General features: G+C 35.7%; 1 protein-coding gene and 1 long non-coding RNA gene across 2 annotated transcripts; both read left to right on the top strand.

The window, feature by feature from the left end:
- The first annotated feature begins 57356 nt into the window (after positions 1–57356).
- Positions 57357–60244, top strand: LOC139902224 (uncharacterized). The gene is made up of 2 exons (XM_071884871.1): positions 57357–59011; positions 59104–60244. Exons 1-2 carry the CDS (start codon positions 58096–58098, stop codon positions 59118–59120), a joined length of 933 nt encoding a protein of 310 aa, XP_071740972.1. The 5' UTR covers positions 57357–58095; the 3' UTR covers positions 59121–60244.
- Positions 60245–63748: 3504 nt separating this feature from the next.
- Positions 63749–65050, top strand: LOC139902225 (uncharacterized). Its single transcript, XR_011777656.1, has 4 exons — positions 63749–63857; positions 64170–64302; positions 64422–64508; positions 64689–65050. It is a non-coding gene; the product is annotated as an uncharacterized lncRNA (long non-coding RNA).
- Positions 65051–72089: the final 7039 nt, after the last annotated feature.

Below are 72089 nucleotides of genomic sequence, written 5' to 3'. Positions count from 1 at the left end.
GATCCATTAAGGAAATTGGATCTTTATGAAACATTTGATCTTTTGAAAATTCATTCTAGCTTTTACCCTAGATAAGTTTTCTGATTTGATCCATCATCGGTGTTGCAAAATATATTTGTGGATCAATATTTTGGCTAAAACTTTTAGGTTCGTGTAATCCACTGCTATCCCGGTATCGGAAAGCACACATCCAGTTTACTTGTTCCGTATATTACCTTTCGGTAAACTACCGTCCGGTTGTAAAGGAAAGCGATGAACAAGAAACTGTTAAGGCAATGTCCCGTGACATGCAGATGATTATGGTCTTATTAACGTGTCGGATGCTAGAACTATCCTTGGTAGGAGCGATAGTAAAGATCATCCTATAATTTTTCGGTCTGGCACAAGGTCCTGTCTCTGACCATGCTATGCAACCACCGTTCTTACGGTTGACACCCGATTTGGTTCAGGTGACCTAATGAATTCCAGGTAAATTTCTTAGGATTTTACGTTCAATGGTAATGAACGCATTGAAAATGGTTTTTCAGAAAACAAATCGGTTTGTATTTTTGATCAAAATATTTTCTCGTTCATGCCCGAGTTTAGATATCATCGAATTCCATGAGTTTAAATTCTCAATCTTTAAGGTCAATCTCTAGGATTGAGTATTATCAGTCTTAAAAGCTGATTTTTAATCTTTAAGGAGATTATCCTTTTCTGGGGATCTGATTCATTAGTCTTATCAAGCTAATTTGCACGGTGCCCCCCCATTGTGCGAGATAAATCCTTCTCATGGTTAGGATAAATCTGACCACATGGCGACCCTGTTTGATGCTGAGGTCCGTGGATTTCCTGCTGATTTTAGAGATGACTTTTCTAGATTTTTCGTCAACCTACAGCTGGTCTGGACGACAACTTCATGACCTAAATCAAGAAGCGCGTTTCTTTTTCGGAAGACTTTACTTTCTTTTAATGATGGAATTGATTCATCGTGTAGATCCATCTTTCTTACAGTAAATCGGGTAAACCAGTTAATTTAGTCCAAAGTAAAAGCACCTGCAATAACTTTACAAAAACATGTGATAGATAGTTTTTAATTGAATAACTTGGTACATTCTCTCCACACTTGGCTTTTTTCATGCGTCTTTTTATATCTTAATAAATAAATTCAAGCGTTTTAGTTGTTTCTCAATTTATGTCCTTTTCGAGGTAACAATAATTTCGGCATTAACACCTAGTTTTATCGTTCATAAATATGTATAAACATGATTTTGAATTCATTTAGTTAAAAAATTTTAAAATTTTCATAATATTTAGAAAATAAGCCAAGTATAAACCCGAGAGAATTTATAACCCTTCCCCACACTTGAGATCATGCAATGCCCTCATTTGCATGAAATCAGACTATAATTATAAATTCATGAGGGTGATTAGTGTAGGAAAGTGATTAAAAATACCCAGTTTGTAATTACAAAGCTCGTCGAATGATAGATGGCGCGCCTCATCGATCATTCCTTCATTTATTATATCACATTTGTTGTTTTGCATCTTGTCGTCAAAATCAGTAGCTTTTGCTGAACTTAATGTTAGTCTTTGAAAGTGCGTTGTTTTACCCTGTTGTTTACATGATAAAATACAAACATATATACATATTTTTAAAGTTGGGTATATTACCCCACGTTCAAAAATTTATAAAATCAAATATTTTTTTTTTTGCATACTTTAAATCAATAAAATTAAAAATAATGATGACAAAATTTTTCGCCCCGCCCTCGGGTAAAGTAATTTTGGCTCAACGACCTAGTCTTCAACTTACGACGAATTTTAGAAATCATTTTTTTAACTTAATGAAATAAAGTAAATTTTTGTTTTTAAATTCACACAAAACTTAAAAAGAAAACATATTAATTTCATATAAAACCTAAAAACAAAAAACAAAATTCAGAATGGAGGGAGAAAACTAGTTCTTTAGTGTCTGCTAGCGGAAAAGACCAATCAGATTCCATTCTCGGAACTACACGAGAACAGAACAACTAACTCTAGAGAGCATTTTCTTTTTAGAACACTTGAATCTCCCCACACTTAGGTAGCTGTGGTGTCGAAATTGTGATTAACTTCATCGTCAATTTCTCTTGGACCATAATCAACTTGCATATCTGTGACTTTTGCTTTAAGCCAGTGACCAGCTTTTTCCGTAATATCCACAAATTCAACTAGCTTCGCCTTTTCTTTAGGTGACAGATTGGATACTAACCGGTTATATAACTTAAAGTTCCCCTTACTTTTAGCATCAATAACCCGTTTAAAAAGTTTCTTCATTGAACTGTTAATAACGGGGTCATTTAATTTCGTATCAACTATGGGGTTCTTTATTATCAAGTCATCATTAGGTGTTACTTCATTTTCCCCACACTTAGGCGTTCTATTATTGTTAAGCATTACCGTTGGAGTTGGTAAAACAACATGGTTCTTACCAATCGCTTTTGTCGGTTCAACGATTTTGGTTTGTGGATATTTAGACTTTCGAATCATAAAGGTGATCGATTTCTCATCATTACTAAGTGTCATTCTACCCTTTCTTACATCAAATAACGCCCCGGTGGACGCTAAGAATGGTCGACCTAAAATTAGAGGAACGTTTGAGTCCTCTTCTATGTCAATGACAATGAATTCGACTAGAAAGGTTAAATTACCTACTTGAACGGGTAGGTTGTCAGCAATTCCAACTGGGTGCTTAATGGTTTGATCAAAGAGTCGAACACTCATATCCGTTGGAGTTAACTCACCTACACCTAATCTCTTATATAATGAAAGAGGCATAACACTCACACTTGAACCTAAATCTGCTAGTGCATCATACATGACACAGTCACTAAGTAGACAAGGAACAATAAATTCACCCGGATCACCTACCCTAGGTGGAGGATTTGGTGGAACTGTCTTCACCGGGTTTACTTCTACTGTTTTTGTTTCTTGCACTTTTTTATTCTTCTTCTTCTTCTTTCCAGAGGTATCACAAACTTTATTACCTATTACTTGTTCATACTCAACTCCTTTTCTTGGAAACGGGATGGGTGGTCTGTATGGTGCCACCACTGGCTTTACATACTCGGGTGGTGGTGGTGGTGTAACTTCTTCATTGTTACTTACATCTAAAACCTCCCCATCTTCTGATGCTGGTTTTTCAGAATTTGTTGAAACCATATTAACATTTTCATTCCGAGAATTTACTTCAGTATTACTCGGTAGCTTTCCTTGTTTCCTTTCACTCATCAATCTAACAAGAGTACCTACTTGTTTTTCTAGATTCAAAATAGAAGCTTGTTGAGTTCTAAATGACTGATCAAACCTCTCATTCGTTTGAGTTTGAGTTTCAATAAATTGTGTTTGAGATTCAACTAGCTTAAATACCACTTCTTCCAGATTTGACTTTTTCTCTTCGGTTTGTTGTGGTGGTTTATACAAGCCAGGTCTTTGTTGATTGAAAGTGTTGTTTTGAGTTGGTTGGTTATTCGGACCTTGTTGGTTATACGAGTTATTGTCGGGTCCTTTTGGATTATAAAGAATGTTTTGATTTCGATTGAAGTTTGGCCTTGGCGGTTGATAATTATTCTGATAACTATTTTCCAGCCTTTGGTTCATGTAGACAACATTCTCACGTTGTTCCATCGTTTGTTCAATGTGACAGTCTTTCATTAAGTGTGGTCCACCGCATTGCTCACAACTGATTCGTATTGCGTGAATATCTTTATTCATCTTTTCCATTCGTCTCTCGAAAGCATCTATTTTTGCGGAAACGGAATCAAAGTTATGGCTAGAATCGGATCTAGCCGCTTTAGATGAACGATATATATCTTTCTCTTGGTGCCACTCATGAGAGTGGGAGGCTGTGTTATCAATAATTTTGTAAGCTTCAGTTGCGGTTTTCTTCATAATGGAACCACCAGCTGTTATGTCGATGTCTTTTCGTGTAGCAACGTTTACACCTTGGTAGAATATTTGTACTATTTGATAAGTGTCTAAACCGTGTTGAGGACATCCTCTCAACAACTTTCCAAATCTTGTCCACGCCTCATATAGAGTTTCATTTGACTTTTGTGTGAACGTAACAATTTCTCCTTGAAGTCTCACGGCTTTAGATGCCGGAAAGAATCTTTTAAGAAATTTCTCAACTAAAACATCCCATGTGTCAATCGCCCCTTCAGGTAACGATTCTAACCAATCTTTGGCTTCTCCCTTTAAAGTCCAGGGAAACAACATGAGATAGATCTGCTCATCTTCCACTTCTCGAATTTTGAATAGTGTACAAATTCTTTTAAACGTACGAAGGTGTTCGTTAGGATCTTCATTCGGTGCACCACTGAATTGGCATTGGTTAGTTACCATGTGTAGAATTTGTCCTTTGATTTCATAATCTGGCGCATTAACTTCTGGCTTAATAATGGCGTGACCTTGGCCCGTGCGTGTGGCTCTCATTCGATCTTCCATACATAGAGGTTCCGTTACTTCCATAATTGAATTTGTTGAATACGAATCACTAGAGGATTCTGATTTAATGGTTTGTGGCTCAGGAGGAATAATTAGTGGTTCAAGATCTTGGAATTGTCCTTGAATATGCTCCGGGTTCTTAATTGTGAAGTCGGGTTCAAAAGATGGATTATCGGAAATTTGAGTTGGAGTTCTTGTTCGACTAGATGACGATTCTAAAGAAAAATCAACGGCGACAATATTTGCTAGATGTCTTGATCGAGTTACAGGTGGTGAACGTATGAAAGGTGGTGAACGTTTTGCTCGGTGCATTCACAGAATATCCTATTAGTTATAAAAATAAGAAAAACTTATATAAGTTGTCCAATTAATAGACTTTTCTGATTTTGCCCACGTTTCGAATAGCCAAAAGATGCAGCAGAGGGGCAGGATTCGTTTGGTCTCAATATAATTGAGTACTGTTTGGCTCTAATAACCCGGTCCACGTACAAATCCAACTATTACTACGAACCAGAAAATTTTGATGTCTATCAATTTAACCACTTAAAATAAATTTTTGTAATTTTAAGAAATTTAGATAAGAAGTAGAATAAAAATCTTATCCTAAAACTAGAATAGCGAGAAATAAGAAAGAAAAAAAAAAACGCGTCGAAAAAGGTCGAAAAATAAAAGGTCGAAAATAGGCGTCGAAAAATAAAAATAAGAAAGTAGCGCGAAAAATGGCGTCGCAAAATTCTAAAGCACAAAAATCTTAGTCTAAGGAATAAGCACTTAAGGGATTTTACGGCAAACCTAAAAATTCTAGAAATAAAAATAACTATGGCAAAACTAAACTTAATACTAAAAATTGTAACTAGAGTCTAAAAATCTAAAGGTAATTAAAAAAAAAAACTTTTTTTTTTAATTTTTTTTTATATTTCGTTTTTTAAGGATTTTAAAATTTTTTTTTTTAAAAAAAAAAAAAAAATTTTTTATATATTTTTTTTTAAAACTTTTTTTTTAAATTTTAAAAAAAACGATTTTTTTTACAATTTTTTTTTTTAAAACGAATTTTTTTCTTTAAAAAAAATGATTTTTTTACACAATTTTTTTTTAAAAGGAATTAATAATTTTATTATTATTATTATTTTTTTTTCAAAACTTTTTTTTAACTCATTTACTATTCATGAATAGTAAATGAAAAGAAATTAATTAATTTACTATTCACATTAAAGCGACATTGTAGAAATTATTAATTATAAGTTACATAATATACCCCTGAAATATTTAATAAATACGACTTTTTAAAACTTTTACGTATCAAATTTGATTCTAAAATATTATTATATTATTATATTTTATTTCAATATTATTATATTATTATATATATATATAAGTAGTAATATTATTATAAAAGGGGGGTTTTTACCGTTTAATGACCGGTTTGTCGATTTTATATTTTTAAGCGTAAAGATAAATGACAATAATTAAAGTGCATAAAATAAATAAATGACGATAAATAAAATAACAATAAATAAAATTGCGATAGAATATGAAATAAAAGGATTATGCTTATTTAAACTTCCGTAATCATGATGTTTGACGTTTTGATTTTAATTAATTGTTACTCGGGTTAATTGTCCTTTGTCATGGTTTATTTGATACCTATCTGGTTTTTATCCATAATAGTCCATCGGTCATAAATATAAAGTGCGAGTGTCCTCGTCAAATTACCCTTATACCCGAAGTCAAATATTCCAACTAATTAAGGATTTAAACTGTGACGCAGTTATCACTTCTGTCAACAATTACACCAGTTATCACTGTATGTAATCTACCCCTGTTTTGATTAGATATGAATATTAATTTACCCACTTGATCAGTTTGAATAATCAATTACCCAACCCGAATAATTAATTAAATGATTATAATAGATTCCATATGAACGTTACTAAATAGGACAACCATAATCATTATTAATTATTAGGATAATTAATTTGAAGATAGGTTCGACAGACTCCAATGAGTTGTCACTCAATTAGACAATACCCCCCATCTATTAATAGTCAATAGTCCAATTTCCACAAGTGTCGGTCTTTTGCCCAAACCTTAATTATGGTACAAAGCCCAATTACCCAATTTTAGTAATTAGCCCAACATCATGATTACTTCGTTTTAAATAAGCATAATAATAACTTAGCTACGAGACATTAATATAAAAAGGTTGAACATAACTTACAATGATTAAAAATAGCGTAGCGTTACACGGACAGAATTTCGACTTACACACTCAAACGATCTCTATCATAAATCTTATTATTATCATAATTTAAAATTAAAATTAAGATTATTGTTATATCTTATTACATTAACATTATGATAGAGATTTTTAGATATTGATATTGATAATAGATTTTTAGGATAGAAAAAGGGATGCTTTTAAATTGATCGATAATCATCGCCTTTTATAGGCAAAATATGAAATTGAATTTTCATTTACGACCCCTGAACTATGCTAAATTAACAACTTTTTATTATTTAATATTATTCTTATTATGAATTATTTAAATATTATATTTTATTCTTGTGCATAGTTGACTCGTAATTTTTACACCGTTGCGTCGAGCGTTGAGAGTTGACTCATGTCCCGGTTCCGGATTTTCGAACGTCCTTGCGTACTATTTTATATCGTGTACTTTGCGTTTTGTAACTTGTACTCTTGTCATTTTTAGACGTTCTTCATCAATAATTTGAACCTTTTTAATTGTATCTTGTACTTTTGAGCTTTTTGGACCTTTTTGTCTTCAATTTGTCGAATCTGCCTTTTGTCTTCGCACTTATTTAATATAAACGAATATCACTTGAAAATGGAACAATTGCAACTAAAATCTTGTCTTTCTTGGGGGATAATGCTATGAAATATATGTTCCTTTTTAGCCTTATCAATATCCCCACACTTGAGCGTTGCTTGTCCTCAAGCAATATAGTCTTGAAATACTAGAATCACTTCTTTATTCTTCACACTTTGTACATCAGTGATTTTGATATGGCGGTATAAACAATGGTAGTAACGATATGGTTTACAGTCCCACATGACTATAAAAATTTAGATCCATTAAGGAAATTGGATCTTTATGAAAACATTTGATCTTTTGAAAATTCATTCTAGCTTTTACCCTAGATAAGTTTTCTGATTTGATCCATCATCGGTGTTGCAAAATATATTTGTGGATCAATATTTTGGCTAAAACTTTTAGGTTCGTGTAATCCACTGCTATCCCGGTATCGGAAAGCACACATCCAGTTTACTTGTTCCGTATATTACCTTTCGGTAAACTACCGTCCGGTTGTAAAGGAAAGCGATGAACAAGAAACTGTTAAGGCAATGTCCCGTGACATGCAGATGATTATGGTCTTATTAACGTGTCGGATGCTAGAACTATCCTTGGTAGGAGCGATAGTAAAGATCATCCTATAATTTTTCGGTCTGGCACAAGGTCCTGTCTCTGACCATGCTATGCAACCACCGTTCTTACGGTTGACACCCGATTTGGTTCAGGTGACCTAATGAATTCCAGGTGAATTTCTTAGGATTTTACGTTCAATGGTAATGAACGCATTGAAAATGGTTTTTCAGAAAACAAATCGGTTTGTATTTTTGATCAAAATATTTTCTCGTTCATGCCCGAGTTTAGATATCATCGAATTCCATGAGTTTGAATTCTCAATCTTTAAGGTCAATCTCTAGGATTGAGTATTATCAGTCTTAAAAGCTGATTTTTAATCTTTAAGGAGATTATCCTTTTCTGGGGATCTGATTCATTAGTCTTATCAAGCTAATTTGCACGGTGCCCCCCCATTGTGCGAGATAAATCCTTCTCATGGTTAGGATAAATCTGACCACATGGCGACCCTGTTTGATGCTGAGGTCCGTGGATTTCCTGCTGATTTTAGAGATGACTTTTCTAGATTTTTCGTCAACCTACAGCTGGTCTGGACGACAACTTCATGACCTAAATCAAGAAGCGCGTTTCTTTTTCGGAAGACTTTACTTTCTTTTAATGATGGAATTGATTCATCGTGTAGATCCATCTTTCTTACAGTAAATCGGGTAAACCAGTTAATTTAGTCCAAAGTAAAAGCACCTGCAATAACTTTACAAAAACATGTGATAGATAGTTTTTAATTGAATAACTTGGTACATTCTCTCCACACTTGGCTTTTTTCATGCGTCTTTTTATATCTTAATAAATAAATTCAAGCGTTTTAGTTGTTTCTCAATTTATGTCCTTTTCGAGGTAACAATAATTTCGGCATTAACACCTAGTTTTATCGTTCATAAATATGTATAAACATGATTTTGAATTCATTTAGTTAAAAAATTTTAAAATTTTCATAATATTTAGAAAATAAGCCAAGTATAAACCCGAGAGAATTTATAACCCTTCCCCACACTTGAGATCATGCAATGCCCTCATTTGCATGAAATCAGACTATAATTATAAATTCATGAGGGTGATTAGTGTAGGAAAGTGATTAAAAATACCCAGTTTGTAATTACAAAGCTCGTCGAATGATAGATGGCGCGCCTCATCGATCATTCCTTCATTTATTATATCACATTTGTTGTTTTGCATCTTGTCGTCAAAATCAGTAGCTTTTGCTGAACTTAATGTTAGTCTTTGAAAGTGCGTTGTTTTACCCTGTTGTTTACATGATAAAATACAAACATATATACATATTTTTAAAGTTGGGTATATTACCCCACGTTCAAAAATTTATAAAATCAAATATTTTTTTTTTTTGCATATTTTAAATCAATAAAATTAAAAATAATGATGACAAAATTTTTCGCCCCGCCCTCGGGTAAAGTAATTTCGGCTCAACGACCTAGTCTTCAACTTACGACGAATTTTAGAAATCATTTTTTTAACTTAATGAAATAAAGTAAATTTTTGTTTTTAAATTCACACAAAACTTAAAAAGAAAACATATTAATTTCATATAAAACCTAAAAAACAAAAAACAAAATTCAGAATGGAGGGAGAAAACTAGTTCTTTAGTGTCTGCTAGCGGAAAAGACCAATCAGATTCCATTCTCGGAACTACACGAGAACAGAACAACTAACTCTAGAGAGCATTTTCTTTTTAGAACACTTGAATCTCCCCACACTTAGGTAGCTGTGGTGTCGAAATTGTGATTAACTTCATCGTCAATTTCTCTTGGACCATAATCAACTTGCATATCTGTGACTTTTGCTTTAAGCCAGTGACCAGCTTTTTCCGTAATATCCACAAATTCAACTAGCTTCGCCTTTTCTTTAGGCGACAGATTGGATACTAACCGGTTATATAACTTAAAGTTCCCCTTACTTTTAGCATCAATAACCCGTTTAAAAAGTTTCTTCATTGAACTGTTAATAACGGGGTCATTTAATTTCGTATCAACTATGGGGTTCTTTATTATCAAGTCATCATTAGGTGTTACTTCATTTTCCCCACACTTAGGCGTTCTATTATTGTTAAGCATTACCGTTGGAGTTGGTAAAACAACATGGTTCTTACCAATCGCTTTTGTCGGTTCAACGATTTTGGTTTGTGGATATTTAGACTTTCGAATCATAAAGGTGATCGATTTCTCATCATTACTAAGTGTCATTCTACCCTTTCTTACATCAAATAACGCCCCGGTGGACGCTAAGAATGGTCGACCTAAAATTAGAGGAACGTTTGAGTCCTCTTCTATGTCAATGACAATGAATTCGACTAGAAAGGTTAAATTACCTACTTGAACGGGTAGGTTGTCAGCAATTCCAACTGGGTGCTTAATGGTTTGATCAAAGAGTCGAACACTCATATCCGTTGGAGTTAACTCACCTACACCTAATCTCTTATATAATGAAAGAGGCATAACACTCACACTTGAACTTAAATCTGCTAGTGCATCATACATGACACAGTCACTAAGTAGACAAGGAACAATAAATTCACCCGGATCACCTACCCTAGGTGGAGGATTTGGTGGAACTGTCTTCACCGGGTTTACTTCTACTGTTTTTGTTTCTTGCACTTTTTTATTCTTCTTCTTCTTCTTTCCAGAGGTATCACAAACTTTATTACCTATTACTTGTTCATACTCAACTCCTTTTCTTGGAAACGGGATGGGTGGTCTGTATGGTGCCACCACTGGCTTTACATACTCGGGTGGTGGTGGTGGTGTAACTTCTTCATTGTTACTTACATCTAAAACCTCCCCATCTTCTGATGCTGGTTTTTCAGAATTTGTTGAAACCATATTAACATTTTCATTCCGAGAATTTACTTCAGTATTACTCGGTAGCTTTCCTTGTTTCCTTTCACTCATCAATCTAACAAGAGTACCTACTTGTTTTTCTAGATTCAAAATAGAAGCTTGTTGAGTTCTAAATGACTGATCAAACCTCTCATTCGTTTGAGTTTGAGTTTCAATAAATTGTGTTTGAGATTCAACTAGCTTAAATACCACTTCTTCCAGATTTGACTTTTTCTCTTCGGTTTGTTGTGGTGGTTTATACAAGCCAGGTCTTTGTTGATTGAAAGTGTTGTTTTGAGTTGGTTGGTTATTCGGACCTTGTTGGTTATACGAGTTATTGTCGGGTCCTTTTGGATTGTAAAGAATGTTTTGATTTCGATTGAAGTTTGGCCTTGGCGGTTGATAATTATTCTGATAACTATTTTCCAGCCTTTGGTTCATGTAGACAACATTCTCACGTTGTTCCATCGTTTGTTCAATGTGACAGTCTTTCATTAAGTGTGGTCCACCGCATTGCTCACAACTGATTCGTATTGCGTGAATATCTTTATTCATCTTTTCCATTCGTCTCTCGAAAGCATCTATTTTTGCGGAAACGGAATCAAAGTTATGGCTAGAATCGGATCTAGCCGCTTTAGATGAACGATATATATCTTTCTCTTGGTGCCACTCATGAGAGTGGGAGGCTGTGTTATCAATAATTTTGTAAGCTTCAGTTGCGGTTTTCTTCATAATGGAACCACCAGCTGTTATGTCGATGTCTTTTCGTGTAGCAACGTTTACACCTTGGTAGAATATTTGTACTATTTGATAAGTGTCTAAACCGTGTTGAGGACATCCTCTCAACAACTTTCCAAATCTTGTCCATGCCTCATATAGAGTTTCATTTGACTTTTGTGTGAACGTAACAATTTCTCCTTGAAGTCTCACGGCTTTAGATGCCGGAAAGAATCTTTTAAGAAATTTCTCAACTAAAACATCCCATGTGTCAATCGCCCCTTCAGGTAACGATTCTAACCAATCTTTGGCTTCTCCCTTTAAAGTCCAGGGAAACAACATGAGATAGATCTGCTCATCTTCCACTTCTCGAATTTTGAATAGTGTACAAATTCTTTTAAACGTACGAAGGTGTTCGTTAGGATCTTCATTCGGTGCACCACTGAATTGGCATTGGTTAGTTACCATGTGTAGAATTTGTCCTTTGATTTCATAATCTGGCGCATTAACTTCTGGCTTAATAATGGCGTGACCTTGGCCCGTGCGTGTGGATCTCATTCGATCTTCCATACTTAGAGGTTCCGTTACTTCCATAATTGAATTTGTTGAATACGAATCACTAGAGGATTCTGATTTAATGGTTTGTGGCTCAGGAGGAATAATTAGTGGTTCAAGATCTTGGAATTGTCCTTGAATATGCTCCGGGTTCTTAATTGTGAAGTCGGGTTCAAAAGATGGATTATCGGAAATTTGAGTTGGAGTTCTTGTTCGACTAGATGACGATTCTAAAGAAAAATCAACGGCGACAATATTTGCTAGATGTCTTGATCGAGTTACAGGTGGTGAACGTATGAAAGGTGGTGAACGTTTTGCTCGGTGCATTCACAGAATATCCTATTAGTTATAAAAATAAGAAAAACTTATATAAGTTGTCCAATTAATAGACTTTTCTGATTTTGCCCACGTTTCGAATAGCCAAAAGATGCAGCAGAGGGGCAGGATTCGTTTGGTCTCAATATAATTGAGTACTGTTTGGCTCTAATAACCCGGTCCACGTACAAATCCAACTATTACTACGAACCAGAAAATTTTGATGTCTATCAATTTAACCACTTAAAATAAATTTTTGTAATTTTAAGAAATTTAGATAAGAAGTAGAATAAAAATCTTATCCTAAAACTAGAATAGCGAGAAATAAGAAAGAAAAAAAAACGCGTCGAAAAAGGTCGAAAAATAAAAGGTCGAAAATAGGCGTCGAAAAATAAAAATAAGAAAGTAGCGCGAAAAATGGCGTCGCAAAATTCTAAAGCACAAAAATCTTAGTCTAAGGAATAAGCACTTAAGGGATTTTACGGCAAACCTAAAAATTCTAGAAATAAAAATAACTATGGCAAAACTAAACTTAATACTAAAAATTGTAACTAGAGTCTAAAAATCTAAAGGTAATAAAAAAAAAACTTTTTTTTTAATTTTTTTTTTATATTTCGTTTTTTAAGGATTTTAAAATTTTTTTTTTTTAAAAAAAAAAAATTTTTTTTATATATTTTTTTTTTAAATTTTAAAAAAAAAACGATTTTTTTTACAATTTTTTTTTTAAAAAGAATTTTTTTTCTTTAAAAAAAATGATTTTTTTACACAATTTTTTTTTTAAAAGGAATTAATAATTTTATTATTATTATTATTTTTTTTCAAAACTTTTTTTTTAACTCATTTACTATTCATGAATAGTAAATGAAAAGAAATTAATTAATTTACTATTCACATTAAAGCGACATTGTAGAAATTATTAATTATAAGTTACATAATATACCCCTGAAATATTTAATAAATACGACTTTTTAAACTTTTACGTATCAAATTTGATTCTAAAATATTATTATATTATTATATTTTATTTCAATATTATTATATTATTATATTTATTAAATTATTATATTTAAATTAATATATCTTTAATTAATCAAAAACTAAAAAAAAACTTAAATACCCCGTGAAAACACAAAAAGTGTCCCTGAAATTACTTTTTTTTATAACTATATTTTTACAGATATAAATTAAAAATATAGCGTTTTAGCGCTCCCCGGCAGCGGCGCCAAAAACTTGATGTGTTGCACGTGGTGTACGAAAATACTATTATTTTTAATATGAAATGCGACGAAATATTACACAAGTTTTAATTAATTTACGGATGGGATATACCTAAACCTTGCTACAACACTATAGGCAGTGTACCTAATCGTAGAGTAGTGTAGTTTTTAGTAAGTCCGGTTCGTTCCACAGGGAGCTAGTGATTACGTACTATATTTTTATAAAACTATATTTATATAAATATATATAAATATATATATATATAAGTAGTAATATTATTATAAAAGGGGGGTTTTTACCGTTTAATGACCGGTTTGTCGATTTTATATTTTTAAGCGTAAAGATAAATGACAATAATTAAAGTGCGTAAAATAAATAAATGACGATAAATAAAATAACAATAAATAAAATTGCGATAGAATATGAAATAAAAGGATTATGCTTATTTAAACTTCCGTAATCATGATGTTTGACGTTTTGATTTTAATTAATTGTTACTCGGGTTAATTGTCCTTTGTCATGGTTTATTTGATACCTATCTGGTTTTATCCATAATAGTCCATCGGTCATAAATATAAAGTGCGAGTGTCCTCGTCAAATTACCCTTATACCCGAAGTCAAATATTCCAACTAATTAAGGATTTAAACTGTGACGCAGTTATCACTTCTGTCAACAATTACACCAGTTATCACTGTATGTAATCTATCCCTGTTTTGATTAGATATGAATATTAATTTACCCACTTGATCAGTTTGAATAATCAATTACCCAACCCGAATAATTAATTAAATGATTATAATAGATTCCATATGAACGTCACTAAATAGGACAACCATAATCATTATTAATTATTAGGATAATTAATTTGAAGATAGGTTCGACAGACTCCAATGAGTTGTCACTCAATTAGACAACACCCCCCATCTATTAATAGTCAATAGTCCAATTTCCACAAGTGTCGGTCTTTTGCCCAAACCTTAATTATGGTACAAAGCCCAATTACCCAATTTTAGTAATTAGCCCAACATCATGATTACTTCGTTTTAAATAAGCATAATAATAACTTAGCTACGAGACATTAATATAAAAAGGTTGAACATAACTTACAATGATTAAAAATAGCGTAGCGTTACACGGACAGAATTTCGACTTACACACTCAAACGATCTCTATCATAAATCTTATTATTATCATAATTTAAAATTAAAATTAAGATTATTGTTATATCTTATTACATTAACATTATGATAGAGATTTTTAGATATTGATATTGATAATAGATTTTTAGGATAGAAAAAGGGATGCTTTTAAATTGATCGATAATCATCGCCTTTTATAGGCAAAATATGAAATTGAATTTTCATTTACGACCCCTGAACTATGCTAAATTAACAACTTTTTATTATTTAATATTATTCTTATTATGAATTATTTAAATATTATATTTTATTCTTGTGCATAGTTGACTCGTAATTTTTACACCGTTGCGTCGAGCGTTGAGAGTTGACTCATGTCCCGGTTCCGGATTTTCGAACGTCCTTGCGTACTATTTTATATCGTGTACTTTGCGTTTTGTAACTTGTACTCTTGTCATTTTTAGACGTTCTTCATCAATAATTTGAACCTTTTTAATTGTATCTTGTACTTTTGAGCTTTTTGGACCTTTTTGTCTTCAATTTGTCGAATCTGCCTTTTGTCTTCGCACTTATTTAATATAAACGAATATCACTTGAAAATGGAACAATTGCAACTAAAATCTTGTCTTTCTTGGGGGATAATGCTATGAAATATATGTTCCTTTTTAGCCTTATCAATCACCATCCGGGCTTACTATCCACAGGTGCTGCAAGGTTCCCACCGCTATGGCGATCCTTAACCACTACCGATGTTACACCGATGTTCCTCACTGTCTACCATTTCCTGTTACTACCATCACTACTCTAGGTGAGTATCATCATCACTACTTATCACTACGGTTGCGTACCACTCGTTATCATGATTCGTTACCCTTTTTGTACCGAGATACATCATCGTTTAACCTGAATCGTATGACGTGAACAATCATTTATACACTTCCCTCGGGGAACGCTTCTTTAGAGTTGCACTAATTCTTTCGATTCAATACGAGTCATGTTAGAGACGTCATTACAGTTTGTTCATTTTAAAACTTCACGATCACACGAACTTGATTCTATGGAGTGATGTGGGAATGGAGGTATGATTTAGCATAATATAACGACACTCGATCAACGTGGTTATATTACGGTAAGTCATACCAAAGTTCTAATGACTCGTGATGGTGATTGGACTCGATCAACCTAATCACCACCATGTGCCATGTACATGACTTCATTTTTCTTGTTAGATATCCGAAAACTCCGAGAATATTGATAACAACCATACCAGGGACACATCTTGATATTTCCAAATCCTATTTATGCTTTTGAACGAATGGCCAATTCTTTCAACTTCAAAACGTATGTTACACGTGTATACTATCTCGTTTTCGCGCAACTTTATCGATGAACTACAAAATGCTTGGTATGCTCACATCGAGGCGGAAACTTCTCTCGCATCACACTCGTACTTCCGTAAAAGGAAATCTTTATTCTAAATTCTCAATGGAGGGAGAGACTCTTCACGTTATACTAGTATTCACCATGAGGGTGAATAGTCCTAACGAACGGTTTCGGAAACCGATAAATATTCCGCGGCGCGAAATTCTTGAGAAACAGAAACTTGTTTCAACAAACGTTTTCAGGTCCTAACAAGCTTGTTCAAATGTATCTTAAAAGAACTGTACCTCGTTTCGGATCGAGATCCTCGTTCACTTCTAAATTTCGGGGTGCTTTACAAAAAGCCTCGGGACCACGTTTAAACACGAGTACAACACATCAACCACATCTCGAAGGACTAAACAAACATACGATTCAAAACTTGGAAACCATAATATGAGTTCGTGTTATCGACTTCAAAATTTCTTGAGAAAAGTCTTTGTCTTTAACCAAATTCTCTTATAACGATAGTTATCACACGAGTATTGACGCCACACCTTTCGAAAACTCATATAGCCGCAATTGTCGTTTTCTTAATCGTTGAGCCGAAGTAGGTGACAAGCAAACCACCGAACCCGAACTCATTCATGAAACAACCGAGAAATTGTTCAAATCCAAAAGGCTCAAAACGACCGTAGTCGCCAAAGGAGCTATGCCGATGTTAGACGTAAACCTCTCGAATTCCAAGTGGGAAACTGCGTAACATTAAAAGTCGCCCCTTGAGGAGGTGTAATCCGTTTCGAGAAACGTAGGAAGCTAAATTCGCGATACATTAATCCTTTTGAAATCTTGGGGTGTATTGGACCCGTTACTTACCGTTTCGAATTCCCAATTCAAACAAATTCCGTTCACCCTACATTCTGTGTATCAAACTTAAAGACATGTCTTGCGAACAAGAACTTGTTATCCTTTTGATGAACTTCCTATCGATGACAAACTCCACTTCATAGGAAGACCGGTTGAAATTATGAATAGTGAAACCAAACTCTGAAACAACGTAAAATCCCGATTGTCAAGTTCATTTTAATGCCCAAGGGAGTACCTTCACTTATTCGTAGAATTGGCAACACAAGATCTCGAGGAAGAAACAATGACTACTACTTCCAACTAAATTTCGGGACGAAATTTCTTTTAAGGTGTAGGTAATGTAACATCCCGTATTTTACCATTAAATTATTTTAACGCCCGTCTTTTTTTTTAGATAATATCTTCCGTTATCTAAATTCGTACCTTTCGTTGACTAACGTTCTAAATATTTCCGTTATTTGGTTATAACATCTCCTGGTTACTCTAGCGTTTTTAAAATATTCGTTCGGTTAAGTCACGCACCCGCTTTCAAACTCGAGGGACCGAAGTTGCCAAGGGGCCAAACTAGTTGACTAGGTCAACTAGTCAACCCCATCTCATCCATTCATTCATACTTCCACCTCCCTCCTTCTTTTTCCTCTCTAGCTCAAGAACCCATTTTTAACATCTTCAAAGAATCATCATCTAAATCAATTCAAGCAAGCAAACATCAAAACAAATTACATATTCGTGATCCTCTCATCATCCTCTACATTTTAGTACCAATTTCATCTCATTTGGGTAACATTTCTAAAACTCTAGATTTCTCTAATTCGTGTTTTTGACTTGAAATGGTGTTAGTTAGTGTCTATGGCTCGTGTCTAGCATGAATATATGATTTAATTGCTCGATCTTGTTGTTTGCATAAACTAGCATGAACTTGAAATGGGTTTGTTTAATCTTGAATTTTGGATGATTAAATGTTGTTTAAATGCTAAAGTTCATGTATTAAATGTGTTACTAGCATCATTAGCTTCATTTTGATGTGTAGGTTGATCTAGAAAAGCTTCATTTGCAAAATGGTTTAATTCATGATTTTGGTTAGGGTTTGATGAACTTTGAAATGAACTTTTGATGCATTGAATGCCATGAAATGAACTTTTGATGAACTTTTGATGCATTGATCTAGAAAAGCTTCATTTGCAAAATGGTTTAATTCATGATTTTGATTAGGGTTTGATGAACTTTGAAATGAACTTTTGATGCATTGAATGCTATGAAATGTTATTAGTAAGTGTTTAGTTGTATTGTATGTTTAATTACCTTCGAAACAGCATATCATATGTGTAGATTGGATTCCCAAGTCAAGAAATGCATTTTACGAACTTGAAACTTTGATTTTGAACGTTTAACGATCATTCGACGAGGTTTTTGTTATTTTAAATGATGAACTTCATTGATGAAAAGTTTTTAGTTGTATTCCTCGTCAAAATACCTTTCCAACGATATAAGATGCGTGTTTTGAATGTTTACGGTTCATAAGTTATGGTTGTTTGAAGTTGGATTCGTCTAAGTGTTAAACTGCCCCAGAATTGCTGAACCAGACACAGATGCTGCGCATCTGCCTTGGATGTGGCGCATCTGAGGTAGACTACCCAAAAATGTCCATTTTTGTTTAATTCTAGCTATGCTACGCACCCCCGATTGACATGAAACTTGGCCAACATGCTCATATATGATTTCTAAGTTTAGGAAAATAGTTCGGGACCTGACCCGAAAGTGTTGACTTTTTCGTTGACTTTGACCAAGTTTGACTTTTAGTCAAACTTAACCAAACACTTATGCAATCGTTCTAACGTACCTTTATACTTGATTCTTGCATGAAACTTGATAATGTGATTCACATGCTATACTATTCGAGTCATAACGAGCCATAGGACTAATTGAACACATTTCGCCCGACCTTGTGTCGTAACCGGTTAATTGATACAACTTACTTGTTTAGGTCAAGGCTAAACAACTTTCATGCACACGTTTACTTTGTGAAGTACTTTTATACTCGTGCACTCGAGGTGAGATCATAGTCCCATCTTTTCAACAACTTTTATACTTTTAAATCATGGGATGAGAAACATATACAGTTTTATACTACATACTTTTATGCTTTGAACACAAGTACGAAAACAAACATTCCACAGCGAGTTAGAACAAAAAGCCTCAATTCAATTATCATTAGTTACACTTGCAGGGTGTAAGCAAGAACTTATATTATGTGATCACATGGGCTTGACGAGCCTCATTCGGACGGTTCGCTATCGTTAGCGGATGAAATATATTTTCGTGTTTAGTGTATGTTCTAACACTACGTAACAGGGTACAAAACAGTTAAGTCTTGATAATTGGGTGCTCGCGATCATACTTTTGGAATGCAAACGATTCAGATAATCAACGTTATGGAAATACAAAATCTTGTGGTTCAAAAACAACGTTTACAAACACCTATGATTTCACCAACGTTTTTCGTTGATAGTTTTCTATATGTTTCTCAGGTTCATGAATGGCTATTTGATACATGCTTCCGCATACACTCATACTTTCTTGGGGTCAAGCATACATGCATACACTTTGATTACTTGTTTGGAGTCAAGCATACATGCATACGCTAGTGATAACACCTTTGGATTCAAACAAATGTTTACATACTTATGCTATTTATAGCAACCGTGATTTTAAACTAATTATGTAGCAAGTTATTTCATTTATACATTACTACTTTTGTAAACTTAAACTTGTTGTCGAACCGTTTGGTAAACTAAACTTTGCAAGTCTTGTACGTTTCAAATGAATGCGACATAATTTTGGTCAAACGAGTCTCATATAGGGACTATGACCACGTAATGAGACCTAAGTTAACGGCGCCGTCAAATGACGATTTTGTCGGGTTGTTACAAAATATAGATTTCAAAGGCATTTAATAAAACAGTTGTAAAAACAGCGCATGTATTCTCAGTACCAAAAATATAAAGAGTAAAAGAGAATCAAATGAACTCACTTTACGATATTTTGTAGTAAAAATATGCATACGACGGAACTGAACAATGCAAGGTTGGCCTCAGATTCACGAACCGATATCAAATATATATATATATATATATATATATATATATATATTAACACATTGTAATATTAATCAACCAAGTTTATATATATTTTATAATATATAGATAAATATCATTATATATAGTTATATTAATCTTTATGATTTGTTATAATACTTATATGTATGTATATACTTTCATAATTTTTATACTAATATAAATAATATTATATTAGTTAATAGATTAGAAATTTGGTATACTTATGATATATGAAACAAATATATATTTTTATATAAATATCTTCTGTTTATGAAAATAATAATAATAATAATAATAATAATAATAATAATAATAATAATAATAATAATAATAATAATAATAATAATAATAATAATAATAATAATGATAAAACTAATAATAATAATGATAATGATATTTTTAATGATAATTCTAATAATAATGATAAATAAAATATTAGTAATAATAATAATAATAATACTATCAATAATAATAATAATAATATTAATAAAAATAATAATAATAATAATAATAATAATAATAATAATAAGAATAAACTTCCCAAAAAAAAATAGAAAAAAACGCCCTTGCTCGGACTCGAACCCGCAACCTCTTGTTCAAACCCAACACCCTCCACCATCCATCTATCCTTGCTTTTCTGGTTATTATTAGATACCAATTATATCTAAACCGAAACTTTTTGTTTCCTTTTTCTTCTTTAATATTCAAAACCCACTTAATCTCTTCATCATCATCACCTAATAACATCATCTATATCCTCATCATTCCATGTTATCAGTTTATCATTTTTATATCATAATTATGTATCATAATCATATTATTATTATTGTTATCATCATAAGCGTAAATCATTATCTTCATCTTCCTAATGTCATCGTGACACCATCACCATCCTCATAATCTTAACCCTCATTATCAATATCATCATACGATTATCATCTATATCATACATCATTCATACCTCATCATCATTATCCTCTATCTTAAACACAACAATCACTACATCCTCTTACATCATTAATGGGTTTCATTAATAACGGTTTTCATCATCTCCCTCATCGAACAGAAGGAGTAGTAGCTAGCAAACAGTAACTTTATTTTCTAGGAACAGAATTGGAAATAGAAACGTATAGTCTCATCATCTTGAATTCATTTCACTAGAGAACATAAATTGGGTCTCGACCCAATCATAAAACATAAACCAATCTTGGCCCAACACTTAAATTACATCTCGGCCCATATTCACTTCGGCCCAACACAGAAAAAGGAAAAAAAGAATTCGGTAACAGCTGGTAGCAGTCGAAGAATACTAATAGGGTTTGCGGGTTCATGATGGTATACGGAAACAGTACGTAGAAAATGAGATGTATTCGTTGGACATTAGTTAATCAATCTCAATGTCACCTCTTGAAGGATTGTGGTCCCAAAATTGAAAGGTTTCAAAGAGTCAAGGATATAAATAATTTCAAAAATCAAAAATCATTCTTCTTTACAGTAAGTGGGTCATGACCAAGCAAACCACAAAGGGTCCCTACCCTTAATATAATTCACGACAGAAAGCTTCTCACATACCCCGTTACGTATGCTTTTAACAGAAAAATCAAGTGGGTGGGGGGAGTTGTCGGCCAACAACGGAAAGGTAAATACATTATTATCTTAACAATCAACCTTGTTCAATATAAAAGTATCCCATATTCCTTATTCACATATCGGCAGAAGTAGTAGCATAAAATAGTGCTTGCAGGTGACGGTTTATTGGGTTTGGGGTCTTGTTCGAGTAACAAACTAGGGAACATTACTGGTTTAACAGCTGTAAAATTCGCAGCTGTAGTAGTAGAAAGATTGAGGTGTAGCATCGGATAATGAAGTATAAACAGAAGTAAATGCATCAGCGGTTAACGGTTATGGTTATGGGTTTGTGGGTGGTATCCGATGGTGGGTTTTATGAAGATGGTGAATGGTTAATGATAGTGTTTTGGTTAATTAAAGGTGACGGGTTTGTTTTGATTGATTTATAACAGTAAAAAGAAACGGCGAAGTAGCAGTGAAATAAATAGCGAGTGTTGGTGTTTAAATGGTGATGGAGATTCGTTTGGTATATAAACAGAATCAATATATGGTATTCCACGATTGCAATTTGGAGAGAGAGAAGAGAGAGAGTGAAATGTCTCGTTCATATTGATTATAAACATTCCATATTAATTGATTTCGTTGCGAGGTTTTGACCTCTATATGAGACGTTTTTCAAAGACTGCATTCATTCTTAAAACAACCATAACCTTTATTTTATCAATAAAGGTTTCAAAAGCATTACGTAGATTATCAAATAATGATAATCTAAATATACTGTTTACACACGACCATTACATAATGGTTTACAATAGAAATATATTACATCGACATATGTTTCTTGAATGCAGTTTTTACACAATATCATACAAACATGGACTCCAAATCTTGTCCTTATTTTAATATGCAACAGCGGAAGCTCTTAGTATTCACCTGAGAATAAACATGCTTTAAACGTCAACAAAAATGTTGGTGAGTTATAGGTTTAACCTATATATATCAAATCGTAACAATAGACCACAAGATTTCATATTTCGATATACATCCCATACATAGAGATAAAAATCATTCATATGGTGAACACCTGGTAACTGACATTAACAAGATGCATATATAAGAATATCCCCATCATTCCGGGACACCCTTCAGATATGATATAAATTTCGAAGTACTAAAGCATCCGGTACTTTGGATGGGGTTTGTTAGGCCCAATAGATCTATCTTTAGGATTCACGTCAATTAGGGTGTCTGTTCCCTAATTCTTAGATTACCAGACTTAATAAAAAGGGGCATATTCGATTTCGATAATTCAACCATAGAATGTAGTTTCACGTACTTGTGTCTATTTTGTAAATCATTTATAAAACCTGCATGTATTCTCATCCCAAAAATATTAGATTTTAAAAGTGGGACTATAACTCACTTTCACAGATATTCCCTTCCTCGGAAATAAGACTTGGCCACGGATCGATTCACGAACCTATAACAAATATGTACATTTATATCAAAGTATGTTCAAAATATATTTACAATATTTTTAATACGTTTTACTGTGTCAGCTGTCCTTGTTAGTAACCTACAACTAGTTGTCCATAATTAGATGTACAGAAATAAATCGATATATATTATCTTGAATCAATCCACGACCCAGTGTATACACATCTTAGGCTAGATCACAACTCAAACTATATATATTTTTGGAATCAACCTCAACCCTGTATAGCTAACTCCAACATTACTGCATATAGAGTGTCTATGGTTGTTCCAAATAATATATATAGGCGGGTCGATATGATATGTCAAAATATTTGCATACGTGTCTATGGTATCCCAAGATTACATAATATATTAGGATACATGTATAATACAATATAAGTTAGCTAGGATATGATTTGTATAGATTTGTTAAACATTTCCCGTAGCTAAAAAGATCAAAAATATCCAATCTTGTTTTACCCATAACTTCTTCGTTTTAAATCCGTTTTGAGTGAATCAAATTGCTATTGTTTCATATTGAACTCTATTTTATGAATCTAATTAGAAAAAGTATAGGTTTATAGTCGGAATTACAGGTTACAAGTTGTTTTTGTAAAGGTAGTCATTTCAGTCGAAAGAACGACGTCTAGATGACCATTTTGGAAAACATACTTCCACTTTGAGTTTAACCATGATTTTTGGATATAGTTTCATGTTCATATGAAAAATCATTTTCATATAAGAACAACTTTTAAATCAAAGTTTATCATAGTTTTTAATTATCCAAACCAAAACAGCCCCCGGTTTCACTACGACGGCGTATATCCAGTTTTACAGTGTTTTTCGTGTTTTTCGATTTTAAATCATTAAGTTAGCATATCATATAGATATAGAACATGTTTTTAGTTGATTTTAAAATTCAAGTTAGAAGGATTAACTTTTGTTTGCGAACAAGTTTAGAATTAACTAAACTATGTTCTAGTGATTTCAAGTTTAAACCTTCGAATAAGATAGCTTTATATGTATGAATCGAATGATGTTATGAACATCATTACTACCTCAAGTTTTCTGGATAAAACTACTGGAAATGAGAAAAATGGATCTAGCTTCAAAGGATCCTTGGATGGCTTGAAAGTTCTTGAAGCAGAATCATGACACGAAAACAAGTTCAAGTAAGATTTCCACTCGAAATAAGATTGTTATAGTTATAGAAATTGAATCAAAGTTTGAATATGAGTATTACCTTGTATTAGAAAGATATATTACTATAAATAATAAAGATTTCTTGAAGTTGGATGATCACTTTACAAGATTGGAAGTAAGCTAGCAAACTTGGAAGTATTCTTGATTTTATGAAACTAGAACTTATAGAATTTATGAAGAACACTTAGAACTTGAAGATAGAACTTGAGAGAGATCACTTAGATGAAGAAAATTAAAGAATGAAAGTGTTTGTAGGTGTTTTTGGTCGTTGGTATATGGATTAGATATAAAGGATGTGTAATTTTGTTTTCATGTAAATAAGTCATGAATGATTACTCATATTTTTGTAATTTTATGAGATATTTCATGCTAGTTGCCAAGTTATGGTTCCCACATGTGTTAGGTGACTCACATAGGCTACTAAGAGCTGATCATTAGATTGTATATACCAATAGTACATACATCTAAAAGCTGTGTATTGTACGAGTACGAATACAGGTGCATACGAGTAGAATTGTTGATGAAACTGAACGAGGATGTAATTGTAAGCATTTTTGTTAACTAGAAGTATTTTGATAAGTGTCTTGAAGTCTTTCAAAAGTGTATGAATACATATTAAAACACTACATGTATATACATTTTAACTGAGTCGTTAAGTCATCGTTAGTCGTTACATGTAAATGTTGATTTGAAACCTTTAAGTTAACGATCTTGTTAAATGTTGTTAACCCAATGTTTATTATATCTAATGAGATTTTAAATTATTATATTATCATGATATTATGATATATTAATATATCTTAATATTATATATATACATATAAATGTCGTTACAACGATAATCGTTACATATATGTCTCGTTTCAAAATCATTAAGTTAGTAGTCTTGTTTTTACATATGTAGTTCATTGTTAACACACTTAATGATATATTTAAATATCATTTTATCATGTTAAATAAAGTGTATCAATATCTTAATATGATACATATGTATTTAGTAGACGTTATCATAACGATAATCGTTATATATATCATTTCGGGTTTCTTAACTTAGTAATCTCATTTCTTATGTATATCAAACATTGTTAATATACTTGGTGAGATACTTACTCATCATAATCTCATGTCAACCATATATATATGTCTATATATACCACAACATGTAGTTTTTAAAAATTTGTAACGTTCGTGAATCGCCGGTCAACTTGGGTGATCAATTGTCTATATGAAACTTATTTCATTTAATCAAGTCTTAACAAGTTTGATTGCTTAACACTTTGGAAACATTTAGTCATGTAAATATCAATCTCAATTAATATATATAAACATGGAAAAGTTCGGGTCACTACAGTACCTACCCGTTAAATAAATTTCGTCCCGAAATTTTAAGCTGTTGAAGGTGTTGACGAATCTTCTGGAAATAGATGCGGGTATTTCTTCTTCATCTAATCTTCACGCTTCCAGGTGAACTCAGGTCCTCTACGAGCATTCCATTTAACCTTAACAATCGGTATCTTGTTTTGCTTAAGTCTTTTAACCTCACGATCCATTATTTTGAGGGGTTCTTCAATGAATTGAAGTTTTTCATTGATTTGGATTTCGTCCAACGGAATAGTGAGATCTTCTTTAGCAAAACATTTCTTCAAATTCGAGACGTGGAAAGTGTTATGTACCACCGCGAGTTGTTGAGGTAGCTCCAGTTGGTAAGCTACTGGTCCGACACGATCTATAATCTTGAATGGTCCAATGTACCTTGGATTTAGTTTCCCCCGTTTACCAAATCGAACAACGCCTTTCCAAGGTGAAACCTTAAGCATGACCATTTCTCCAATTTCAAACTCTATATCTTTTCTTTTACTGTCCGCGTAGCTCTTTTGTCGACTCTGGACGGTTTTCAATCGTTGTTGAATTTGGATGACTTTCTCGGTAGTTTCTTGTATTATCTCCGGACCCGTAATCTGTCTATCCCCCACTTCATTCCAACAAATCGGAGACCTACACTTTCTACCATAAAGTGTCTCAAACGGCGCCATCTCAATACTAGAATGTTAACTGTTGTTGTAGGAAAATTCTGCTAACGGTAGGTGTCGATCCCAACTGTTTCCGAAATCAATAATACATGCTCGTAGCATGTCTTCAAGCGTTTGTATCGTCCTTTCGCTCTGCCCATCAGTTTGTGGATGATAGGCAGTACTCATATCTTGACGAGTCCCCAATGCTTGTTGCAACGTCTGCCAGAACCTTGAAACAAATCTACCATCCCTATCAGAGATAATAGAGACTGGTATTCTATGTCTAGAGACAACCTCCTTCAAATACAATCGGGCCAACTTCTCCATTTTGTCATCTTCTCTCATTGGCAGGAAGTGTGCTAACTTGGTGAGACGGTCAACTATTACCCAAATAGTATCATAACCACTTGCAGTCCTTGGCAATTTAGTAATGAAATCCATGGTAATGTTTTCCCATTTCCATTCTGGGATTTCAGGTTGTTGTAGTAGACCTGATGGTTTCTGATGTTCAGCTTTGACCTTAGAATACGTCAAACATTCTCATACATATTTAGCAATATCGGCTTTCATACCCGACCATCAAAAGTGTTTCTTGAGATCTTTATACATCTTCCCCGCTCCGGGATGTATTGAATATCTGGTTTTATGTGCTTCTTTAAGTACCATTTCTCTCACATCTCCAAACCTTGGTACCCAAATTCTATCAGCCCTATATCGGGTTCCGTCTTCCCGAATATTAATATGATTCTCTGATCCTTTGGGTATCTCATTCTTCAATTTTCCTTCTTTTACAACCCCCTGTTGCGCCTCCTTTATTTGAGTAGTAAGGTTAGTACGAATAATTATATTCATAGCTTTTACCCATATAGGTTCTCTATCCTTTCTACTCAAAGCGTTGGCTACCACATTCTCCTTCCCCGGGTGGTATCGAATCTCAAAATCATAATCATTCAACAGTTCAATCCACCTGCGTTGTCTCATATTCAGTTGCTTCTGATTAAATATATGTTGGAGACTTTTGTGGTCGGTATATATAATACTTTTGACTCCATATAAATAATGCCTCCAAGTCTTTACTACAAAAACAACAGCACCCAATTCCAAATTGTGAGTTGTATAATTTTGCTCGTGAATCTTCAATTGTCTAGACGCATAAGCAATCACCTTCATTCGTTGCATTAATACACAACCGAGACCTTGCTTTGATGCGTCACAATAAATCACAAAATCATCATTCCCTTCAGACAATGACAATATAGGTGCCGTAGTTAGCTTTTTCTTCAATAACTGAAACGCCTTCTCTTGTTCATCCTTCCATTCAAATTTCTTCCCTTTATGCGTTAATGCAGTCAAGGGTTTTGCTATTTTGGAGAAATCTTGGATGAATCTTCTGTAATAACCAGCCAATCCTAAAAATTGACGTATATGCTTCAGAGTTTTTGGGGTTTCCCACTTTTCAACGGTTTCGATCTTTGCTGGGTCCACCTGGATACCTTCTTTGTTCACTATACGACCGAGGAATTGAACTTCTTCCAACCAAAATGCACACTTTGAAAACTTAGCGTACAGTTTTTCTTTCCTCAATACTTCTAGCACTTTTCTCAAATGTTCTTCGTGCTCTTGATCATTCTTTGAGTAAATAAGTATGTCATCGATGAAAACAATGACAAACTTGTCAAGATATGGCCCACACACTCGGTTCATAAGGTCCATGAACACAGCTGGTGCGTTAGTCAATCCAAACGGCATAACCATAAACTCGTAATGACCATAACGCGTCCTAAAAGCAGTTTTTGGAATATCATCCTCCTTTACTCGCATTTGATGATATCCAGAATGTAAATCGATTTTCGAATAAACCGACGAGCCTTGTAGTTGATCAAATAAGTCGTCAATTCTCGGCAGTAGATAACGGTTTTTGATGGTAAGTTTATTCAACTCTCTGTAGTCAATACACAACCTAAATGTACCATCCTTCTTCTTGACAAACAAAACAGGAGCTCCCCATGGTGATGTGCTTGGTCGAATGAAACCACGTTCTAATAGTTCTTGCAGTTGGCTTTGCAGTTCTTTCATCTCGCTGGGTGCGAGTCTGTAAGGAGCACGAGCTATTGGTGCAGCTCCTGGTACAAGATCTATTTGAAATTCAACGGATCGATGTGGGGGTAATCCCGGTAATTCTTTCGGAAATACATCGGGAAATTCTTTTGCGACGGGAACATCATTGATGCTCTTTTCTTCAGTTTGTACTTTCTTGACGTGTGCTAGAACAGCATAGTAACCTTTTCTTATTAGTTTTTGTACCTTCAAATTACTAATAAGATGTAGCTTCGTGTTGCCCTTTTCTCCGTACACCATTAAGGGTTCTCCTTCTTATCGTACAATGCGAATTGCATTTTTGTAACATATGATCTCTGCTTTCATCTCCTTCAGCCAGTCCATGCCAACTATTACATCAAAACTCCCTAACTCTACTGGTATCAAATCAATCTTAAATATTTCGCTACCCAGTTTAATTTCTCGATTCCGGCATATATAATCTGCTGAAATTAATTTACCGTTTGCTAATTCGAGTAAAAATTTACTATCCAACGGCGTCAATGGACAACTTAATTTAGCACAAAAATCTCTACTCATATAGCTTCTATCCGCACCCGAATCAAATAAAACGTAAGCAGATTTATTGTCAATAAGAAACGTACCCGTAACAAGCTCCGGGTCTTCATGTGCCTCTGCCGCATTAATATTGAAAACTCTTCCGCGGCCTTGTCCATTCGTGTTCTCCTGGTTCGGGCAATTTCTAATAATGTGGCCCGGTTTTCCACATTTATAACAAACTACATTGGCATAACTTGCTCTGACACTACTTGCTCCGCCATTACTCGTTCCGACACCATTTGTTCCTTTCGTTCTATTAACCCCTGGTCCGTAGACCTCACACTTCGCCGCGCTATGACCATTTCTTTTACACTTGTTGCAAACATTGGTGCAGAACCCCGAGTGATACTTTTTACACCTTTGGCATAGCTGCTTCTGATTGTTGTTGTTGTTGCGGTTGTTATTGTTGTTGGGATGATTGTTGTAGTTGTTGTTGTTGTTGTTGTTTTGCCGTTTGTTGTAGTTGCGATTGATGTTGCGATTGTTGGGATAGTTGTTGTTGTTTTGGTGACTCTTATCACCGTTTTCCTCCCACTTTCTTTTGACTAGCTTCACGTTGGCCTCTTCGGCCGCCTGTTCTTTAATTCTTCCCTCAATCTGGTTCACTAGTTTGTGAGCCATTCTACATGCCTTTTGTATGGAGGTAGGCTCGTGTGAACTTATATCTTCTTGGATTCTCTCCGGTAACCCTTTCACAAACGCGTCGATTCTCTTCCTCATCTTCGAACGCTCTCGGACACAATAGGTACAATTTTGTGAATCATCTTTCATACGAAGTAATATCGAATCCCTATGTTCGTAACCCTCTAAGTTCTAACTTGAGCTTATTGACCTCAGTTCTAGGACGGTACTTCTCATTCATCAAGTGCTTGAATGCTAACCACGGTAGCGCGTAAGCAGCATCTTATCCCACTTGCTCTAGATAGGTATTCCACCATGTTAACGCAATACCTGTAAAGGTATGCGTAGCATACTTCACTTTGTCTCCTTCAGCACACTTACTTATGGCAAAGACCTATTCAACTTTCTTGGTCCACCGTTTCAATCCGATTGGTCCTTCGGTCCCATCAAATTCTGAAGGTTTGCAGGCAGTGAATTCCTTGTAGGAGCATCCTACACGATTTCTTGCGCCGTTAGCTGTATTGCTAGATTCAGAGTTATTGTTGGTATGTAGCGCGGCCTGTACTGCGGCTATGTTTGAAGCAAGAAAGGCACGAAATTCCTCTTCGCTCATATTCAAGGTGTGTTGAGTAGTCGGTGCCATTTCCTTCAAAATAGTCAAATGAAATAAGTTAATCATACAGAATATTAAGAGTAGTCAATAGTATCTCGTAACATAATATGAACTCATTTATAAAAGCTTTTTCTTCATATTAGCGTTTTATAAGTTTAAATTCGGGTACTACCTGCCCGTTAAATTCATACTTAGTAGCTAATATACAATTCAACTACTACAATTCCATATGAAAAACTTGATTATAATAATATATCACATACAAATATTCTTCAAACTTACAACTTCGCTATAATACATATAACATGAAATATAGTACACTATGATACAGGACAGTTTTGAAGATAAATCTAGTTAATACGCAAGTTGTTCAGCAAAGGAAATAAAGACACGTAATTCATAAGTCCAGAAACAAGTCATGCATTCTGGTTTTACTAAGACGACTTCCCATCCTTGGTCTTGTGAAAAATAACCGTTATGACCATTGACTAGGTAGCATGTTGTAATGTCATCAAAAGGACGAGGGTTTCGTAATGTCCAACAGCCCCGTAATAATCTAAAAACCTTGTTTCTCACCCCAACTACTGAATCCGTCACTTGTGGGAAAGTTTTATTTAAAAGCTGCAATCCGATGTTCTTTTTCTCACTTTGGTAAGAAGCGAACATCAATAACCCGTAAGCATAACATGCTTCTTTATGTTGCATGTTAGAAGCTCTTTCTAATTCACGAAATCCTATGTTGGGATATGTTGAGTCAAAATAGGTTCTTAACCCGTAGCGTAAAATTGCATTTGGGTTCCCCGCATTTAACGCTTTAAAGAAAACACGGCGTAACTTATGGTCTCCCCAATGTGATATACCCCACCTATCAAAGGAAAGCCTTTTATAAACTAAGGCATTTCTGGAAAGTCTTTCAAATGTTTGACAAGTTAATTTCGCCATAACTAAATGTGCTGATGAATTCTGACTGACTCTAGACAAGATTTCCTCAATCATATCCTCTGGTAGGTCTTCTAAAATATTCGGTTGTCTACCATTAACGTCCATTTTGTTTTTATAATGTAAAATAGACAAGGATTAGATTCGTAAAAACAAAAAATACAAGCAATTTTTACATAGAACATAAAAGTACAAGCACACTACAATACATTTATTACACAACATGCTCACACCCCTCTAATCTGAATCACTGGTTTCTTCTTCTTCGGACTTGGTTCTTTTTCCTAATCTTCTAGAGATATATGATGTTCCTCTAATATGAGTCGTCGTTTTCCACATTGGTTTAGAAAAACCTGGTGGTTTAGAGGTTCTCGAGTTATTGTCACGATATTGAAAATACGGGTGTTGACGGTACATATAAATTTCATCGGGGTCGGAATCAGATTTCTCTATTTTGATGCCTTTTCCCTTATTATTTTCTTTTGCCTCATTAAATTAGGTCGGGGGAATTTCTATAACATCATCGGAATCCTCATCAGGATCCGATTCATCGGAAAATTGGTAAGTTTCCCAATATTTTGCTTCCTTAGCGTAAACACCATTGACCATTATTAACTTTGGTCCATTGGTTGAGGATTTTCTTTTATTTGACCGGTTTTCTGTTGTTCCTACTATTCCCCCCTCCGGAACCTCTTCTTCTTCCGGTTCCTCTTCTTCTGGTTCCTCTTCTTCCGGTTCCTCTTCTTCCGGTTCCGTTTCCTCTTCTTCCGGTTCTTCGGGAACTTGTGAATCTTGCCAATATATATTCGACTCTTCGTTATTATTAGGTGAGTCAATGAGATTTGTGCTAGAGGTAGATATCTATCACACAATATCAAACATGTTAAGAGATTAATATATCACATAATATTTACATGTTAATAATATATAGTTTTCAACAAAAATATTAATCAATCATTTTTAAAGAAAACACGGTCGAAGTCCAGACTCACTAATGCATCCTAACAAACTTGATAAGACACACTAATGCAAATTTTCTGGTTCTCTAAGACCAACGCTCGGAAACCAACTGAAATGTCCCGTTCATATTGATTATAAACGTTCCATATTAATTGATTTTGTTGCGAGGTTTTGACCTCTATATGAGACGTTTTTCAAAGACTGCATTCATTTTTAAAACAACCATAACCTTTATTTTATCAATAAAGGTTTCAAAAGCATTACGTAGATTATCAAATAATGATAATCTAAAATATACTGTTTACACACGACCATTACATAATGGTTTACAATAGAAATATATTACATCGACATATGTTTCTTAAATACAGTTTTTACACAATATCATACAAACATGAACTCCAAATCTTGTCCTTATTTTAATATGCAACAGCGGAAGCTCTTAGTATTCACCTGAGAATAAACATGCTTTAAACGTCAACAAAAATGTTGGGGAGTTATAGGTTTAACCTATATATATCAAATCGTAACAATAGACCACAAGATTTCATATTACAATATACATCCCATACATAGAGATAAAAAATCATTCATATGGTGAACACCTGGTAACCGACATTAACAAGATGCATATATAAGAATATCCCCATCATTCCGGGACACCCTTCGGATATGATAAAAATTTCGAAGTACTAAAGCATCCGGTACTTTGGATGGGGTTTGTTAGGCCCAATAGATCTATCTTTAGGATTCGCGTCAATTAGGGTGTCTGTTCCCTAATTCTTAGATTACCAGACTTAATAAAAAGGGGCATATTCGATTTCGATAATTCAACCATAGAATGTAGTTTCACGTACTTGTGTCTATTTTGTAAATCATTTATAAAACCTGCATGTATTCTCATCCCAAAAATATTAGATTTTAAAAGTGGGACTATAACTCACTTTCACATATATTTCCTTCCTCGGAAATAAGACTTAGCCACGGATCGATTCACGAACCTATAACAAATATGTACATATATATCAAAGTATGTTCAAAATATATTTACAACATTTTTAATACATTTTACTGTTTTAAGTTTATTAAGTCAGCTGTCCTTGTTAGTAACCTACAACTAGTTGTCCATAATTAGATGTACAGAAATAAATCGATATATATTATCTTGAATCAATCCACGACCCAGTGTATACACGTCTCAGGCTAGATCACAACTCAAACTATATATATTTTTGGAATCAACCTCAACCCTGTATAGCTAACTCCAACATTACTGCATATAGAGTGTCTATGGTTGTTCCAAATAATATATATAGATGGGTCGATATGATATGTCAAAACATTTGCATACGTGTCTATAGTATCCCAAGATTACATAATATATTAGAATACATATATAATACAATATAAGTTAGCTAGGATATGATTTGTATAGATTTGTTAAACATTTCCCGTAGCTAAAAAGATCAAAAATATCCAATCTTGTTTTACCCATAACTTCTTCGTTTTAAATCCGTTTTGAGTGAGTCAAATTGCTATGGTTTCATATTGAACTCTATTTTATGAATATAAACAGAAAAAGTATAGGTTTATAGTCAGAATTACAGGTTACAAGTTGTTTTTGTAAAGATAGTCATTTCAGTCGAAAGAACGACGTCTAGATGACCATTTTGGAAAACATACTTCCACTTTGAGTTTATCCATGATTTTTGGATATAGTTTCATGTTCATATGAAAAATCATTTTTCCAGAAGAACAACTTTTAAATCAAAGTTTATCATAGTTTTTAATTATCCAAACCAAAACAGCCCCCGGTTTCACTACGACGGCGTATATCCGGTTTTACGGTGTTTTTCGTGTTTTCCGATTTTAAATCATTAAGTTAGCATATCATATAGATATAGAACATGTGTTTAGTTGATTTTAAAAGTCAAGTTAGAAGGATTAACTTTTGTTTGTGAACAAGTTTAGAATTAACTAAACTATGTTCTAGTGATTTCAAGTTTAAACCTTCGAATAAGATAGCTTTATATGTATGAATCGAATGATGTTATGAACATCATTACTACCTCAAGTTTTCTGGATAAAACTACTGGAAATGAGAAAAATGGATCTAGCTTCAAAGGATCCTTGGATGGCTTGAAAGTTCTTGAAGCAGAATTATGACACGAAAACAAGTTCAAGTAAGATTTCCACTCGAAATAAGATTGTTATAGTTATAGAAATTGAATCAAAGTTTGAATATGAGTATTACCTTATATTAGAAAGATATCTTACTGTAAATAAAAAAGATTTCTTGAAGTTGGATGATCACTTTACAAGATTGGAAGTAAGCTAGCAAACTTGGAAGTATTCTTGATTTTATGAAACTAGAACTTATATAATTTATGAAGAACACTTAGAACTTGAAGATAGAACTTGAGAGAGATTACTTAGATGAAGAAAATTGAAGAATGAAAGTGTTTGTAGGTGTTTTTGGTCGTTGGTATATGGATTAGATATAAAGGACGTGTAATTTTGTTTTCATGTAAATAAGTCATGAATGATTACTCATATTTTTGTAATTTTATGAGATATTTCATGCTAGTTGACAAATGATGGTTCCCACATGTGTTAGGTGACTCACATGGGCTACTAAGAGCTGATCATTAGAGTGTATATACCAATAGTACATACATCTAAAAGCTGTGTATTGTACGAGTACGAATACAGGTGCATACGAGTAGAATTGTTGATGAAACTGAACGAGGATGTAATTGTAAGCATTTTTGTTAAGTAGAAGTATTTTGATAAGTGTCTTGAAGTCTTTCAAAAGTGTATGAATACATATTAAAACACTACATGTATATACATTTTAACTGAGTCGTTAAGTCATCGTTAGTCATTACATGTAAATATTGATTTGAAACCTTTAAGTTAACGATCTTGTTAAATATTGTTAACCCAATGTTTATTATATCTAATGAGATGTCAAATTATTATATTATCATGATATTATGATATGTTAATATATCTTAATATGATATATATACATATAAATGTCGTTACAACGATAATCGTTACATATATGTCTCGTTTCGAAATCATTAAGTTAGTAGTCTTGTTTTTACATATGTAGTTCATTGTTAACACACTTAATGATATATTTAAATATCATTTTATCATGTTAAATAAAGTGTATCAATATCTTAATATGATACATATGTATTTAGTAGACGTTATTATAACGATAATCGTTATATATATCATTTCGAGTTTCTTAACTTAGTAATATCATTTCTTATGTATATCACACATTGTTAATATACTTAGTGAGATACTTACTCATCATAATCTCATGTCAACCATATATATATGTCTATATATACCACAACATGTAGTTTTTACAAATTTGTAACGTTCGTGAATCGCCGGTCAACTTGGGTGATCAATTGTCTATATGAAACTTATTTCATTTAATCAAGTCTTAACAAGTTTAATTGCTTAACACGTTGGAAACATTTAGTCATGTAAATATCAATCTCAATTAATATATATAAACATGGAAAAGTTCGGGTCACTACAGAGAGTAAGAGATAGATAGGTGGTTTTTTTGAATATGTTCACAATAAGTGAATGATCGATTGGTTTATAGAACAGAGAGGGTTGACAGGAAGAATCGAGTTAAAAGGATCAAACAAGAAAAATAAAGTAGATAGTGAAGTGTAACAGATTCGTACGCTTTAACTGTTATTGACAGCTAACAAATTCGATTGAAATTGTTTTGTAGTGTTTAATTGAATTCGTCCAAGAATCTTGAGCAGGGGAAGGAAGGACAGTCAACATGTATCAAACGCAGACAGGATTCTTCAAATAAGAAGAAGAAAACAAGAATAATAAATCAGATTATGACAGGTAACAAATTCGTGCATTTTTCTGTTACTGATTTCTATTCAAATTTGTTTTATATCTGATTAATATCTAGCAATCTAATTATAATATCTCATTTTGATTTACAACAAATTTTGTTTTTATTATGGATTGATTTTTCTACCCGTGACCAGATTCAGAGACATGAAGAATCATTCAGGAAGGAGAAGATAGAAATAAGAGAAAAGGAATTGAAAAACAGATAGCGATTGGAAACTGAATTTGTTTTGTTCTTAAGATTGAATCTTTGATTTGTATGAATTTGAGACACAAAAAACAAATTAAACACATTAAGATTGTAACATGAAACTGGTTTTTATTCTGTGTTAATTGTATTATTAAATACAATAATACTGATTCATATAATGTATCTGTATATATGTCAGTATATATATATATATATATATATATATATATATATATATATATATATATATATATATATATATATTTATATATATTTATATTTCATTACTTTATATAATTTGTATTAACAAACAATTAGGTATATTAATAATAATAATATTAATATTATCCAAATAATATTAATAATAATAAGTATAATGATTAAAAGTAATAGAAATAATGATAGTAGTAATTTTAGAATAAAAAATGATACTTTTTAGTAATAATAATGATATAACAAATTACATGTGTTAAATTTCATATTTTATATATTGAATAAAATAAAATAACTAATACTGATTTTTATATTAATAATGAAAGTAATAATAACATTAGTATAACAATTATATTTTAACTTAGAAATTTAGTATACTTATGATATATGAAACAAATATATATTTTTATATAAATATCTTCTGTTTATGAAAATAATAATAATAATAAAATAATGATAATAATAATAATAATGATAAAACTAATAATAATAATGATAATGATATTTTTAATGATAATTCTAATAATAATGATAAATAAAATAATAGTAATAATAATAATACTATCAATAATAATAATAATAATAATAATAATAATAATAATAATAATAATAATAATAATAATAATAATAATAATAATAATAATAATAATAATAATAATAATAATAATAATAATAATAATAAGATATACTACCTTTAAGAATAAGCTTCCCAAAAAAAATAGAAAAAAACGCCCTTGCTCGGACTCAAACCCGCAACCTCTCGTTCAAACCCAACACCCTCCACCATCTATCTATCCTTGCTTTTCTGGTTATTATTATATACCAATTATATCTAAACCGAAACTTTTTGTTTCCTTTTTCTTCTTTAATATTCAAAACCCACTTAATCTCTTCATCATCATCACCTAATAACATCATCTATATCCTCATCATTCCATGTTATCAGTTTATCATTTTTATATCATAATTACGTATCATAGTCATATTATTATTATTGTTATCATCATAAGCGTAAATCATTATCTTCATCTTCCTAATGTCATCGTGACACCATCACCATCCTCATAATCTTAACCCTCATTATCAATATCATCATACGATTATCATCTATATCATACATCATTCATACCTCATCATCATTATCCTTTATCTTAAACACAACAATCACTACATCCTCTTACATCATTAACGGGTTTCATTAATAACGGTTTTCATCATCTCCCTCATCGAACAGAAGGAGTAGTAGCTAGCAAACGGTAACTTTATTTCCTAGGAACATAATTGGAAATAGAAACGTATAGTCTCATCATCTTGAATTCGTTTCACTAGAGAACATAAATAGGGTCTCGACCCAATCATAAAACATAAACCAATCTTGGCCCAACACTTAAATTACATCTCGGCCCATATTCACTTCGGCCCAACACAGAAAAAGGAAAAAAAGAATTCGGTAACAGCTGGTAGCAGTCGAAGAATACTAATAGGGTTTGCGGGTTCACGATGGTATCCGGAAACAGTACGTAGAAAATGAGATGTATTCGTTGGTCATTAGTTAATCAATCTCAATGTCACCTCTTGAAGGATTGTGGTCCCAAAATTGAAAGGTTTCAAAGAGTCAAGGATATAAATAATTTCAAAAATCAAAAATCATTTTTCTTTACAGTAAGTGGGTCGTGACCAAGCAAACCACAAAGGGTCCCTACCCTTAATATAATTCACGACAGAAAGCTTCTCACATACCCCGTTACGTATGCTTTTAACAGAAAAATCAAGTGGGTGGGGGGAGTTGTCGGCCAACAAGGGAAAGGTAAAACAATCAACCTTGTTCAATATAAAAGTATCCCATATTCCTTCTTCACATATCGACAGAAGTAGTAGCATAAAATAGTGCTTGCAGGTGACGGTTTATTGGGTTTGAGGTCTTGTTCGAGTAACAAACTAGGGAACATTAGTGGTTTAACAGCTGTAAAATTCGCAGCTGTAGTAGTAGAAAGATTGAGGTGTAGTAGCGGATAATGAAGTATAAACAGAAGTAAATGCAGTAGCAGTTAACGGTTATGGTTATGGGTTTGTGGGTGGTATCCGATGGTGGGTTTTATGAAGATGGTGAATGGTTAATGATAGTGTTTTGGTTAATTAAAGGTGACGGGTTTGTTTTGATTGATTTATAACAGTAAAAAGAAACGGTGAAGTAGCAGCGAAATAAATATCGAGTGTTGGTGTTTAAATGGTGATGGAGATTCGTTTGGTATATAAACAGAATCAATATACGGTGTTCCACGATTGCAATTTGGAGAGAGAGTAAGAGATAGATAGGTGGTTTTTTTTTAATATGTTCACAATAAGTGAATGATCGATTGGTTTATAGAACTAAGAGGGTCGACAGGAAGAATCGAGTTAGAAGGATCAAACAAGAAAAATAAAGTAGATAGTGAAGTGTAACGGATTCGTAGGCTTTAACTGTTATTAACAGCTAACAAATTCGATTGAAATTGTTTTTTAGTGTTTAATTGAAGTCGTCTAAGAATCTTGAGCAGGGGAAGGAAGGACAGTCGACATGTATCAAACGCAGACATGATTCTTCAAATAAGAGGAAGAAAACAAGAATAATAAATCAGATTATGACAGGTAACAAATTCGTACATTTTTCTGTTACTGATTTCTATTCAAATTTGTTTTATATCTGATTAATATCTAGCAATCTAATTATAATATCTCATTTTGATTCTAACAAATTTTGTTTTTATTATGGATTGATTTTTCTACCCGTGACCAGATTCAGAGACATGAAGAATCATTCAGGAAGGAGAAGGTAGAAATAAGAGAAAAGGAATTGAAAAACAGATAGCGATTGGAAACTGAATTTGTTTTGTTCTTAAGATTGAATCTTTGATTTATACGAATTTGAGACACGAAAAACAAATTAAACACATTATGATTGTAACATGAAACTGATTTTTATTCTGTGTTAATTGTATTATTAAATACAATAATACTGATTCATATAATGTATATAATGTATCTTTATATATCAGTATATATATATATATATATCTGTTTTATATATCTATTTATATATATATATATATATATATATATATATATATATATATATATATATATATGTATATATATATATATATGTATATATGTATATATATATATATGTATATATATATATATATGTATATATATATATATATATACATATATATGTATTTATATTTCATTACTTTATATAATTTGTATTAACAAACAATTAGGTATATTAATAATAATAATATTAATAATATCCAAATAATACTAATAATAATAAGTATAATGATTAAAAGTAATAGAAATAATGATAGTAGTAATTTTAGAATAAAAAATGATACTTTTTAGTAATAATAATGATATAACAAATTACATGTGTTAAATTTCATATTTTATATATTGAACAAAATAAAATAACTAATACTGATTTTTATATTAATAATGAAAGTAATAATAATATTAGTATAACAATTATATTTTAACTTGTAACTGCATTTAATATATTAATATTACAATTTATTAATTATGTAATTATATCATTCATTATATGATAACATTATTTGAATATTTGATACTTATACATTTTATATATATTATATATATACATATTTATTTACAAGTACAGGTTCGTGAATCGTCGAGAATGGTCGAAGATCAATTGAATATATGAATCAGTTCAAAATTTTTGAGACTTGACCTAACAGACTTTGCTTATCGTTTTAGAAATATTTAATCGTATCGAGGGTTTGGTTTAAAATTAGTCGAAATTTTCCGGGTAGTCATATACCCTCTCGTTGATATTATTTTTATAGGTTCGCAAGGTGGCGGCTCTGGTAAGCGTGGGAACTAGTGGACTTATGTAGGTTGCTTTAGAAGACGTGCTTTCAGATTGATTTAAGATTGGGTAGTGGGTCCCCAATCGCCATGCTCGGTCTTTTGTTGTGTTTAAACGAAACGGGTCAAAATTGTCACTTTCATGTAATTATGGGTCGTTGGAGTCCCAAAGGTCGTAACGTACTTTTGTAGATTAAAACCCGGATTATTTAATGTTTGAAAAGTGATGGAGTTGGTTTGGGGTTAATGGAACTCGGTTTGGGTAAAAAGGGTTTGTCATGTATTTAAAATGGGCTGAATACGTTTTCCAGTTATAAAGCGCGCCGCGCTTTCTGTTGCGCGCCGCACAATTGGTCAAACACAGGTATCCCGTGCCGAGTACAAGTTATGACTTTGATCTATGCTTTAGCGAGCGCCGCGCATCCAAATTTGCACCGCGCGTTTAGTCTGGCCAAATGATTATGTCTGTTTAATAAAAAAACGAATCGTGTTTTCTAGTAAACGGTTTTGGGGTTGTTACACATTAGCCATCTCGAATCGGCTTTATCATTGGAGTTAGCGGTCGACTCGAATAGACTGTATCAAATGGTGCTTTCATTGAGTCAACGTGAGTCATTTATGACTTTCATTGAAAAGATAAGTGTCCTCGTTGAGCAAATGAAGGAGAAAATGGATAAGCTGAACGATTTTTTATCAAGTCACCAACACCCGACTTGAATCGTTAGCCAACCAATTCTCTACCACCATCACTACCACTAGTCACCCCCTTGAGTCCATTACTCCACAGCTAGTAATCCAAACCACCACCACCAACACCACATCTACTACCACTGCCCACCTCGAGTCCGCCCTCACCGAATCAAACGCCAACCTCCCACCCGAACAGCCCCATCAAATTATCCTTCCTGTCACCACACCCCACATTCCCTCCATCACTAAAAGTGTCATTCTCGTACCACCCAAACAACCTTCTGCCATTCCTCCACCCGAATCACTAACCAAAACAATTGTTGCACGGGAACTTATGTGTTTTAGGCCACAATTTCAGTCCGTATGTGTTTCGGACCACATCATGGTTCCACCATTTACCACTCTCGTCAACTCCAGTCACAACTACAAACCACCACAATTTGTAGTTCTTCAAACTAAACTTGAACCACCTTGGAAGATTCCGATGATTTTGTGGTTCGACGAAAAGCTGTTGGTTGAGATTGGATGCCGGTCTATACGACCGCCTCGAAAACCACCGTGGAAGATATTTCCAACCTTGAGGACAAGGTTGATTTTCAACGGGTGGGTATTGATACGTACATTAAAGATCACAAGCAGGCCCACTAGCATGTTTATTGGGCTATCTATTCATGCAGTGTCCTAATCAGATGTTGAAGCCCAAAAGCAATTAGGTGGCCTATCGATAAAATAGTCTAGCAGTTAATAGTTGTAGTTATAATGAATTAGTAGCAGTCTTAATATTAATATGTAGTGGAGGTGTGTTTGTGGGGATTGAGTCATGCACATGTTCCATGATGCATGCATGCTACCACTTACCCATGATAACCTTATTGATAGTAGTTAATTAACTGATAGAAGTTTAGTAGTACGTAGCAGTAGATTGTTTAGTAGATCATTTATTTCCTACTATAAATATGTAAATTGTCTTTAGTTAAAGGAGTAGGAATGAAAAAGTGGTTTAGGCCAAACTCTCTTCTTAGTCTTTATTTTTTTGGAGATTAGGCATCTCGAATCGGATTTATCATCGGAGTTAGCGGTCGACTCGAATAGACCGTATCACATTTACATGGTGAAATATGTTGTCTGTTCTAAGCAGTATTGCAAAATTCGGCCGACGCGTCGTTGCTAAAAAGTCGGTCAAAGGTAAAAAGTCGGTCAAAGTCGGAAAAAGTCGGTCAAAGTCGGAAAAAATCGGTCAAAGTCGGTCAATAATTTTTTTTTTTTTTTTTGTAATATTGTTAATAATTGTAAATTGTTCATGATTATTGTAAATATAGTGTATATTTTAAGTTTCGATGTATATAATATTATATATAAATATATATTTAATAAAACTATTTTAAAAAGTCAACGTTAGTCAACGCCCGTTGCATCCCCATTGCGTCCGACGCGTCATTTTTTTAGGCACGGCCGATGCATCCCCGACTTGCGTCTTTTACAACCTTGGTTTTAAGTATAACTATAACTATAACTATAACTATAAGCATTCAAATGACCTCCCATATTCTCAATTTCTTCTTCCATTATCTCTTAGGAGTAACATACATTTTACCGGTCCCTTTAAATATCATATCATAATATATCATATATGTTATGAAAATTGAACACCGCCATTAGTCTCATCAGTCTCAAATCTCGAACCAGCATCAATCCAAACACCAACGGTTGCGGTTTTAATGGCGAGATAAGATTCTGTTGCGACACATAAGCCGTTAGGTAAGGTGGTGACACGTGTCTCAGGGAATGATAAAGTTGAGGTGTGATTGAAAGAATTGGATACGGTGAGTTGTGTTTGAGGTATTTAGGATTGTTCTATAAATAGATTAGAATTAACACGTTAAAGTTAATTCACACATTATTCTCTCATATTTAAATTTTGTGGAACAGTGTGCACATTCAAATCAACCTTTATTTATCGCCTCCTAAATTTCATCGATTCCTTTGTTGTTGATCTTCATCGAATAATTCTTAATTCATCAGTAGATCAATTGAATGATAGATAGTGGGAATTGTGGGATATAATGTACGCTTCACACAATTTCAGGGTCCCGATTTCTATAGCAGGTTTCAAGGTAGAAGATTGAATTCGTCGATCAAGTTTTGAAAATGACATAGCCTAATATTTCCTGGAATTACATTACGATTTCCGCATGAGGTGTAAAGGTACTGTAATCTTCATTTAGTTCAATTGAATCATGTTTATGATTAATTGCCTTAATAGATTCATATATAATTTCTTTGTAGACGATGATGAATAACTCTAGATTGGACAAACTAGATTATCGTTTGATCATGCATATTTTAACCGAGGGGTCTTAACATGCTTGCTCAACGTAAAGGAGGGGTTTAAGGATCTTAGAACGTGGCTCTCCGGTCCGGCTACCGTGAATAACCCTGGCCGGCATGATGATGTCGGCGGGGTGGCCAAGTGATTAAGTCCACCTTCGATGACGTCCGTCGATCAGAAGGCCCCAAGCAAGGTTGTAGGTACCAGTTAATAGAGAAATCACCTGTTAACCTTTAGAAGATGATAGAAGATGTAAGTTACGTAGGATGTGTGGTAGAAGATGGCTACGTAACGTGATGTGTTGCTAACGACGATTAGGGTTTGTATTTATAGGCAAACCCTAATTCTAGAACCGTCACAGGATAGTGATAATCGTTTCCATAACCGTCTCCCCCGAATCACGGATATAATTATGGAAAAGATATTTGCTTGTTAGCTAAGCAAGCGCCGTAAAGGACCAGATACGGATCCGCATTGCCGCATGACGCATGAGAGCACCCCGCATGCGCACCATAGCGCATGCCCGTGTGTATGTTACATGCGCATGCGGGATGCGGTATCATTAAGTCCCCCCAGTTTGATGTTATATGATGCAAGTCATATGATATCAAACTATTAAGCGAAAAAGAGAAAACAAAAGGACGACGAGCATTTAATGTCCTCGCGTGCGCCTCAATGCCTGTCACAATCGCAGAAGCCCATTCGGCTGACAAGACATAAAGTAACAATGCCGCAGGCGCGTGCGAACCACGCGCGTGTTTGTAATCATTCTTAACTGACACCACGCGCGATCAGCAAATTCTACCCGTCGATTGCATTACACGTGTATGGCCACGATAACACCATTCCAACCCACGCTCCCCCAATCTTGCCTATAAATAGCCCCAAATCACACACATTTTCACTTTTCCGGTGTCAAGCTTCCCAAATACGCACTCGCCTTCAAATCCAATCAATTCCGATCAACTCCGTCATATTCCGATCGTCATTTAAAGGTCAGTCGTTCTCCATTCATCTAAAAATGACCAAAGCTAATGAAACTTTCGTAGAGAATGTAGAGTCCAACATAGGCCAGAAAAACATCGACCACTTAGTTAAGCAATACCCCCCTCTTGCGGGTTACAATCCGGTACCACCACTGCCTAGCCAGCGAGCCCATCAGCCACCAGAGAATAAGGTGGCGATCTACGAACATGCTTTTAAGCATGGTAATTTTAGGGTTCCACCCACCGACTTCTTTTTAGGCGTACTAGATCATTTCAAAGTAGGGCTAGGGCAATTGCACCCGTATGCTATAGGCAAAATCGTTCTATTCGAGATGTGGTGTGTTGCACTCGACACAGTACCATTGGTGAAGGTTTTTTGCCACCTATTCCGCTTAGCCAACCACCATAAATCTTGGTTCACCTTCTTCGCACGCCAAAATTTCACAAAAACCCCGAAATCGAATGCGGGAAGTTGGAAAGAAACTTTTTTCTTCGTCGACCAGACCGTAGTAGGCACTGGCTTCCCGCAGACGCTCATTTGGTGCGAGAAGGTAGAAAAAGATGTGAACAAGATGCCAACGTTGGATGACGAGGAGAAAAGGTTGTTGAAGCAGTGCGTCAACGCACAACTGGTGCACCATTCGTATGGTAATGTTATGCTGCGGTTGGGGAAGATCTCCGCGTATTGGCCTTGGGAGGATGTGCGACCGGCCATAGTTGGCCCCGATGGAAAGGGTAGGAATAGCATAAACGTGTACTTACATAAATTTTTGTATATTTTCTAACGCAGGCGTTTATTGTTTGCAGAGATGAGGATGAAGAAGGTGCTTACCGCGGAGGAGATTGCTGGGATCTCTTTCCGCAAGCAGGATGTGGACAAACAGCTAGAGCAGGCAGCTGCTAGCGAACATGTGGAGGAATCGCCGGCGGAGTCAGGCAATAAACGCAAGGCGGCTGGGACGTCCGAGGCTCAGAAGAAGAAGAAGAAGACTCCTAAGCAACTGGAGGATATGCGCAACGACAATTTTGTTGCCATCGAGCCGCGGTCCGCAGACCTACCTCCCCCCATTAATGGTGAGCGTTTATTTTTTCGCATGTATACCGCGTAGAAAAATCTGCGTACTAATCTGAGTATTTTGCAGAGCATGTGGAGGAGACGCAGCCAACAACACCACGGGTCAACCCCGAGCTGCAGGCCACTGCCACATCCAAAGACAAGGCGATCTCCGTCGAGTCTGAGTCTACATTACCTCCTCCGCAAGGCAGCTTCCGTGTTGCCAACCTCCGCCAACTTTGCCAGTCCTCCGCAGAAAATGCTGCGGAGCAATCTGCATTCTTGCAGCAAATCTTCCCAGCAGAGTTCCGCGAGCAACTGGCCGCGCTGCCGTTTAACCAGGCGCTCAACGCCTTTATCCAGAACGGGCTGGTATTCTTTGGGATGTTTGCGGATCAAGCCCGTCGATCCTCCAGCCTATACGATGTTGCACTGCGCAAAGAGGTGGAGTTGGGTTTGCTGCAGGCGGGTGTAGATCAGGCAAAGAAGGACAGGGACGCTGCTGAGGAGGCCCGCAAAGCTGTTGAATTGACTGCGGCCGAAACCAAGACCTCCTTGATTCAAGAAAGAAAAAAGAACCAAGAGCTTGTGGGTGCGGTTGATCAGGCAAAGGGGGAAACTGAGCGAGTGAGGATGGAGTTGGAAAAGGTGACGAGGGAGAGGGACGATGCGGTTACCAACCGCGAGCTGGCCGAGGCAGATATGACAATGCTGCGCACCGCACTTCCCGCAATTGCGCAGAAAGTGATGGACTCCGAGCCCGTGTCCGACCGGTTTAATGCCTATGTCGATTCGGTCAAGGACCATGAGGTGAACAAGGCTGTGCGGGAAGTGATCCAGGCATGCGGCCTGACTCCACCGTTCCCCGACATTGTCCAAAAGAAATTAAAGGAGGGAACGGCCGCGGCGCTGCTGGAGGCGGAAGAGGCAATCAAGTCCATCCCTATCCCTTTGATCAATGCGTTTGCGGCTGACCCGACGATGCCGCTTGATGGGTTTTTGAAGGAGGATTACTAGAGTAGTTTGTGCCGTAAGCCCTAATCTCAGGCAGGTAATTGTAAATGTATTTTGGAGCCCTAAGTCCCATGTTGGGCAGGCATGTGAAACAATTACTTATGTAATAATTTATTTGGATGTGTATATATGTTTCTGTTATGCATGCGTGATGTCCTTGTTTATATATCGCGAATCAAAACAAATTATGAACCGCATGCGCATGCGCATAGTTAACCACAACTTATGCGTATGCGGATGGTACTGCGTAAAATAAACCAATATTTTAACTTACCTTTAATAATTTAGACTCAAAAGCTACTGCGCTATTGCTTTGTCATGTACTAGAGGTGCACTATTAGTTGTATGGTAAGCAAACGCAACTAAAAACAAACCAATGTTTTTATGCTTAGGAGTTCCTCAAGCAAACCAATGCGAGAGCGATTACGCACAAGCAAACCAATGCTTGTATATTTAAAGTCGACTTTGCAGCCATCTAGTCTGCGTGGCGCTTGGCTAGGGGAAAACCAATTCCCTTCGCCTGCCGTTATTGTCTAGCCTTGTAACCAAACAGGCTTCTGCCGCACGGGGGCTAGAGGACACCCCTTAAGTAGGCAGGAATCGCATACAAAAAATATAAATGGACAACGAAAGTATGCGCATGTAATTATTTTTATTTGGCATTAATTATGATTACAACTGCGACATATCCGAAAGGATGAAAAATAAAATAATGTGCTAAACAAATTGGAGTGATCAAGTCCATCTAGCTACATGTAACATTTTTTCAATAACGTCGCATGCCAAGTGCGTTTCACAGGTTTGCCATCTAATGTCTCTAGATGGTATGCCCCGGTGTTGCTTGCTTTTGCTACCCTGTATGGGCCCTCCCAACGAGGTCCCAGTTTCCCAGTATCTTCCGCATGACTTGCATCGTTCTGGCGCCAAACCAAATCGCCGCACTTATACGTGCGTGAACGCACACGCTGATTGTAATACTTTGCGATTTTCTGCTTGTTATTTGCTTCGTTAACAGCCGCAGAGAGTCTGCGTTCTTCAAGCAGATTAAGATTTTCCCGCAGAGCTTCAGAGTTATTTTGCTCATCAAAGTTTTGTATGCGGAACGTTGGTACCCCAATCTCTGCGGGTACAACAGCTTCTGACCCATAAACCAAACTAAACGGAGTCTCACCAGTGCTTGCTTTGGGTGTGGTTCTATGCGCCCATAAAACCTTTGGAAGCTCATCCACCCAACCAACGCGGTCATGACCCAACCTTGCCTTGATTCCAGCAACTATATCTCGGTTGGTAACCTCGCACTGGCCATTCGCCTGCGGATGCGCAACTGAAGTAAAAGTTTGCTTAATATTAAGCTCCGCACACCAACTGCGAAAAGGATCGCCGGCAAATTGTGTACCGTTATCACTAACAATTTCATTGGGTATGCCGAATCGACAGACAATGTCTTCCCATACAAAATTCCGCACTCTTTTCCCTGAAATTGTTGCCAGCGGTTTCGCTTCGACCCACTTCGTGAAGTAATCGATTGCAACAATTAAGAATTTGACATTTCCTGCGTGTGCAGAGTATGCGTAAGATAATGACGTAAGTAGCATATTTAGCAAATGAATGGCAATATTACCTTGGCCTTTGGGGAATGGTCCGACTATGTCGATCGCCCATTTGCAGAATGGCCATGGTGAGGAGACCGGTATCATTGGATGCGCAGGTGCCCTGCTGATAGGTGCATGTATTTGGCATGATTCGCATTGCTTGACAATACGCGCCGTGTCTGCGTACATAGTAGGCCAATAATAACCTAACCGCATGATTTTTGACACAATGGACCTGTGTCCCGAATGAAGGGCGCATGCACCCTCATGCACCTCGCGTATAACTTCCTCTGCCTCTTTCGGACCTATGCACCTTAAATGCGGTCCCAAATAGTTTTTTCGATACAAGACGTCACCCTCAAGGGCATAAAGCGGTGCCTTTGTGCGGACTTTCTTCGCATCAGTGGAGTCCGCGGGTGAAGTGCCGTCCCGTAAAAAAGCGATGATGGGCGTCATCCATGTTGGGCTTGATTCCTCAACCGGTGCCACTAGAGGCATCATGACAATAGATTTTGCGTTGAGTTCCTCTATTAGAATTTTCTTACCCATATGATCGAAAGCCAAGGCAGCTAGTTTGCTTAGCGCATCCGCCTTCTTATTTTGCCCCCGCATTACGTGCGAGATTTGAAAAGCCTCGAACTGGTCAGCGAGATTATGAACAAGCGATAAATATTGCTGCATAGCAATGTCGTGCGCTTCGAAGTCTCCGCAGACTTGATTGCATACTAGCTTTGAATCCACGTAAGCGTGCAAGATTTTAACATTTAGCTTATGCGCGATGCGCATACCTGCTAGCAGAGCCTCATACTCTGCTTCATTGTTTGTGACAGCAAAATTAAACCGCAGTGCATACGTATGTTCCTCACCGCCTGGACCTGTCAAAATTATACCTGCGCCTGCGCCAGATGTGCTACACGCACCATCGGTGTATAATTCCCATGGTGATAGAACAGGTGCGGGCGGATCTTGATGTTCTGCTGACGCCTCGACATCCGCAGGTATTTCTGCTAGGTAGTCAGCAAGTATTTGACCCTTAACCGCACTGCGAGAAGAAAAGTTTATTTCATGTTCTCCCAATTCGACTGCCCACTTGGCCATTCGGCCAGAAATCTCGGGCTTGTACAGTACCTAAATGAAATAAAATAATTGCGTTAGTCAATGCGGTAACCCCGGTCATTGCCGCAAAGTAATCATGTACCAACCTGTTTGATTGGCTGATCAGTTAGAACCACAATCGGATGTGCTTGAAAGTATCGGCGCAAACGCCGCGCTGTATGGACAAGCGCATATACTAACTTCTCTATTGGCGAGTAGTTTACTTCGCTTGATGTCAGCGTCTTGCTTACGAAGTAGACCGGCATTTGTGTCTGAGAAAACCTCAGCGTTAAAGTTCTGCGAAATAAATAATGCAAGTAAATTGATAAGTTACCTTTTCGCGGTCTGCGATGAGAACTGAACTGATTGCTTCCTTTGATGCCGCAAGGTACAGCGTTAACGTCTCCCCAGGGACTGGCGCAGTAAGTGTTGGTAACTCTGCAAGCACCTTTTTCATCTCCTGAAAGGCTGATTCTGCTTCCTGAGTCCAGACAAAATCCTTTTTCTTCAAACAGTTTTTCAAAGTGTTAAAGAATGGTAGCTGACGCTCTGCGGCTTTTGACAAAAACCGCGTGATTGCTGCGAGCTTCCCAGTGAGACTCTGCACATCTTTCTTTGTTTTCAGAGATGGTAAATTATCAATAGCTTCAATCTTTTTGGGATTAGCCTTGATGCCCCGCGCTGTCACCACATGACCTAGAAACTTGCCTTCCTCCTCTCCAAAGCTACATTTAAGCGGATTAAGCTTCATGTTGATCCTTCGCAGAGACGCAAACGTTTCTAGGATGTCTGCGAGCATGTCTTCTTCGGTGTTGCTTTTGATTACCAAGTCATCTACATACGCTTCAAGATTTCTGCCAATTTGAGGCTTGAATGATGCGTCAATTACACGCTGATAGGTCGCGCCCGCGTTCTTCAAGCCGAAAGGCATCTTTGTGTAACAATAAATACCCTGCGGCGTATGAAAAGCAGTCTTGTCTTCGTCTTCCGCAGCCATTAGAATTTGGTGATAACCTTTGTATGCGTCCAGAAAGCACTTATATCTGAATCCAGACAAAGATTCAACCTTCCAGTCTATCTCCGGGAGAGGGTAATTGTCTTTAGGACATGCTTTGTTAATGTCTTTAAAATCAACGCACATTCGCCAGTTACCATCAGCCTTTTTCACCAACACGGGATTGGCAACCCATGTTTGATAACGCACTTCGCGTAGAATGTTTGCTTTCACAAGGTTGTCTACTTCTGCGCATAGCCAATCACTGCGGTCTAAAGCCATATGCCGCTTCTTTTGCCTAACAGGTGTGAGCGATGGATTAACATGCAATTTATGTTCCGCAATGTCCCGCGGGACACCTGTCATATCTGATTCGCTCCATGCGAAAACATCTGCGTTTGCGGACAATATACCATGTAACTTAGCCTTGGTTTCAGCTGATAAACCTGCGCCGATTTTTATACGCTTATCTGGATGCAAGCGATTAGCAATGACCGCACTGCTTGCAATCTGCTCCCCGACGCTAGGGATGTTAATTTGCACAACTGACGCACATATCTCAATCGTTTGATGTGACGCCATTGTGGCAACTCCTCCCTTAGTAGGAAACTTAATCAAACCGTGCACTACCGAAGGTATGATGTTAAAACGCCGTATGAAATTTCTTCCCAGTAGCGCATTATATCGCGAAGTCGAGCGAACCACATAAAAGTCAACTAATTCCTTCCTTATTAACTGCGGATTCTTGTCATCTTCGAGCTCTATTACTAACTCTATCCGTCCCACGGGCCATGAGCTTTCTCCGGAAAAACCAGACAGCGTGATATCAGACGGACGTAGCTGCACCTTCACGTGTTCGGGAAGAAATTGATAGCAATGCTCGTACATAATGTCAACGCCGCTCCCAGTGTCGACATGCATGCGCTTGACCTGCACCCCGCAAGAAGGAATGCGGCACTTGATAATGATAGGTTCATTCACCCTGTCAATTGTCATCACAGGAGGGAAAGTGATTGGAAGAAGTTCCCAATCCTGATGATCGTTATACTTTCTTCGCTGACCTAATTTCTCTGCATCAACCATGTTAATGGTTAAATCAGCATTTTTGGTCTTATCCACTTTCTGCCACGCGAAGGTTTTAGTTTTTGACCCCTCTTCTGCGGCTTTCCCTTTATCTTTCTTTGGCGGTTTGAGGTGATCCAACTTACCCGCACGGAGCGCCTCCAGTACCCGTTCCATCAAGTTTTTACACCTATTCGTATCGTGCCCGTAATCATCGTGAAATTCACAATACTTTGTCTTATCCCGCTTACCAAATTCTGTAAGCGGAGTTGGGACCGCGAAGGTCGCGCATACTGGCTCCGTCGCCAAAATTTCTTTGGGCGTTTTGGATAAGCTTTTAAGAAGCGCATAGTTCTGGTTGTTGATGCCGCGCTGATTATTGTTTCGATAATTGCCACTTGATTTCCCTTTATCATTCCTGATAGGACCACCGCTAGGATACCTTCCGCGAGAGTTGTTACCACGATTTTGATCGCGCGAACGATCATCATCGTCCTTCCTCTCGTTGCGTGTGCTAGCTGTTGGAATGTCATTATCTTCGCCACTCCGCATATAGTCGTGGCATTCATTAAGCGCCTCAGCATAAGTTGTTGGGACTGTATGGCGCAGACGCCTTACCAGTGTTGGATGACGTTCTGAGTTTATACCATGTATGAGTCCGGAAATCTGTTGCTCTGGTTTGAGATCTGGTATACGCAGGCACTCATTAGTATACCTTGTGAGAAATTCGCCCAAAGATTCCTTGGACTTCTGCACGATGTCATGGCATTCAATGTGAGTGCGCTTGCGTGGTCTCTGATTCTGATATTGCAGTAAAAACTTTGTCCGCAGATCCATAAACCCGGCAATACTACCCGCCGGCAACTTATTAAACCACTCACGAGCAATACCCTGTAGTGTCATAGGAAATATCTGACACGCAACCGGATCCACCCAGCCTTGAGTGCGCATTGCGCCTTCGAAGCGCTGTAAAAAATCATCTGGATCGGTCAGGCCATTATAAGTACCCAACGTGCTAGGTATCTTTGGTGCTGATGGAAACGGGTAGGCGGATATATGCGGAGGAAACTTGTCAAAGGTAGTCGGTAGCTCGAAGGGTGGTTTAACAGGATCCCCTTTCAAATTTGCAAAGAAACGCTTCATCATGTCCTGAACAAAGTCAGGTTGTGAAAATAAGTGAACCATATCGGGAGGTGCGGCCTGCATGAATTGACTTGCAAGATTTGCCTGCCCTTGAACATTTTGCCAAGGTTGACCCTGCGTCTGCGGATATGACCAAGGCTGCTGCGTTGGAAAAGAGGGATAACTTGAAGACGCGGAGTACACAGGTGGCTGTAAAGGAAGCGAAACCTGTGGCGCAGATATCTGCGAAACTTGAGGATACACACTTAAAAGCCCAACTGTATGCGCTGTGCTTTGTTGTTGCGCTGTTATTGGCGCCCAATGAGAGTTTGCGTCTGGAATGACACCAAATCCCCAGCTGTTAAGTAACGCCTGCGCATCCGCAGGGGTTAAGAATTGAGAAACTGGGCGCGGTGGTTGCCAAGGTTGCAGGGGTGTAAACGACGAGTTTTGCTGAATAGTCTGCGTCTGCAGAGGTATCGAAACAGTGGTACTGTAAATAGGTACCTGGCCGCAGCAAACTACATGTGGTCCCATGGTTTCGCCACCAGCGTTTATCGGGATAACCCTTGCATCCACCGATGAAAAATCCAACCGCGTGGTTGTGACCGGTGAGTTTGCTCTTGGCGGTGTAACCCCATCCGGATATGTCGGCTTAAACCGCTGAAAGGGTTCGCCGGATACAGGTGGGGGGTACATTGTGTACCCTGCTTGAGCAGCCGCCTCCGTAGTCAAAACTGGCGTTTGCTGACTACCAGACGGCGCGTGTTGAATTGCTGTTTGAGTATGCTCCGATGATTCCTCGGAAGTCATGATACTGTTAAAGAAAAAATTCAGAAATTTTGTAAATAACGAGTCATACAATTCAAAACCTTAAAAGAAAAAGCAATTAAACAGTCTTGAATTAATTCGACTCTCAATGAAAGCACCACTTGATCATGCATATTTTAACCGAGGGGTCTTAACATGCTTGCTCAACGTAAAGGAGGGGTTTAAGGATCTTAGAACGTGGCTCTCCGGTCCGGCTACCGTGAATAACCCTGGCCGGCATGATGATGTCGGCGGGGTGGCCAAGTGATTAAGTCCACCTTCGATGACGTCCGTCGATCAGAAGGCCCCAAGCAAGGTTGTAGGTACCAGTTAATAGAGAACTCACCTGTTAACCTTTAGAAGATGATAGAAGATGTAAGTTACGTAGGATGTGTGGTAGAAGATGGCTACGTAACGTGATGTGTTGCTAACGACGATTAGGGTTTGTATTTATAGGCAAACCCTAATTCTAGAACCGTCAGAGGATAGTGATAATCGTTTCCATAACCGTCTCCCCCGAATCACGGATATAATTATGGAAAAGATATTTGCTTGTTAGCTAAGCAAGCGCCGTAAAGGACCAGATACGGATCCGCATTGCCGCATGACGCATGAGAGCACCCCGCATGCGCACCATAGCGCATGCCCGTGTGTATGTTACATGCGCATGCGGGATGCGGTATCATTATCGTTTATTCGTTTGTAAATATGAACATGAATGTTCTGAATGCAACATAAATAGTTGGAGTGAAGCTACTATTAGGTATTTACATTTTACCTTATTTGGTTAAAACTTGTGTCATGATAATAAAGCTCGAGTTTAATAATATGATTGTGTATACCAACGAAGCATTGCTTCAATGGTACCGCGGTTACACTTGTGTACTCGCAGGGCTAGAGGTCTCGGGTTCGAGCCTCGTCACCCGCTCTAGGAATTGAAACATTATTCCTTGAAGGTGGCCCAAAGGGAAGGTTTTACCGACCCGCTCCGGGACTAAGATCCGGCCCGCCTGCCCCTCGGGATGGTTAAAGGGTCGGATCCTCAGAGTGTGGTTCGGGTTTCCTGCCCGAAAGCGCGTGTGTGTGTGCAAATGATGACTAGGCTTCGGTCCGGACTGATGCAAGCTTGCCTTTCAAAAAAAAAAATATGATTGTGTATTCTGTAGGGACACGTGCCACTTGGAATATATTTAACAATTGTAATGGAATCCGATCCTCGCATTCATGATCATGGTGATGGTAAGTTTCCTATGATCGCATTTTCTTAGTGATTTTATGGAAATGGAAGTTACCAATAGAAGTTAGAAACTTTAGATTCTTATGTTCATATTGCAGTTGTGAGTTCGCATTGAACATTTATGTTAATGTTAATGTTATGGCTGTGAAGGTAACATGGTGAAATATTAATTTTTTTTTTTTATAGAATTATGAATATGAATGTACCTTATTTGAAGTATTCAAAGCGATTTATTTTCTTTACAATGGCACAGTTTTAAATTAAAGTTTTGAAAGTGATTATCTAATTATTAAGGAGTTAGGAGTCATAGTAGGTTTATCGGTGTTGATTATTGTAGGGCAAAGTGTTGAATTAAAGTTATGAAAGTGATTACATATAGGACTGCAAAAGGACAAAATAACAGAAACTGTCAAATTTGATGCTCAAGAAGTAGTGCCAACAATCGACGTGCATGCACTTTCTCTTGATGAATTGAAAGAAAAAACTGATAATTTTGGATCAAAGGCATTGATCGGTGAATGTTCACACGGAAGAGTTTATTTTGCAAACTTAAATACTGGAGAAAGTGTCGCTGTGAAAAAGCTTGATATTTCTACCGATGCTGAATCAAACGACGTGTTCTTGGCTCAGGTAACTCAATGTTTCTGTAAGCTAAGGAAAGAAGTTCAACGAGTAGTTCTGTTTCATGTTTAACACAAACACTAATTGGACCCATTTATGTTTAATTAAATGGTTCAAAGTTGCCATCTTTTTACATCTATGTATAAAATAAAACACCAGTTTTCTTATTCAAGGTTTCAAGGATTCAACATTGAAGCATGACAATCTAGTTAAGCTGCATGGTTACTGTGTTGAAGAAAATACCCGTATCTTGGCTTATGAATATGCAACAAAGGGATCTCTTCATGACATGTTGCACGGTATAAAAACCTCTCTTTCCTTTTTTTTTTTTGTTTATAAGTAAATATATGTAGCCGGCCTTAAGTGTCTATAGATGTATATATACAGGCAAGAAGGGTGTGCACGGAGCACAACCGGGACCCGTGCTTGATTGGAAGCAACGAGTAAAGATTGCTCTTGATGTAGCAAAAGGACTGACTTATTTGCATAGGGTCTATCCATGGATAAATCATGGGGATATTAGGTCTAGCAAAGTGTTACTATATGAGGGTTTTGTTGGAAATATGTTCTCGGGTTGGTTACGGTTCAACCGTGGTTTGATCGTAGTACATATATTTCGAAGGTATGCCCATGACATTAAATAATATAAAGTCCATTTATCCTATTCGGTCACACACAAAGGCCAATCGTAAATTGTTTGATACACCTTCTAATCGGGAATTAATTTATTAATCAATTTTAATGGTTTAATAAATTAAATACAATTTTGAGATTAATTAATTTATAATTAATTAATAAGCATAAGCATGCTTCTTGGAAAGACAACGAAAAAAAAAAAAAAAATAAATTAGCATGCTTGTATTTTTTATTAAACCCGATACATGCAATCTCAAAAGTCCAACTCTCCATTCCATTCCTTTTAATTAAGGATTTTGACCAACAAAATAGAGGTCTCACTTGCAAGCTTTGTTCAGTGGTTAACAAAGGGAAAGGATAGTTTTTCCTTTTTTTTCATCTAGACTAAAACTAAAATAACAGACAACTATTACGAGTAAAAAGGGTTTGGAAAAACAAAAGGAGAGAAAGGGTTTTGGTGAATTAGAAGGTGCATATCAAAACAAGGTTGGAACTTTGGGTGTCAATCGTTTAGAGGAGCTCTCATTTGGGTTCTCTCCAAGCTAGGATTTTCAACAAAGGCTACAAAGGTTGTAATCTAATCTTATCCTTTTGTTAGTTTTAATTTCGTTTGCTAAAAGTTTTGTACATGGGTCCTTGGAGGAGTATGATTTTGTAAAATTTAAAATGCTTCCGCTCAATATGATTTTGGTATCATACTCCAACAAGTGGTATCCGAGCCATCTTGTACAAATTTTAGCAAACTTTTCTTATGATAATCGTTTTGATGAATGTGTATGCATGATACTTGGAGATGATTATGCATAATGAACATACAAAACTATTATCATGATTTGTGTTTTTATGTTTCCTAAATAGCATTTGAATCTTTGATTTTGGCAAAATGTTAAATGGTTATTTTTTTTTAAGTTTTTTTTCAGCTTGAACAGTCTGTCTTTCATGGACTGTTTCGAGGCCTTAAACTCCATATTTTCGTATGAGGCCAGTTGCATTTGAAAGCTAACTGAAAGAACTTAAATTTGAAAAAAAAATTCATCGAAAACGGATTAGAAATGAGTAAGATATGACCATTTAAAGTTGATGTATGAATCTGCCAAAATTAATTCCGAAAATTAAAAAATGTAACTTGCATGTTGACTATTAAAGATTCAATGTTTAGGAAAATAAAGTACATGAATTCTTTTCATGTCTTACATGAAATGAGAAAATTAAAATTATTAGTTTTAGACTTTATGCTTTGTTAAAGTAAATAAATCTCCAACATGTTTTGATACACTTAATATGTTTGTTTGGATGATTTTGGCATGAAAACCATACTTACAAAATATGAAGTGGGTTTGCATGCATACATAAGTTATGTAAACAAGGATTGATTATTTTGTGTGCCATTAAGTGTTGTTTAAATCAATCCTTATCGAAACATGTTTCATGAAAATGGATATTTGGCACTCCATTTGTTTTGTATGTGATTGTTGTATGAAATCGGTAGTATTTGCCTCAATAAGACCCTTGTGTGGATGTTTGGTTGTATGATTTAATTTATTATTTATTCGGATGAATGTAATAATTTATTAAACGGCTTGCATGTCGTGTTTATTATTTATTCGGGATGAATGTAATAATTTATTAAACGGCTTGCATGTCGTCTTTCTATTTATATTGTATTTGTAATAGTATAGGAAATAGAATAGTTTTTTTTTTATTTTGTAAGATAATGCAACCAAGAATGGAATCAAGAAGACGATGTTCACAAGGCGGCCCATCCGAGCATATAATGGAAATGGCGGTTTCAGTGGGAGCCAATTCTCACACAAGGTTATGTCCCTAGTTGACCATGTTTTTCCGTGTGTTGGCTCACCGGAAAAACGCATAGGACTCGAGGCATACTACCGATATTTGCGTGTCATGATTATTATTGTTTTATTATTTGTCTATGCCATGCTAGCTAGAAAATGTTTTAAAAACAAAAGGACAATAATCATATAAAATGGTTTGGTTAAAATTGGTTTAACAAACGAAACACGCAATACTAAATTAGCAAAATATTTAAAATGGTATAAACTACTTTTGCTAAAAGAAAACAAAAACCCGTTTTAAATGTAAACTTTACGCTATCCATGAGTAGTACACACATCCGAACCTTCTACCTGTTAGAGTTCGCGATACCCGAGAGTCTTGGGCCGGACTTTAATTGGGTGTTGGGAAGGGTGAGGTGAATTTCGCGATACCCGAGAGTCTTGGGCCGGATTTCACGTGTATCTATCACGGACGGTTTACAATCTGAAATCGTGGTTCGCGGCAAACCCGCCACGAGGAAGGATTTGCGTAGAAGGGATTAAACATGCCAAGTGAAATAATTGATTATCACTAAATCCCGCAGAACCTAAGAATTTCATAATGGATGAAATTGGTAATATAGTTACCTACCTAAATAGCTTATGATTGGCGATCCGCGGCAAACCCGTCGTTACCATAAGTGAAATATGGATCTTAGCCTTGTTAATTATAATTGTTAAAATTTTGAACACACTTGGGTAATTATTTTAACAAGGATTAAACATATCAAACTAACTAATACAACTTACTTTAAAAATATGACAGATGTCTGCAACAAACACAAATCCTACTCCGTCATCAATCACTAATTTCTGCCTTAAAGGGCTCCTCGAAAAGGACAAGCTTACGGGCTTGAACTACATGGACTGGCTTCGCAACCTAAGAATTGCTCTTAGGATGGAAGGAAAGATCAGGGCGATTGAGGAACCCTTACCGGCAGAACCCGGATCGAGAGCTACTCAAGCGGCTAGGGACGAGTTTGAAAAACGTCGTTCTGAGTCTAATGAAGTAGCATGCTTGATGTTGGCGACCATGTCTCCAGAGCTCCAAAAGGGCATGGAGAGCTTAGGGTCATATGACATGCTTAACCAACTCAAGGACATGTTCCAACAACAAGCAAAGCAAGAAAGGTTTGACACCGTGAAAGCTCTCGTATCTTGCAAAATGGCAACGGGAAGTAGCGTTAGTGTCCATGTACTACAAATGAAAGGGTACATAGACCGGCTGGAGCGCCTTGGTTTTTCCATAAGTCAGGAGCTTGCAACGGATTTTATCCTGAACTCGCTGACTAGTGCATATGAAGGATTCATTATGAACTATAATATGAACAATATGGAGAAAACAATCATGGAGCTCCATGGCATGTTGAAAACCGCTGAGGCTAACATGGCCAAAGCTAAACCCGCAACTACCGTCCTAGCCATTCGTGAAGGTGGGATCAAGAAGAAGAAAAACAAAACAAAGGGCAAGAACAAGGGCAAGGGTAAGGTTGGCACATCCAACTTCAAACCTAAACCTAAGGGCATTGCTAACTCTTCTACTTCAAAGATCCCGCAAACCAAGTCTCCTGAAGAAGCAATATGCTTCCATTGTGGGGATAAAGGACATTGGAGGCGCAATTGTACCAAGTACTTGAAGGAACTTAATGAACTACGGGCTAAGGGAGTTGCCCTACCTTCAGGTTTGTTCATGATTGAACTAAACAATACTTCTATTTCTAATTCCTGGGTATTGGACACAGGATGTGGTACTCACATTTGTACTAATGTGCAGGGACTCACAAGAAGTAGGAAGCTGAAGACCGGAGAGCTTAATCTAATCATGGGGAATAAGAATGTTGCCTCTGTTGACATGATTGGAGAATACAAGCTTTCTTTTGATTCTGGTTTATGTATTGTTTTATCTAATGTTTGCTACTGTGCCGAAATGGCAAGAAACATTATATCTTTTGATGCTTTATTTAATGATGGTTTTAATTTTAGTTTTGATAATGGATCAATACTTGTTCACAAAAATGGGATGTTTTATTTCAAGGCTAGTCCTTGTAAAGGCATCTTGGAAACCACAGCAAAGCTAAATGATAGTTCAATCTACAATGTTGATTCATCCAAAGATGTTTTGGATAAAACGTATCTATGGCATTGTCGTTTAGGCCATATAAACAAGAAACGCATAGCAAAACTCCAGTCAGATGGAATTTTAGAATCATTTGATGTTACATCATATGACGAATGTGAATCTTGCTTGTTAGGAAAAATGACAAAGGCACCTTTCACAGGAAACTGTGAACGGGGTAAGGATCTGTTGGAGTTGGTACACACTGATGTGTGCGGTCCGTTCAGATCACCTACTAGACACCAGGAACGATACTTCGTTACATTTACTGATGACTTCAGTAGATATGGTTATGTTTATTTAATTAAACAAAAGTCTGAAACTTTGGGAGTGTTCAAGGCATACCAAAACGAAGTAGAAAATCAACTGAACAAAAGAATTAAGATTCTCCGATCTGATAGAGGTGGTGAATATCTTAATGATGAATTTCGTGATCATCTACGGGGTTGTGGGATAATCTCACAATTAGCTCCTCCTAGAACACCACAGCATAATGGTGTGGCTGAAAGGAGGAATCGAACATTACTTGATATGGTTCGATCCATGATGAGTCGCACAATGCTTCCAATCAGTTTTTGGGGTTACGCCCTACAAACTGCCGCAAGGATCCTTAACCTCATCCCAACCAAGAAAGTTTCCAAAACACCTTATGAGATATGGCATGGCAAAACCGTGTCTCTCTCGTATCTTAGAATCTGGGGATGTGAGGCTTACGTTCGTCGTGAAGCTCAAGATAAACTTGAACCCAGATCTGAAAAGTGTTTATTTGTTGGATACCCAACTGATTCTTTTGGATATTTGTTTTACAACCCTACCGAGAACAAAGTCTTTGTGTCTCGAAAGGGAGTCTTCCTTGAAAAGGATCTCATATCAAAAGGAACCAGTGGGAGCAAAATTGACCTTGAAGAAATTCAAGAATCAACCGACATAGAAACCGATATTGGGACTGATTCTCTACAAGAGGTCGACGAGCCTGCAGTTGAGAAAGAAACTGACCTACAGCCACCGCCCATACGTAGATCTGATAGAGTGCGTCAAACACCAAAGAAATATAGTTTACAAATATCTGAGGGTGATGACGAAAATATAGATTCTGATGAACCTATTACCTATCAGGAAGCAATGACAGGCCCCGAGTCTGCTAAATGGAAGGAGGCTATGGACAATGAGATTCAATCCATGCATGATAATCAAGTCTGGACCTTGATTGATCATACACCAGGAATTAAAACCATTGGGTGTAAATGGGTCTTCAAGAAGAAGACCGACATGGATGGAAATGTACACACATTCAAAGCCAGACTGGTGGCTAAGGGTTACACGCAACAACATGTTGTAGTCTACGATGAAACCTTTTCACCAGTGGCTATGCTGAAATCCATTAGAATACTTCTTGCCATAGCTGCATTTTATGACTACGAAATATGGCAAATGGATGTAAAAACAGCTTTCCTTCATGGTAAGCTAACAGAGGATGTGTTTATGACACAGCCTGAGGGTTTTGTACATCCTAAGTATCCTAAAAGTGTGTGCAAGCTTCAAAAGTCCATTTATGGACTTAAACAAGCTTCTCGTAGCTGGAATCTTTGCTTTAATGAGAAAATCAAAGAATTTGGTTTTATCAGAAGCGAAGATGAGCCATGTGTCTATGTTAGGTCTAGTGGGAGTGTTGTAGTCTTCCTTGTACTATATGTCGATGACATATTACTCATGGGAAACGATATCCCGACATTGAAAGATGTCAAAGCTTGGCTAGGGAAATGTTTCTCCATGAAAGATTTGGAAGATGCATCATATATTTTGGGAATTAAAATCTATCGAGATAGATCGAGGAGATTGATTGGGCTAAGCCAAAGTGCATATGTAGATAAGATACTGAAGAAATTCGGTATGCACAACTCCAAGAAAGGGTGTGTTCCTATGAACCCTGGAATGATATTGAGCAAGTCTCAATGTCCTAATTCTGACTTGGAGTCAGCTACGATGAGTCGGACTCCATATGCTTCAGCTATAGGGTCGATCATGTATGCCATGATATGCACTAGGCCTGACGTATCGTATGCACTAAGCATGACTAGTCGTTATCAGGCCAACCCTGGTGAAGCTCATTGGATAGCAGTCAAGAACATTCTAAAGTATCTTAGGAGAACTAAAGAGATGTTCTTGGTCTATGGTGGAAATGACGAGCTGAGCGTCAAAGGATACTCTGATGCTAGTTTCCAATCAGATAGAGATGATTGCTCTTCACAATCAGGATTTGTATTTATGTTGAACGGTGGAGCCGTCACTTGGAGAAGCTCCAAGCAAAGTACTATTGCTGATTCTACGACAGAAGCCGAGTATATAGCGGTAAATGAAGCTGCTAAAGAGGCCATGTGGATAAAGAAATTCATCGGGGATCTAGGTGTGGTTCCTACAATCCATGATCCTGTTGAGATTTTCTGCGACAATGTGAGTGCGGTTGTCTTGGCTCAAGAACCGAGGTCACAAAAGCGAACACGGCACATACTCAGAAAGTACCATTACATCCGTCAACTTGTAGCAGATAATGATATATTGTTAAGTAGAGTAGACACGACTAAGAACTTGGCTGATCCTTTCACCAAGCCTTTGCCACAGACTAAGCATGATGCTCATAGCATGTCTATTGGCATTAGTGTCATTGATGATAAAGTTTGATTGTATTTATAATGTTAAGTTTGAAACTTTAAACATTCGGCAATAATATATAATGCAATTGATCTGATGATTAATATATTGAGATTATATTATACGCACGATGCGATCATTTCATTGAATATTGTCATGTTTCGTTTTGCATGTTTTAACTTCCAATGAATATTATTTCATAGACTTCCACAGTCGGTCATTCTCTAAGGAAGAGAGAATTGAATTAAGGCTGCTATGAAGTGTAGTAATATAGGCTTATATGAAACTACATTCATGAGGAACTTGATAGTTGATTCAAGGTTCTGGAATGACCACACTTAGACGCTACTTCATGGTTTTTAAGTCACAAGTAAGCTCTAAGATGGCAACATCATTTATCCTAGAGTGGATATGTATGAGGAATCCTGACACAAACTATATTCTACTTTGACCTGTATTTAACGCTGTGCGTAAATGCCAGTCATAAGGGTGCAGATCAGGTATAATATGGGATGTGGTGGATGTCTATACAGTTGAAGCAATTTGTTCCTTCTTCTCTAAGCAAGTTGAAGCGATATCTCTGGGCCCCTCGTTTATTTGTGCTGAATTAAATGCATGGCCATGCTACGACTGAATTAATGCAATTGCAGTCTATTTGATCACCACAAATCTCAATCGGGAAACATAATCTTGAACGATGATGATTGACACTTAACCATGTCACACGTTCATAAAGATATTTAGAACAAAAGGATGATTGATATAAATCAAAATATAGGAGTGTAATTTAATTGACTAGTTGTTACACATGGTGTGTCTTTTAAGACTAACCAATATTATTAATGTCAGTGCAAGTGGGAGTCTGTTGGAAATATGTTCTCGGGTTGGTTACGGTTCAACCGTGGTTTGATCGTGGTACATATATTCCGAAGGTATGCCCATGACATTAAATAATATAAAGTCCATTTATCCTATTCGGTCACACACAAAGGCCAATCGTAAATTGTTTGATACACCTTCTAATCGGGAATTAATTTATTAATCAATTTTAATGGTTTAATAAATTAAATACAATTTTGAGATTAATTAATTTATAATTAATTAATAAGCATAAGCATGCTTCTTGGAAAGACAACGAAAAAAAAAAAAAAAAATAAATTAGCATGCTTGTATTTTTTATTAAACCCGATACATGCAATCTCAAAAGTCCAACTCTCCATTCCATTCCTTTTAATTAAGGATTTTGACCAACAAAATAGAGGTCTCACTTGCAAGCTTTGTTCAGTGGTTAACAAAGGGAAAGGATAGTTTTTCCTTTTTTTTCATCTAGACTAAAACTAAAATAACAGACAACTATTACGAGTAAAAAGGGTTTGGAAAAACAAAAGGAGAGAAAGGGTTTTGGTGAATTAGAAGGTGCATATCAAAACAAGGTTGGAACTTTGGGTGTCAATCGTTTAGAGGAGCTCTCATTTGGGTTCTCTCCAAGCTAGGATTTTCAACAAAGGCTACAAAGGTTGTAATCTAATCTTATCCTTTTGTTAGTTTTAATTTCGTTTGCTAAAAGTTTTGTACATGGGTCCTTGGAGGAGTATGATTTTGTAAAATTTAAAATGCTTCCGCTCAATATGATTTTGGTATCATACTCCAACAAGTTTAAGTGCTAAGATTGCAGACTTTAACTTCTCAAACCGAGCACCAGATTTAACAGCTCATTTGCATTCCACTTCTGTTTCGAGAAAGTCTGTCTATCATGCACCAGAGTAATGTTGTCAATCCCTTTAGCCTCTCTAGATAAGCTCTTCTAAACCTTTTTACTCAAAATAACATCCAACTACAATTTTAACAAATTATCACGAATTTAAGGGTGTTTACTAAATGTAAGTTTTCCTTATCCATATTTTTAGAGAAAAATATGTATATTCATATAATAATAATGATAATGATGATAATTTGGCCGTTAATAGATGATAATGATATTAAAAATACATGTGTTTTATTTATTGTTTCAAATGCTTATTTATTAAAAGGAACTTTTCATTCAACAATATGTTTTGAATTTAACCTTTGTGTAGGTTTGCAAAGACTGGAAAGCCAAGAGAAGAAAGTGATGTGTATAGCTTTGGGGTTGTTTTGCTAGAAATTTTAACGGGCCGAAAACCTGATGATGACACTATGCCACAAGGACAACCCAGTCTTGTCACTTAGGTTAGTCCATTTATCTATTTGGTGGGGGATGTATGAGTTTGTGACCCAACCAACCTTCTCATTTTGTCAACGATGTATGAGATCATATCTAAACTTTTTATGTATGTTTCCACATATAGGTTACACAAATGCAAAGGGAAGGGAAGGTTGAACACTGTGTTGACCCAAGGCTCAAGGGCAAGTTTCCTCTCAAAGTCGTTACAAAGGTTTATATCTTTCTAAAAAAACATAATAATATACTTAAGAAAGACACTTACGCGTAAATTCTTGTCGAGAGTTTTGATGACGATTAGAACATATATAAAAGTAACAATATTAATTAATAATGAGATAAATAAAGGTCATTAATTAACTACCTAACTAACCTAAAACATATGTTTATGTAGATCGCGAACATGGCAGCTCTATGTGTGGGGGATGTACCTGAGTTCAGGCTTTCAATGAGAGTTGTTGTGATGGCTCTTCAAAATATTTTGCCGGCTCCCGCTTGGACCTCCTTTACTTCGATGTTTCAAAAGCCAGTGCCTCTTTGGATGGTCATAATTCTAGTCCCAACGGTCGCATATATGTACGAGACTTGGAGAAAAAGCCAGGTAGGATAATGAGCCTCATATTTTGATTTGAGGAGCCAAATGTAGTGATATTATCTTTGCATTTGTAATATTTGGTTTGAGAACATCTACGTGATCTTGTATTCGGATTGACATTACATCTCTTTGGTTTGTCAAGATTTGTTTAAATAATCGAAACATGGTTTTTATGTTGATATTACTGCAATATTCGTGAGACTATTATGAGAAAACTATTTACATGACTACTTCTCATTCATACCTAACATACCTTCTTTTTGCGGGATTGACTACTGTTGTTGTTGCAGCATGTGCCGTTGCCATTGTTTAAGAGATTAAACATGCTTATGTCATAATTAATTTATAAAATATTTGTATTAAACTATTGAAAAGTAATAAAATTATATACATTAATATTTAAATATAAACATTGTGTGAAATTTGTTTTTTTGTTGAAAATACAGAAATTTAGTTAAAATAGATGAGAAGTTCAAGCTAAGTTACAAGTGATGCAGACCTACGATTTGTCTGAATAGATCCAAACATTTACTTGAATAAACATCCCGATTACATCTCATACATTGCACGGTTACAAATCTATTGAAAAACTAACTCGTGAACCTACAATTGGGACATCCCTAAGGAACATCTACTAAAATCGACACCAAAACGTCAGAGAAATGGACACATCCAAATGTCCACAACCACCACAAACTGTTTGCAAATATAAACAAGGAATCACCCTAACTACAATTGATAATCCATGAAGTCTTATCACAGAGCCGTCAAAATCCGTCAGTAACCAACTCAGTGACTGGACCCGACCAAAGCACCGCCAAGGATGAAAACTAACTGATGGATACCCAATTAAAAATCATCATTGAGACTCTTGAGCGGCAAATAGATGTATAATCACAACACCACAAAATCAGAATTGGATAATGTTATGACAATTTGCCTAGCGCACCCACACCAGCGGAAGCGAGGATATAATTTGTTTGAGACAAACTTGCGAGAAATAATAGAAAACAAATAAAGTAACTAATAACACGACGATTTAACGTGGTTCGGCAAACCCTGTCTACGTCTACCCCAAGAGTCTCCTTTATTCTTATAATATAAAAAGAACCAGGTACAAGAAAAAGTACACTATGAGTTAAACTCAAACCCAAGCCCCTTAGATTTTAGTATAAAATCTAAGTTTCTCATACACTCTTTTACACTCCTTACAAGAATAAAACTCTCAACCTCACAAATACACACTCTCCGTTGATATTATCGATCAACTGTGTTTTTCTTTTGTGATCTTATTTTTGTGGATTTGATCCCTCTCTAGATGCTCATCACCTTCTGCATGGTCATCTATTTATAATGCCTCTTACACATGTATTAGGTACATGTGAACAAAATACCAAACAACGTGGCACAACTTTGACTTTCTAATTTACACGTTTATAATTTATACGCATTACCAAAACACTTCAACTATTTGGCCAAGAAAGTCTTCAATACTATTACTCAATAGTATCCATGTGTTCATTTAATAATAGACCAACTTGTAAATGTGAGCCATCAAATTTGAACAACCGTTCAACAATCTCCACCTTGACGAACATTTATCATCTTCGTCTCCGAAAATACTATCACCCAGTACTTCCACCATTGACCTCCTTACCACCACTACACACACCTTGAATCACCTTGGTCCTGAACCTCGATTCAAATAAAACCGGCCAATAACCATGTGCAGCTGACCCCGTCAACTTACATAGTTGACACCAGAGAGGAGTCTCGAATCACCTCTTCCACCACAGTCCTTCTCACCATCGTCTACCTTTGTCAAACATGTCCCAACATGTTCCCGACCTGTTTCCCGCGTGCACGCTTTCTAAACCTTCGAGACACGAGTACATCTTTTACTCGCCACCAGACGATATAAACCCACATACTTCTCTCCCGTCATCAGGACCTCATCTTGAGCAGAAGTAGAACTTTTGGAGACTGTGAGAACATCTCCCACCGGTACATTAACTGCTACCGCAGCCGATGAACCCCCAGATTTATCTTCACCATTCCTTCAGAGTGGACAATACTTTCTGTAGTGACCCCACTCATGACATTTGAAGCACTGGATACCCTTCACGCCATCTTCTGGTCTAGACCTACTGTTATCGCTAGATCTCTTCTCGGCAAACCTTCCCCTTCCATGACCAACCATAGCAAACCCATGCTCAAAACGGTCATCGGATCTTCGTCTCTTATCTTCTGATAAGATTGCTGGTACTACATCCTCTATCTTTACAGTAAGCTCACTATAAAGAACAGTAGTTACCACAATATCATACGAACTGGGAAGAGAGGCAAGAAGAATAAGGGTCTTATCTTCTTCCTCAACATAAACCTCAACTTTTGCAAGTTGATCAACCAGACCATTAAACACATTTAAGTGTTCAAAAAATATTCCAATCGTCATCTGCCATCTGAAAAGGCTCCACCTTAAATTGCATACCGCCGTTTCTCACCATCTTCAAACCAAAAAATATCCGATAAACCTGGATACGCTCTGATACCACTTGTTATGACAATTTGCCTAGCGCACCCACACCAGCGGAAGCGAGGATATAATTTGTTTGAGACAAACTTGCGAGAAATAATAGAAAGCAAATAAAGTAACTGATAACACGACGATTTAACGTGGTTCGGCAAACCCTGCCTACGTCCACCCCAAGAGTCTCCTTTATTCTTATAATATAAAAAGAACCCGGTACAAGAAAAAGTACACTATGAGTTAAACCCAAACCCAAGCCCCTTAGATTTTAGTATAAAATCTAAGTTTCTCATACACTCTTTTACACTCCTTACAAGAATAAAACTCTCAACCTCACAAATACACACTCTCCGTTGATATTATCGATCAACTGTGTTTTTCTTTTGTGATCTTATTTTTGTGGATTTGATCCCTCTGGATTTGATCCCTCTCTGGATGGTCATCACCTTCTGCATGGTCATCTATTTATAATGCCTCTTACACATGTATTAGGTACACGTGAACAAAATACCAAACAACATAGCACAACTTTGACTTTCTAATTTACACGTTTATAGTTTATATGCATTACCAAAACACTTCAACTATTTGGCCAAGAAAGTCTTCAATACTATTACTCAATAGTATCCATGTGTTCATTTAATAATAGACCAACTTGTAAATGTGAGCCATCAAATTTGAACAACCGTTCAACAGATAAGAGATAGCGTCCAGGAGGAAGCAACGGCACAAGGCGAAACACAATGGAGGGAAATCTAATAGCGTCAAGAAGGAAGAGCGAAGGCACATGGGAAATATACATTTTCATAGCAGCCTATACAATGAATATAACCATTAGATCGGTAACTTTGACGGTAAAAAAGTACACAAATTGAGATAGTTTTGTTTAGTTGGATTTTTAAATCGTTATATGTTTAACCATAATAATGAAAAACATACATACCGACTGAAGCTACAACTGAACCTCATTAGACCTTTTAGCACCGATTATTTAGTAGAAAAGCTATGGATGACATTGAAATAGAAAAAAAAATATATATATATATTATATCAAGGGTGAACACATTGGATCTGACTTGTGTTATACAATTGAACACACTAATCATTGCATTACAACCAGTGACGATTCTAGGATGAAAATCTAATGGGGTCCCAAAAAACTTATTCGATAACTTACTTGCACAAATATTGAATGTCTCGGATCAAATCGGGTCGGGTGAAATTGGGTTGGGTCGGGATATTGGATAGTACTCACAAAAGGTTGTTCATATTTTTTTACTCGTACTATTGTCATTACAACAACCACCATACAAAATGATATCATTTATACAAAAAGGGAATTGATATTTCCACAAATATTAACCCCTATTCAAAAATATCATATATATATAATACAATCAACTCTAAAAGTAAGTTTTTACTTTTGTCTACGTGATTTCATACGATAAAATTCATCCGTAATTGCATCATTGCTAATATAATCTAACACATATTTCTCAATATATGCAAGTAGATAATCATTCACAAATCGAAGTATCTTAACATGTTAATAATAGTTGTCAATTTCAAAACCAAAAGGCGATTTTATTGATACATCAGTACCAAAAATTTACAGTACGAAAAGACAATTTTATTAATTACATTAGTACCAAAAAAGATCAATTATCTAAGAAACGTAATTACAAACATATATACATGATACACCAGTAAAGTTAACATATATATACATGATACATTAGTACTAAAAAATTGCAATTATAAACATATATACTTAAATGAAAGATCAGTACTAAAAAGTTACAATTATAAACATAAGTAAACATATATACTTAAATGAAAATCAATCATTTGAGAAACTAATTATAAACATGTTTACATGATACATCATTAGTAAAAAAGCTCAACTAAGTTACTTTTTTAGAAAGACAATTTTATTTATATTAATTAGTAATATATATATATATATAGACACACACACACACACACACACACACACACATACATCCATACAAAAGGAGTAGTGCAACCTTATGAATGTACATATACTTACATTATAATGGATGACTCAGATGAAGAGGGAAGGACACGAAATTAGGAATGACGGAATGAAATCACATATGATCATCGATGATCGCTAGATACAAAGGAAATAGGAAATTGGATAACAACAACAACAACAACAACAAAACACAATCCCATAAAAGTGAGGTATGAAGGAGGTAAGATGTAGACAATTCTTCTCCTATCCTAGAATAAAGACAAGTCATTTTTCTACCTAGAGTGAAACACCCCAAGAGTATTAAAAGTCGTCCCTCTCAATGTTCTATGGATAGAGAGATTGCTTCCAAAAGAACTTCCAGTCCATAATTAGGAAAACTTTAAAATAATAAAATAAAATTAAAATTGAGACGTCATGAAAATAGTAGAATTAAATTTCCATTGATTTTAAAACCTGTCTGAAATTAAATTTAGGCTCTAAGCTGAAATGTCTCGTTCATATTGATTATAAACGTTCCATATTAATTGATTTCGTAGCGAGGTTTTGACCTCTATATGAGACGTTTTTCAAAGACTGCATTCATTTTTAAGACAACCATAACCTTTATTTTATCGATAAAGGTTTAAAAAGCATTACGTAGATTATCAAGTAATGATAATCTAAAATATACCGTTTACACACGACCATTACATAATGGTTTACAATAAGAATATATTACATCAAAAATAAGTTTCTTAAATGCAGTTTTTACATAATATCATACAAGCATGGACTCCAAATCTTGTCCTTATTTTAGTATGCAACAGCGGAAGTTCTTAATAATCACCTGAGAATAAACATGCTTAAAACGTCAACAAAAATGTTGGTGAGTTATAGGTTTAACCTATATATTATCAAATCATAATAATAGACCACAAGATTTCATATTTCAATATACATCTCATACATAGAGATAAAATTCATTCATATGGTGAACACCTGGTAACCGACATTAACAAGATGCATATAAGAATATCCCCTATCAATCCGGGAAATCCTTCGGACATGATAAAAACGAATTCGAAGTACTAAAGCATCTGGTACTTTGGATGGAGTTCGTTAGGTCCAATAGATCTTTCTTTAGGATTCGCGTCAATTAGTAGATCGGTTTACTAATTCTTAGGTTACCAAGCAAAAGGGACATATTCGGCTTCGATCATTCACCCATATAATGTAGTTTCAATTACCTGTGTCTATTTCGTAAAACATTTACAAAACTGCATGTATTCTCATCCCAAAATATTAGATTTTAAAAGTGGGACTATAACTCACTTTCACATATTTTTACTTCGTCGGGAAGTAAGACTTGGCCACTGGTCGATTCACGAACCTATAACAAATATGTATATATATATCAAAGTATGTTAAAAATATATTTACAACATTTTTAATACATTTTAATGTTAAAGTTTATTAAATCAACTGTCCTCGTTAGTAACCTACAACTAGTCGTCCAAAGTTAGATGTACAGAAATAAATCGATATATTATCTTGAAGCAATCCACGACCCAGTGTATACACATCTCAGGCTAGATCACAACTCAAAGCATATATATTTTTGGAATCAACCTCAACCCTGTATAGCTAACTCCAACATTACTGCATATAGAGTGTCTATGGTTGTTCCAAATAATATATATACATGGGTCGATATGATATGTCAAAACATTTGCATACGTGTCTATGGTATCCCAAGATTACATAATATATTAGAATACATGTATAATACCATATAAGTTAGCTAGGATATGATTAATATAAATTTGTTACCAATTTTCACGTAGCTACAACAAGCAAAAATATCCAATCTTGTTTTACCCATAACTTCTTCGTTTTAAATCCGTTTTGAGTGTTTCAAGTTGCTATGGTTTCATATTGAACTTAAGTTTACGAATCTAAATAGAAAAAGTATAAGTTTATAGTTAGAAATACAGGTTACAAGTCATTTTTGTAAAGGTAGTTATTTCAGTCGAAAGAACGACGTCTAGATGACCATTTTGGAAAACATACTTCCACTTTGAGTTTAACCATGATTTTTGGATATAGTTTCATGTTCATAAGAAAAATCATTTTCCCAGAAGAACAACTTTTAAATCAAAGTTTATCATAGTTTTTAATTAACTAACCCAAAACAGCCCGCGGTGTTACTACGACGGCGTATATCCGGTTTTACGGTGTTTTTCGTGTTTTCCGGTTTTAAATCATTAAGTTAGCATATCATATAGATATAGAACATGTGTTTATTTGATTTTAAAATTCAAGTTAGAAGGATTAACTTTTGTTTGCGAACAAGTTTAGAATTAACTAAACTATGTTCTAGTGATTATATGTTCAAATCTTCGAATAAGATAGTTTTATATGTATGAATCGAATGATGTTATGAACATCATTACTACATAAAGTTTAGTAGGTAAACCTACTAGAAGTGACAATATATGATCTAGCTTCAAAGGATCTTGGATAGCTTGAAAGTTCTTGAAGTAGAATCATGACACAAAAACAAGTTCAAGTAAGATTATCACTCGAATTAAGATAGTTATAGTTATAGGAATTGAATCAAAGTTTGTATATGAGTATTACCTTGATTTAGAATGATATCTTACTGTAAACAACAAGGATTTCTTGAGGTTGG

The sequence above is a fragment of the Rutidosis leptorrhynchoides genome, chromosome 3 (assembly GCF_046630445.1).
Source record: "Rutidosis leptorrhynchoides isolate AG116_Rl617_1_P2 chromosome 3, CSIRO_AGI_Rlap_v1, whole genome shotgun sequence".
Classification (NCBI taxonomy): domain Eukaryota; kingdom Viridiplantae; phylum Streptophyta; class Magnoliopsida; order Asterales; family Asteraceae; genus Rutidosis; species Rutidosis leptorrhynchoides.
The sequence above is the reverse complement of the archived record's forward strand: the minus strand, read 5'-3'. Positions and strand labels throughout refer to the sequence as shown.

Bases quoted from the DNA above. Each gene is read 5' to 3' on its own strand.
- LOC139902224 (XM_071884871.1), top strand. From the start codon at position 58,096: ATGTCTGCAACAAACACAAATCCTACTCCGTCATCAATCACTAATTTC.